The sequence below is a fragment of the Podarcis raffonei genome, chromosome 7, assembly GCF_027172205.1.
Source record: "Podarcis raffonei isolate rPodRaf1 chromosome 7, rPodRaf1.pri, whole genome shotgun sequence".
Taxonomy (NCBI): Eukaryota; Metazoa; Chordata; class Lepidosauria; order Squamata; family Lacertidae; genus Podarcis; species Podarcis raffonei.
The window spans coordinates 84,833,700-84,905,788 of record NC_070608.1 but is presented as its reverse complement, the minus strand read 5'-3'; the positions used below and the strand labels follow the sequence as shown (position 1 = coordinate 84,905,788).

Below are 72,089 nucleotides of genomic sequence, written 5' to 3'. Positions count from 1 at the left end.
TGTTGCTCAGTCCCTGCTCCTGCCAACCTAGAAGTTTGAAAGCACATCAAAGTGCAAGTAGATAAAAAGGTACTGCTCCAGCGGGAAGATAAACGGCGTTTCCGTGCGCTGCTCTGGTTCGCCAGAAGCGGCTTAGTCATGCTGGCCACATGACCCGGAAGCTGTACGCCGGCTCCCTCGGCCAATAAAGCGAGATGAGCGCCGCAACCCCAGAGTTGGTCACGACTGGACCTAATGTTCAGGGGTCCCTTTACCTTTAAGAATAGCCACAGTGGGGGAAAGTTAAAACATCAATGGCTAAACCTCAAGGAACATGACAAAAGAAAAGCACACACTTCTGGGTCTGAGCCCTTTCCCACCCACTTTCCTCATGCTTTCTAGGGAAAAGTCCAGATGGTTTCGCCTTTGTCCTGCCGCTTTTGCCCCCAAAACCTGCTCTTGAGCGATAAATCGGAAGAAACATTTGTTCCAACTCGGCTTTGCCCGGAGGAAAGCAAAGGGGCAATCTGAAATATGGATAGGCTCTACTGCAGCATCCTGTACTGGCAGGGGCCAACCTAGAATCATAGAATCATAGAGTTGGAAGAGACCACAAGGGCCATCGAGTCCAACCCCCTGCCAAGCAGGAAACACCATCAGAGCACTCCTGACATATGGTTGGCAAGCCTCTGCTTAAAGACCTCCAAAGAAGGAGACTCCACCACGCTCCTTGGCAGCAAATTCCACTGTCGAACAGCTCTTACTGTCAGGAAGTTCTTCCTAATGTTTAGATGGAATCTTCTTTCTTGTAGTTTGGATCCATTGCTCCATGTCCGCTTCTCTGGAGCAGCAGAAAACAACCTTTCTCCCTCCTCTATGTGACATCCTTTTATATATTTGAACATGGCTATCATATCACCCCTTAACCTCCTCTTCTCCAGGCTAAACATGCCCAGCTCCCTTAGCCGTTCCTCATAAGGCATCGTTTCCAGGCCTTTGACCATTTTGGTTGCCCTCCTCTGGACACGTTCCAGTTTGTCAGTGTCCTTCTTGAACTGTGGTGCCCAGAACTGGACACAGTACTCCAGGTGAGGTCTGACCAGAGCAGAATACAGTGGCACTATTACTTCCCTGAACGTATCAATCCTCGCCTTGTCAAAATAGCCATGTGAAGCTGTATATAACAGGATTTTAAAATAAAGTAATTCCAGTCGCATGATCAGCATGCATTGTCAGCTATACACCTCTGAAATGACCCAGCAAGTCCTGTGGGTTACAGGAAGACACACTGAACAATGTTAGCCCACCCAAAAATCTGCTATGGGTTGCAGAAATGCCAGGAGAGTCAATTAATTATGTCAATTTGAAATTGTGGGCACATTTTTAATGGAGACTTTTAACACACAATTCAGGTTTCTAATGAGCTGATAAGATTTCCAATTACTTAATCTCCCGACTGTTGATTACCTTGCAATATAAAGAATTCCATGCACAATTAATTATGTAATTAGTTTTATATATCTTAAGTAAATCATATATCCCCCTCAGGTTCTTTTTTATGATAATTTATGTGTACAGTATTATTAACTTAAATCTGGTTTTTTTCTTCAGGTTTTCAGTGCAATTAAATACAAGTCCAGTTAGGAGCTTTTTGGTGTGAATAGGGGCTAGTATTTTACAGAATTACGATTCCAATCGATGCCCTCGGCGTTGGTGGATGGTCGGTACAGCAAAGGAAAGACTCCTTCTGTGTGGGCAACCTTGCCTAGAGGATCTGTACCACTATTTATTGCATTGCCCGCTATATAGAGAGCCAAGAGACCGATTTATAAAACCCCTGCTTACGAATGGAACACACTTGAACAGGGTGGAAAGGGTGAAAAGGCTGCTGAGTGATACTGATGACTTTGTAACTTATAAAATAGCAAGAGTGACCAAATCCCAAGAGACTGCGATCTACTCACAGAGTTAAAAACTGGTAGTGATCAACCCTCTTTTTGGGGTTTCAGGTCAAAGTTGTTGAACTTTTTTTAGGAAGGAGGAAGGCCCGTTTTGGGGGGGTTCGGGTCAAAGTTGTTGGGTTTTTTTCAGGGAGGAGGTAAAATGTTGAGCTTTTTTTAGGGGAGCCACAGTTGTTCAGCTTCTTTGGGGGGAGCCAGTGATCTACCAGTGATCTACCACAGACGTCCAGTGATCTACCGGTAGATCACAATCTTCCTGTTGGACATGCCTGAAGTAGCAATATATGCGTTGGCAGCTAAGAAGATCAGGAGAAAAGAACTACGTAGATAAAATAGCGGTCAGTTGCAAAGGTATTACCGTATTTTTCGCTCTATAAGACGCCCTAGACCACAAGACACACCTAGTTTTTGGAGGAGGAAAACAAGAAAAAAAATATTCTGAATTTCAGAAGCCAGAACAACAAGAGGGATTGCTGCGCAGCAAAAGCAGCGATCCCTCTTCCTGTTCTGGCTTCTGGAATAGCTGTGCAGCCTGCATTTGCTCCATAAGACGCACACACATTTCCCCTTACTTTTTAGGAGGGAAAAAGTGAGTCTTATAGAGCAAAAAATACGGTACTCACTTTTCTGTGCCTTCTTTCCATAATGTGGAGGGATATGAAATGAACTAAGTGTAGGAGACCAGGGTTAAAATCACCGCTCCCTTGGCCTATAATAAAATGTGGAAGGCCATGAAAGGAAGCCGGACTCATTTGTTTTAATTGGTCCAAGGCAGAGAATGCTGGTCATGGGAAAGTAGCCACAGGAGGAAGCCAATTCTGTTGGACCTGGTGCCATGTCTACTCTGAATTCTATTGAATTCAATGGAGGGTAAGTGAGGTTAATATATTAAGTGCATGAAATCACCTCCCAAAACAGGAGTCCTCTGGGTGTACCCCCATGCAGAACAAAACACTTAAAATTGTAAATTAAAAGTATACTAATATGGTGCTGGAGGAGACTCTTGAGAGTCCCACGGACTGCAAGAAGATCAAACCTATCCATTCTGAAGGAAATCAGCCCTGAGTGCTCACTGGAAGGACAGATCGTGAAGCTGAGGCTCCAATATTTTGGCCACCTCATGAGAAAAGAAGACTCCCTGGAAAAGACCCTGATGTTGGGAAAGATGGAGGGCACAAGGAGAAGGGGACAACAGAGGATGAGATGGTGAGACAGTGTTCTTGAGGCTGCCAGCATGAGTCTGACCAAACTGCGGGAGGCAGTGGAAGACAGGAGTGCCTGGCATGCTCTGGTCCATGGGGTCACGAAGAGTTGGACACGACTAAACAACTAAACAACAACAATACTTTTCCAAGAACACACACTTCAACATAGCAAATATATCTGTCATGGTTCAGGCAAATTTGGTATGCATGCATTTTAACATCAGTCAACATGGAAATAGCCTGAAGTGTGCCTTTTAGCTTTAACTGTGATGTTTGAGAAAGCTAGGGAGTGAAGATGCTGTGGAGGGAAATGCCATTGAAGAATCGGGGGGTGGGGGGTGGAATTGCAGTGGGACAGAAAGAGCCTTGATTATGATGAATACCCATCAGAATGGACATTCTGGCTCCCTTTTACATTCTTAATGTACGCCAACAAGAAAACGATTCTTATCTTGCAAGGTTCTATGTTTGGTAAAATATTGGGAGGGATTGTATACACATTCATTTCCCCCTTGTATTTTTAGCTGGTTTTGGTTAATCTGGGGGCATCTCCCAGTTGCTGTTGTCTAAATCCCAGCTTTTCCCCAGACTGGGACTCACAGCAACTTATACAATTTACAACCACACAGATAAAAACACAGATAATAGTTAAAAAGTAATGAAACTCTAATAGAATTTTATATAGATAGATGCTAGATAGATAGATAGATGATAGATAGATGATAGATAGATGATAGATAGATAGATGATAGATAGATGATAGATGATAGATAGATAGATAGATAGATAGATGATAGATGATAGATAGATAGATAGATAGATAGATGATAGATAGATATAGATAGATAGATAGATAGATAGATAGATAGATAGATAGATGATAGATAGATAGATAGATATAGATAGATGATAGATAGATACCGTATTTTTCGCTCCATAGGGCACACCTAGTTTTTAGAGGAGGAAAATACGGAAAAAAATATTCTGAATCAAATGTTGCACTAAACTATTTAAAGCAGCAAAGCGGGCGGCTCCTGTCCGCTTTGCTGCTTTAAATCGAGCCTCAGAGGAGGGTAGGAAGGGGAACCATGGCTTATCTAAGTCCAGTTAATAATGCTGAGTCTGACTTATGGCCATCGAGATTAGCCTGGCCGTCTCAGTGGAAATCTGGGGTGGACTTTCAGTGGTCAAAGTGTGGTTGTGTCTTCCTGCCCAGCATCTATTTCCTGCCGTCTTTCCCCCCTGCACCCCCGCACCCTGCTTCGAGGGAAGGAAGCGGAGCCATGGATCCTCTGCTCGCAACTGCAGTGGATTCCCTCCACTTTGAAGCTTCAAAGGGAGCCCAGGAGGAGGGAATCCGCTGCAGCCGCAAGCAGTGGAGGATCCACGGTCCCTTTCCTTCCCTCCTCCGTGATTGCTTTGAAGCAGGAAAGTGGGAGAGGAGCTGCTTACACGAGTGTAAGCTGCTCCCCTCCCATATTGCCGCTTCAAAGGGAGCCCGGGAGGAGGGAATCCGCTGCACCTTCCCCCACCTCCCGCAGAAGCCGCACGCTCTTTAACGGGGCTGCGCGGCTTCTCCTGGCTTTTCTGGGAGGTGGGGGGATTCCCCCACCTCGTAGAAAAGCCCGCAGGAGCCGCGCAGCCTTTAAAGAGGGCGCCGCTCTTGGGGGCTTTTCCCCGAGGAGGGAGAAGGGACTGATGCAGCCAGTCAGTACCTTCTCCCTCCTGGGGAAAAGCCCACAAAAGCGCACAAAGCTTGAGTGCGGCTCTTGGGGGCTTTTCCCGCCTGCCTCCCCCCCTGCATTCGCTCCATAGGACGCACACACATTTTCCCTTGCTTTTTAGGAGGGAAAAAGTGCGTCCTATGGTGCGAAAAATACGGTAGATAGATAGATAGATGATAGATAGATAGATAGATAGATAGATAGATAGATGATAGATAGATAGATAGATAGATAGATAGATAGATGATAGATAATAGATAGATGATAGATAGATAGATAGATAGATAGATAGATAGATGATAGATAGATAGATAGATAGATAGATAGACAGATAGATAGATAGATGATAGATGATAGATGATAGATGATAGATGATAGATAGATATAGATAGATAGATAGATGATAGATAGATAGATGATAGATAGATAGATAGATAGATAGATAGATGATAGATAGATAGATAGATAGATAGATAGATAGATAGATGATGGATAGATAGATGATAGATAGATAGATAGATAGATAGATAGATAGATAGATAGATAGATGATAGATAGATAGATGATGATAGATAGATAGATAGATAGATAGATAGATAGATGATAGATAGATAGATAGATAGATAGATAGATAGATAGATAGATATAGATAGATGATAGATAATGATGATAGATAGATAGATAGATAGATAGATAGATAGATAGATAGATGATAGATAGATAGATAGATGATAGATAGATAGATGATAGATAGATAGATAGATGATAGATGATAGATAGGCCCTCTCCTGCATCCCCACCAAGCGATCCTGTGAGGGTGGCAGGATCGAGAGAAGGGCCTCCACTGGAGACCTCAGAGCCTGGGCATGTCTGCAGGGGGGAATAGGGTCTTTCAGGAAGCCTGGAATTGTGCCTGGAAACAGATAGGTAGCTAGAAGGCAGCCAATTCATCAAACACCTAATGATGAATTGATGTGTAGATCTTCAACAAAGAACGATGAGTTTGGTTTGCATGGATGATGGTTTGGCTGTACAGTTTCAGTTACTGGAAATATTGGTTTCCTAAGAAGCATACCTCATCAAACACTTTTAACTGGGACTTTCCATAAAATATATTAGCTCACTAATAGCGGTTTCCTAGGACTGTATTTTTAGATGTAATAATCACAGGACGTAAAAATTAAACCAACCTTTTCCATCTTTTCTATGTCAGGAAGTTCCATTTTCATGCAAAAGTTGAAAAAATCTCAAAATATGCCATGCAACAAATGCACCGCTACTTTCACAACCTAGCTGTGTGAATACACACTTCCCCAACCCCAATATTTTATGAGTGTTGGCCTGCTTTTCCTGTTCCAACACAGAGCCAGGGGCAGAGAAAGGGGGGTGCCGTGGGGGTGAACGGCCCCGGGTGTCACCACTGAGGGGGGGGTGACAAAATGCTGGACGACACTCACTGCGGGGTCGGCAGTGCATGTAAGCCACGTGTCTCTCCTGGGAGAGACGCGGTGGCTTGGGGGCATGCAGGCTCCGCGCTGCCCAAACGGTCTGCCCGCTGCCTCCCCCCCAGATGTAGGGTGGCTGAGTGGGGGGAGGCAGGCAGACTCCCGAAGCTCTGCGGTGCACCCCGCCCCTATGGGAGGCTTGCCCCACCCCTGGGCACACCACCCCAGGCGCCTGAGTGGCTTCCTCCGCCGCTGCGTGACAGAGCATAGAGGTGAAGGAGACAAACGTGAGGGATAGGGCTGAACAGAGGCCCTTTGCTGCTACCGTATTTTTCGCTCTATAGGATGCACTTTTCCCCTCCAAAAATTAAGGGGAAATGTGTGTGTGTCCTATGGAGCGAATGCAGGCTCCTTGGCTTCAGCGATAGCAACGCGAAGCCTCTAAAGCACAGAGGGAGCACTCCCTCCGCGCTCCGGAGGCTTCGCGCTGCTTTCACTGAAGCCTGGAGCACGAGAGAGGTCAGTGCGCACCGACCCTTCTCTCTCTCCAGGCTTCAGGGATAGCCACCTCAAGCTTTTGGATCGCAGCGGGAACTCGTGCTGTGCTCCAAAGGCTTTGGGTTCCTTTTGCTGAAGCCGGGAGAGCAAGACTCTCCTGGCTTCAGCAGAGAGGGAGAGCTGCGCAGCGCCCCTTCAGTGAAGCGGGAGAAATGGAAGGGGCTCCATTTCTCCTGCCGCTTCGCTGAAGGGGCGCTGAGCACAGAGGGGGAGATTTTTTTTTTCTTGTTCGCATCCTCTAAAACAAGGTGCGTCCTATGGTCAGGTGCGTCCTATAGAGCGAAAAATATGGGTAATTCCCCATACCAAGGTCCACCCTTTGTCTCCAACTAGGAGAAATGGCAATGTTTATTCCTTCAGTGGTCTGTTGCATAACTTGGTAAGCGGTCAATACAGATGAGCAGCAAAGGCAAAATATTTTTTGACCCACTCACTTGCACACCACCCTCCAGCACTACACTACACTTTTAAAATATGACCTGCTTGCCCTAGCTGCATGCTCCCCCAGTAAAGATATTATCACGACCTGGTCTACATCTCAAGTTATTTAGCCTAGGTATAAACATATATTCTGCTCACCACAGAAATGAATGAAGTAGAACATAAACCAATAATTACAAACATGTACTCATTTCCCCCAAATGCCTTAAGGTGACAGGGTTTGTTTATGCTGTTGCAAGATGCTGAAATAATGGAAGCTGTTTTTTATATATATGAAAACAATAACAAAAAAACAAAAACAAAAAACCTCTATTTCGTGGGGGATGAACTGAATGTTCTGAAAAGTGATTGCCCACACACGCTGGCAAGGAACGAAAGTGTCAGCCCTGCTTCGTGGAGAGACGCCAGATGAACTGAGTGCCACCCAGGGGGAGATGATGATAGGAGGCTGCCAGGCACCCCACAGGCTGTGCTTTTGGTGGAAAGAAGAGGCACCTCTGTCATTAAATCCCAATACTGTGCTGCTTGCAAAGGCCTAAGACTGCCAAATCGCTAAGGGTAAAAACAGCCCTTGAAAATAACAGCAAGTCTGTTCTTGAACAATGTGAACCTGCTTGAAAGCCATTATCCTGTTCACGCTTAGCATTTAGAACAGGCAGAGGGGATGAGGCCCTCTCGATGTTGGCAGACTCCAGTTCCCATCAGCCCCTCCGGCCATTCAATAATAATAATAATAATAATAATAATAATAATAATAATAATAATAAATTTTATTTATATCCCGCCCTCCCCAGCTGAAGCCGGGCTCAGAGCGGCTAACAACAGTAAAATGATAAAACATTCTAAAATCATTTCATTACAAAATTCAAATCAAATCAAAATCCATTTATTGTGAGGACCATGCCTGTGCACAAACATCAACACTACAATAGTTAAAAATGTTAAAATTCATTACATACTATGTCAACAAAACCTTCTTCCCACAGAATAGAAAAGGAGGGAAAACGAGCAACGAGTTAAACAGACGATGAAGAGGTCTTTACATTGTCGTCCATAAATCTTTCCCTGGCTTTCATGGCCTTCATCACAAAAACCGCTACCACATGGGTAATGCGTGGGTTTGCATCAACTAACAAAAATTTTACTCTATCTTCAGGACTGGTTATAGAGTTGGGTATAATTTGCAGCAATGCGTCTCTAAAGCCCAAGTAAATGGGGCAATAGAGAAGGTCATTACAAAATTAATTCAAATCAAATAAATGGCAACCATTGGGCTAGAGTTCTGTGAGGATTGCCAAAGGAGGGAGTCAGGACTAGCAGTGAGTGCCTGGCGCTGCTCAGGTACTTTTAGAATCCAAAAAATAATGTACAATGGTACCTCTGGTTACGTACCGTATTTTTCGCCCTATAGGACGCACTTTTCCCCCTCCAAAAATGAAGGGGAAATGTGTGTGCATCCTATGGGGCGAATGCAGGCTTTCGCTGAAGCCTGGAGAGTGAGAGGGGTCGGTGCGCACCGACCCCTCTCGCTCTCCAGGCTTCAGGAGAGCCCCAGTGCCAGCCCCACAAGGTCGGGAGACAGCGGGGAGGTGGAACGGCGCCATCCCACTGTCTCCCGATGTGGTTTGGAGGCTGACGGCGGGGAGACACGTGCTTCTCCCCGCTGCCGGCCCCGCAAGCTCCGGGGACAGCGGGGAGGCGCAGCGCATCTTCCCGCTGTCCCCAGACCTGGTCTGAAGGCGGGTGGCGGGGAGAAGAGCGCTTCTCCCCGCTGCCGGCCCCACAAGCGCCTGGGGGGGAAATAATTTTATTTTATTTTTGCAAAAATTTTATTAGTTTTTACAATATCAATGACACACAAAAACATAAAACAAACAAAACATAACAAACATAAATCATAACCTTATTGAAAATAACCGTTATTTACTTTGTAAAACGACTTCCTCGTTTCCCCTTAGTTGAATTTCATTGCATATCCTTATAACAGTTTTCCAAATCCCAATTTTAATACCCTTTAAATTAAACATTAACATCTTAAAATCTTCTCCTTCTTGTATTAAACATATTATTTTATCAGTTAACATAGAAATAATCCTAAGCCCTTTAAGTATCTGGACGCTATTTCCAGTTATTTTAGCTTAACAAATTTAACTAAATAATCATTAAATTTCTTCCATTCTTCATGATGTTCCTCCTCCTTCTGGTCGCGGACTCTTCCGGTTAGATCGGCTAGCTCCATACAATCCATCATCTTCATCTGCCATTCTTCTACTGTTGGTAATTCTTGAGTTTTCCACTTTTTAGCTAACAAAATACGAGCCGCAGTTGTGGCATACAAAAATACATAAACATCTGGTCTGAAGTGCTTCTCCCCGCTGCCGCCCCGCAAGCTCCGGGGACAGCGGGGAGGTGCAGCGCGTCTTCCTGCTGTGCCCGGACCTGATCTGAAGGCAGGCGGCGGGGAGAAAAGCCCTTCTCCCCGCTGCCGGCCCCACAAGCGCCTGGGGGGGGGAAATAAATTGTTTTTTCTTTATTCCCCCCCCCAAAAAAAAACTTGGTGCGTCCTATGGGCCGGTGTGTCCTATGGGGCGAAAAATACGGTACTTAATTTGTTCCGGAGGTCTGTTCTTAACCTGAAACTGTTCTTAACCTGAAGCACCACTTTAGCTAACGGGGCCTCCCATTGCTGCCATGCCGCCGCCGCACGATTTCTGTTCCCAGCAAAGTTCTTAACCCGAGGTACTATTTCTGGGTTAGCGGAGTCTGTAACCTGAAGCGTCTGTAACTCGAGGTACCACTGTACTTTTTAAAGATTTGGCGAAGTCACACCGAAGTCAAATTTTGGTTCGCCATCTTGATTCAAAATGGTACTCATCATCCAAGCAGAGACTAAGGCTGTCGTCCTTCTCCTCGCAACCCTCATGGCAACCCATTTGGCAACAATGTCTGGAGAGGCAGCAAAACCCATGCCAAAAAACAGGCGAAGTAACAGCAAAGATAGGGAAGGAAGCTACTTGAAATGAATTCAAATCTCCAGGGGTTGATGGGCTGCTTCCAAGGGTACTAAAGGAGCCTGCTGATGTAATTTCAGAGCCTTTGTCTACGATCTTTGATAATTATTGGGCCCAAGGGAGTGGGGAATTAAGCGTTCAGAGGACACAAAAATAGGTAAGCAATCTGGAAGCAATTCATAAATATGTTGGCTAAAGGCCAGAAATGTTTAGGTACAGTACCAGTCCATAACAGGTTGTGAAACTGCCAAATTATTAATTTGTTGGTTATCGAAAGTTATACATCCAAGGTGTTTTCAGTGCCATACAGAGAGAGAGGCGATGAGTCAGAAAGGCGGTGTGGTGAGTTCAGAGTGAGGCTACCTCTGAAGGTGACCCGGAAACTGCAATTAATCCAGAATGCTGCAGCTAGACTGGTGACTGGGAGTGGCCGTTTCCGAGCACAATTCAAAGTGTTGGTGCTGACCTTGAAAGCCCTAAACGGTCTCGGTCCTGTATACCTGAAGGAGTGTCTCCACCCCCATCGTTCAGCCCGGACACTGAGATCCAGTGCCGAGGGCCTCCTGGCGGTTCCCTCATTGCGAGAAGTGAGGTTACAGGGAACCAGACAGAGGGCCTTCTCGGTAGTGGCGCCCACCCTGTGGCATAGGCGCCGACTCCATGGGGCTTGAGGGGGCCCGAGCCCCCTCAAAAATTCGTTTGGGGGGGCTCCGCCCCCCCAATAATCTCCGGCGCCCCTCCAGCAGAGCGCCATCGCCGCCCCTCCCCCAGCCCAAAATGCACAGGGGGGGCGGGCTGCATGCCTCCTGCCCTCCCTCCCGAGCAAAAGCTCCACCCAATTTCCTTTGGAGCTGATTAATAGGCGCAGCACGCTCTCCCCTATTCGCTCACGAGGAGGCGGCGCCACTTTATTTGCATATTCATGAGCTTATTTATTATTCATGAGCTTTCCCGGGCCCCCCCAATATTTTTTATAAGTCCGCGTCGCTGCCCTGTGGAACACCCTCCCTTCAGCTGTGAAGGAAATAAGCAGCTATCCTATCTTTAAAAGGCATCTGAAGGCAGCCCTGTTCTGGGAAGTTTTTAATATTTAATGCTGTACTGTTTTTAACACTTGATTGGGAGCCGCCCAGAGTGGCTGGGGAAACTCAGCCAGATGGGCGGGGTATAAATAATAAATTATTATTATTATTCAGTTACTAAATTCCCTGGCTTCAAGTGAGCAAGGTGCTGATCTGCAACACACACAGGCCTTGCAGCTCACCTCCTTGAGAAGCTAAGTGCTACCAACACAAATCGTTCTCACATCCCATAATTTCATACTAGATTTACAATGAACACGAGGCTTGGCTGCTTCTCTGCAGCACAAACCACCCCACAAGAGCTATCATTTTCAGGAATAAGAGGTATTTGATATATCAGAACGATCATTTATTCTTTGATTGCAATAAAACCGTCATTTGCTTATAAATAAATACTATAATTGAACCAGAAGTGTGGTTATTGGTGGCTCTCTGGAGTACACACACTAAGATTGGGCCATGCTAAATTTCCCAAATTAAGTGGTATCAAAGCCACTGTAATTTTTTAATATATTATCATTGCTGCCAGACTCTGTTATCCAAAGACTTAGAAGCACACTCAGATCCTGTTGATGGTTGACCAGAGATCAAAGATGCATGAATATGTCCGTATGGAAACTTGCGAATTATGTAGGAGTAAAAGAAGCATACCCACTCCAGTCAAAAGGCTTTCATTGGTCTTTGGGAGACGAACATCATTTTTCTTTATTTTAATATAAGTAATACAAAAATTAGAATTTTATTATTATTATTATTTCTGCTTCTGCTACTACTATTTTAGTTCAAGGCACTCTTGTGCTTTATAAAAATTATTTCCTTTTTTGTTCCATCTAAACCATGAATAAATAATAAAAATATAACATGTCAGTTTAATTAAATGACCAATGCACTAAAAACAGTTTCCACCGTTCAGGTTTGTATTGGTAATTCATTAAACAATTAATTGCCAAACTTAGGAGCGCAGAACACTGATTTGCACTGTAAATGCATTTCTTCTGCTTTTTCTTCTGCAGTCATTAATCTAAATACTCCCAGGTCTTACAAATTATTCAAGGTTAACATGTGGGAGAAATAACCCTGGGGCACCGTGAAGGCTGAAAGCAGATGTGGAGCAAAACCAAGGGCTCTGAGCTTATTTACCAGGGAAAAGTAAGGCTGAAAGATCTGGCCTTCTGGCTGACTCTCCTCTCCCTCCCCACCTTAAATGTACCAACATTTTTTAAAAATGAAAAAGAATTTACAGGCTTGAGCTTGTGGCCACCTTGGAAGTTGTCCTGACTCCTGATCCAGTTGTATACAAACTATGAACCACTGATAGGCTTGAATCTCTGGGAATCTTGTTTCCAGGAGGAGTGGAAAAGCAACAGAAAAGAAAAAGGTTGGAGGAGAGGGAGGCTAAGCAAACATTTGTGTCATGCTCTTAAGTACTAGGAGAGATGTTTAATTTGACAGAGGAGAACAACAGAATTATTTCTAAAGTGCAGCTAAAAATATTTCAAGTCGCTGTTGGGAAAGCAAAGTGTACAAAGACTAGGGCAGAGAGGGGGAGCGAACCTTTCCTCCAAGGCTCCTTGTCAGGCTAAAATTCAGCTGTATAAACAGCAAGTTTGGGCCTTTTCTCTTTTTTTATGCAATAACGTGGTATACGTGTAACTACTCTGAAATCAAAGCATGGAAGAGGGCTGTGGGACTTACACACAGAATATCTGGATTTAAACCCCTGTTCACTTATCTCTCTCTCTCAGGCCCATAGTCGTCATTAGTAAAGTGAGAATAATTAGGTTCACAGGCTTAAATACAGTTAAAAGCTTTATAGCACCAAATTATACTCCTCCTTTGATTTGATTGATGTAACTCCATCTGTTGAAGGGAGTTTAATCTGATAAATGTTAGCATGGCCTGGAAATAATTTTCCTCTAGCGATTCTGCTCTAATTAGCAGCTTCTTCAGTTAATTTTCCATGGAGACGTTCTTGTCTAGTCATTATTTTTCTTTTCAGTCCACTCTTCAAAACCAACATTATCTCTTGTGGATTTGAAGTTTCCGTGGTGGAGAGATGGCCACTTAGCATTTTTCAGTGTTTTTGTATTCCTATTTACCCATCTCATCCCTGAAGAAGCAGGAAGAGCCTGACTAGCTGTGTGGTTAACCAGCCCAGCTGCACTATGCGCCCAGAGGCAGTGAAACTCGGACAGCAACTCTTCAACATGGGACTTAACATTTGCTGTTTGGAGTGGAGGCCTGCGTACATAAGACTGTCCTAAGGTGGTGTCTTGTTGTACCATATGTACTCTTGAGAATTCTTGAAGAGCAGGTGAGGTTCCTGCAGCGTGGAGGTGGGCAAATGTTGTCCTCATCTTCAAAAAGGGGGAGAAGACGACCCAGGTAACCAATGACCAATGAACTTGACATCAATACCAGGAAAGGTCCTAGAACAGAGAATTCAGCAGTTGGTATTTTGAGTATTTTGAGAAATATCAGCAACCTCAGATATGCAGATGACACAACCTTAATGGCAGAAAGTGAGGAGGAATTAAAGAACCTTTTAATGAGGGTGAAAGAGGAGAGCGCAAAATATGGTCTGAAGCTCAACATCAAAAAACGAAGATCATGGCCACTGGTCCCATCACCTCCTGGCAAATAGAAGGGGAAGAAATGGAGGCAGTGAGAGATTTTACTTACTTGGGCTCCATGATCACTGCAGATGATGACAGCAGTCACGAAATTAAAAGACGCCTGCTCCTTGGGAGAAAGGCGATGGCAAACCTAGACAGCATCTTAAAAAACAGAGACATCACCTTGCCAACAAAGGTCTGTATAGTTAAAGCCATGGTTTTCCCAGTAGTGATGTATGGAAGTGAGAGCTGGACCATAAAGAAGGCTGATCACCAAAGAATTTATGCTTTTGAATTATGGTGCTGGAGGAGACTCTTGAGAGTCCCATGAACTGCAAGAAGATCAAACCGATCCATTCTGAAGAAAATCAGCCCTGAGTGCTCACTGGAAGGACAGATCCTGAAGCTGAGGCTCCAGAACTTTGGGCCACCTCATAAGAAGAGAAGACTTCCTGGAAAAGAAGACCCTGATGTTGGGAAAGATGGAGGGCGCAAGGAGAAGGGGACGACAGAGGACGAGATGGTTGGACAGTGTTCTCAAAGCTACAAACATGAGTCTGACCAAACTGCGGGAGGCAGTGGAAGACAGGAGTGCCTGGCGCGCACTGGTCCAGGGGGTCACGAAGAGTCGGACACGACTAAACGACTAAACAACATCATTTTGAGCACTTAGAAAAAGGATGCTGCAATTACTAACATGCTCTGCACTGTCCAGTATGGCAGTTCATCCTCAGAAACATCCCCCATAAAGAGCAATGTGAAATAGGTGTTCTCGCTCCAGCTCTTTGGCATATTTTTCTGCCTGTTGGCCTTCAGTTTGCCTTCAGTTTGGCTGAAGACGGTGTATACTTCCATTCAAGGAGTGACAGGGGTCTGTTCAACGTGGCACAGCTCCATACCAAAAGTATGGTGGGTTCTTATCTGAGAGATGTGCTTTGCAGATGACGCAGCCTTGACAGCGCATTCTGAGAAAGCTCTACAGAAACTCACCATCTGTTTGGCCCAAGCATGCATTGAGATCTGCCTCACCATCAGCATGACAAAGACCAAGATCCTGGTCAGGATGTTGCTGGCTCTCCACATATCAGCATTGGTGACCACACACTTGAGGTGGTAGAGGGTTTTGTCTACCTGGGCTCCACTATAACCAGCTTGATGCTGGTATAGGCAAGACAGTTACAGCAATGGCTCGTCTCTCCAAAAGGGTTATGGGAGCATGTGATGCTAATGACCAATACCAAGATGAAGGTCTACCAGGTTTGCGTGTTGAGTACGCTGCTTTATGGAAGTGAGTCGTGGGCAACTTACATTCTCCAGGAGCGATGCCTTCCATATATGCTGTGTCAAGATGATTTGGGGCATCACATGGCAAGACATCAAACCAAGATGTGCCCATGTTCCTAGCTTGTTCACATTTCTGTATCAGCAATGTCTGGCTTGGGTCATGTTCACAGAATGAAAAATGGCAGGATCACCAAGACGTTGGCTAGGCCAGTTGGCAGACCAACTCTGTGTTACAAAGATGTCTGCAAACATGTCATGAAAGCTGGCAACCTTTAACCCAACAGTGTAGGAATTCCTTCCAGACGATCACAGTGCCTGGAGACACTCAGGTCATACATCAATAGCAGTGACCAGAGTAAGAATGACTGCTGAGAGAAGCAGAGAGGGAGGTGCCATGGTGCGCCCGTAGCAGCAAGACTGGATGTTGTCTTCTGCCCCACCTGCAAGAAAACATGTCTCTCCCATATCAGTCTGTACAGTCACAGCAGGAATTGTAACTCTCAAAGGGTTTTATTTTACCTGCAAGGCCCACTCTTCCATTGGCTCCCGAGACAGACGGATGCCAACAACAGATTCGTAAGAGCCAGCATGGGTTTCTCAAAATCAAGTCATGCCAGACAAATCTCTGACTGAACCCAGAGTGTTCACTAATGGTTCCTCATCATCCTGGGAAAAGGGGACAAGTTGAGTGCCACAGGGTTCTGACCTAGGCCCGTCGTTGTTCAACATCTTTATAAACAACTTTGACGAAGGAATTGAGGGCATGTTCATCCTATTTGCAGATGACACCAAATTGGTAGGAGTAGCTAATGGTGTACAAGACACAATCAGAATTCAAAATGACCTTAACAGATTGGGGAACTGGGCCCGAACTAGCAAAATGAATTTTTATAGGGGCAAATGAAATGTTCAGCGCTTAGGCAGCAAAGGGATTGAGGGTTCTTAATACACCACAAGCTTAATATGAGTCAACGGTGTGATGCACCTGCAGAAAAAGCAAATGCTATTCTAGGCTGCATCAAGAAAGGTGTAATCAAGGGAAGTAATAGTACCTCTCTATTCTGCCTTGGTCAGACCACACCTGGAGTCCTGTGTCCAGTTCTGGGCACCACAATTTAAGGATATTGGCATGGTGGAACGGGTGCAGAGGAGGGCATTCAAGATGATCAAGGGTCTGGAAACCAACCCTTACGAGGAATGATTGAGGGAGCTGGGTATGTTTAGCCTGCAAAGGGGGAGACTGAGAGGAGATAGGATAGCCACATATCTAAAGGGCTGCCACATGAAAGCTTGTTTTCTCCTGCTCCAGAGGGTAGGATCCGAACCCATGGCTTCAAGTTACAAGGAAGGAGATTCTGCTTGTAGGCTTCCCCCAGACATCTGGTTGGCCACTGTGAGAAAAAGAGGATGGACTTGATGGGTCACTGCCCTGATCCCAGAAACTCCAGCGGGTGCAGAATGCTGCAGCGAGGCTCCTCACGGTGTCTCTGCCATGGGAGCATATTCACCCAGTGCTTTTCCAGCTGCACTGGCTCCCGGTGGAGTACAGGGTCTGATTTAAGGTGCTGGTTTTGACCTTTAAAGCCCTTCACAGCCTAGGACCCTCGTACCTACAGGACCGCCTCTCCCAGTATGCCCCATGGAGGACCTTAAGGTCCATAAATAGCAACACCCTAGAGGTCCCGGGTCCTAAGGAAGTTAGATTAGCTTCAACCAGAGCCAGGGCCTTTTCAACACTGGCTCCGGCCTGGTGGAATGCTCTGTCTCATGAGACCAGGGCCCTGCAGGATCTGATTTCTTTCCGCAGGGCCTGTAAAACAGAGTTGTTCTGCCTGGCCTTTGGCTTGGAGCCAATTTGATTCCCTCCCCCTCTTTCTTTTTCCTTTCTCCTCCTGTGATGAGGCTGCATTTTAATATTTTAATGTTTCAATATTTTAATGTTGTATTTTAATCTTGTTTTTAAGTTGTATTCATTCAACTTGTTTTTATTATTGCTTGTTAGCCGCCCTGAGCCCGGCCTTGGCTGGGGAGGGCGGGGTATAAATAAAAATTATTATTATTATTATCCAACGGGCATCTTATGTTCATTTAGGGCCAGTCTAATCTCTCCTCGCTGGTGTGGTTGCCTGAGTAGCAGTTAGCCATTGGATGGAGCCATCGTGTCTTTCTCCCTTGCTTCTGCAATCTCAGGGCAACTGGAAGTTTCTGTAGCTGCTTTCAGGCAACATTTCTGAAACTACAAACACTCCCAACCAAGAATCCCCATACAATTAAGTCCTACCTTTCTTTGGAAGAGAAAAAAAAGAAAACTGACAGTTTCCATGATAAATAACCAGAAAGCATTACACAGTACCTAATATGTTTATATATAATTTATTTTAAGAGACTGCTTCAACAAAGACGAGGTTAGTGCAACTTGAAATTCACATCTCACAACTAAGTGTATTACCACATTTCAAAAAACAAAAAAACAAAAAGTCGTCATTACACAGGGAAAGATCTTGTTTGCTTCATTCGCTACACAGAGATATAAACAACTGTTAATTATTCAAATTGCTTTTTAGCTGCATGTTACGCATTTCCTGGACCGAAAGCACTTCAGTGCAGGAAGAAGTGTGAAAAGTATATGCAGTTTACACACGCGGCCATCATTCACACATGTATCTGACACGTCCTGGGAAGACAAGGAAACCACATTTCTGTGTTCTCCACGTAGGAAAAACGTAGGAAAGCAACCCTAAGTACTAAGCAAAATGCAGCTGCGGCAAAGCACCTTTTGCTTGCTGTTCAGACTAGGTGAAAACCAGGGCTTTAACCTTCACTTCAGCTGGGTTTTGGGGTGATGTAGACCTCAAGTCCTGTAGCTCTTCTCAGAAACACCAGACTGTGAAGAATCTTGGAGAGGATGAAGAGTTCCTTTTCCAAGGTATCTTTCACACGGGTGGTGCTTCCGAGGCTCCTTAATCCCCAGCTTTCTCATTTGGAGGTATGTGAGCGACTTAAGTAGGTTTCAGAGTCCCAGGAGGAAGGCAGCAATGTCCCTTTCCCAGCTGTTCTACAGCACTGCTTCTAGTTGTCATCCACTCCTCACTACAGCTTCTGTGCCTTCAAGCTGTAGTCCAGGAGAAAAACTGAGCAGGCGAGGTTTCTGGCCCTGCAAGTGTGTGCCATGGGAAACTGAAGAATGTCAACTTGCCTTTTACAGGCACAAGATCTGTGCCACACCAAGGTGTGCAGCAAAGAAACCATTAGGCTCAAGTGCAACAGTACTGTGGAGAAGGGGGTTCGGGGACTGATGCCTCGGCCACCTTCACTGTGATCGCTGGGCTAGGAGCTGTTTCCCACCCCTCAAGCAGCCACAGATTTCACAGTACAAAGCTGTTAGGGGTTTAAAAGGGGGTCAACAGAGGGAGGCTGCTCTTCAAATTGAGGCCTCAAGATGCAAAAAGTGCAAAAAGTCAAAATTCATTGACTGCCTTTATCAATGGCCAACTGATACCACGATCCTAAACACATTTACTTGGACTTCGGTAGAATTTCCTTTGAAGTAAACTGCCTCAAGATCAAACCAGGCTGCGAGTTGCCCTAACTCTGCATAACTGATCCAATCAGCTGCATTCCCAACTATTCATAAACGCTTGGCATGAAAAAATACTCAACGTTACAACAGACAATAACAGCCTAAAATACAACTTCAGCTTTAACAGGAATGTACAAAGACGTCTCAAAACGAAAGTGAAAAAGGTGACCAGAAGCATGCTAAAATAATATTGAGAGAAGCAATGCTCAATGAAACACGGGAAATGCATTTTTACTTGAGGTGCCATAACCTGAATGAAGCTGAAGTCATAGGGGAGGAGCAGCAAGCAGACTTTTGCTTCCATCGGCCCTCCTTTGGGATTTGATAATCAAAGATCTCCTCTGTTTTTGCTGGAGTACAACACCAAAGCCGTACTGCTGCCCTCCAGCCAAGGGTAACACAGGGCAGTGGCTGTCCTAAGATTAAGCACTGATATGGATTGAGGGCAAAGCTCCACCCATCTCAGTGTCAAAACTATGTCAACCTGTCCCAGACTGCAATTGTGAAGAAACCCATTCTTTCTAACCTATTGTCTTATTCACACATTGCTTGCCTGTAGGACATTCCTATGTTGAAGCAGGGGTGTGGCAACATTTTAGCCCCCCTCCCAATGCCCTTCCTTCAACATTCCCATGCTGAACCTGGTTCTCTGCAAAGGCTTCTTGGACGTTAGCATTCCTTAGCAGACTCAATAGACGACTGTCAAAGGAAGGAGGCAATGCATTTGGGGCAGAGCTGGAAGTATGGCCCCGACCCTGCTACAGCACAGAAATGTTCCGCATGTGGACAGACCTTGTCATTCCATCTCCAAAGTGAGTATATTAAAATGGCTGTGCAACACTAATGCCAATTTTTCTTACAGGCAGTGTTCAATCTACTTCAACACAAGCAACTGTTGTCACAAACTGTCACAAATTTAACTTGCTTTATAAAGATGCAACATTGGTCCTGGGACAGTACTTCAGAGATCAAAAGTCAAAGATGCTTCCTGACACCCCCTCATAAACTACAAAAATCCAGCTGTTGGTAGGCTAACAATTTTTGTGCATTTGATGCTACTGTCATACTTTATTGGGAGGCATTTAAGAATAACCCACTTATTTTTCTTTGCACATATTTGTTTCACATACAAACTGGGGGGGGGGTCATTTTATTTAAATAGAACTTTTCATAGATATCAAAAAAGATATCAAAATATAATGAGAGCACACATCTGAACGCATGCTCTCAGCTCTCTCTAGCTGCTAAGAGAAGTCAATTTACAAGGAATGCAAGCTTCCACCAGAGTCTTCACAGGTCAGAGTGAGCAGACCCTCCTATTCTGCTTGCATGTTCAGCTAGGCCTTAGAGGCAGCAGATATCAACGCAGTCTTGCTTTGCTCTGGGGAAAGTGGCAAAAGCAAACTGCAAGTGGACTCTGAATACCTCTTGGAGCTTGTTAAGAGGAAAAGGACACAAAGAAAGAGGCAAGTAGGAGGAGCGAGGTATAACTGGTTTTTTTGCCCTGGTTTAGCTGAAACCCTTATTACACACAACACACAAAAGCTCATCCTTCTCACTGCTGCTGCAGGCAAAACACAGCCTAGCCAGAAGTGCACACACACCGGCTGAATGGAGGGGCTTATGATGAAGATAAAAAGATGGGCTAAAAAGCATACAGAGCATCTCAAAGCACCTGACAGGACAGCTATGCTCACTTTCAACCCAAAGCTTATCACAATACAAATAGTACATTTGCTAATTAAAGTATACGATACACATTTCCTTCTTCCCAAAGGAGGCATGAAGAAATCAGCGCATCTTCTCATATGGCATTCAGACATGTTCCTGAAGCCACCCAAAAAAGGTTTTGCTGCCTAGAGCTCTCTCCCCATCAGCAGCTTTCTCCATTACTTCACAGTACTTCAGCACTGCTTGAAAGAGGTCTCCCACTTTCCAGCCTCTCTCTTGCAGTTTCTTTGAAAGCTGGGAAGAGAAAGCAAAAACAGGTTACATTAAAAAGTAAAGCTGAAAAGATAAGTTACAATACAGTGGACGCTCGGGTTGCGAACGTGATCCGTGCGGAATGCATGTTCGCAACCCGCAGTGTTTGCAACCCACGTCTGCGCATCTGTGTATGCGTGGGTTGCGATTCGGCGCTTCTGTGCATGCGCAAAGCGTAATTTAACGCTTCTGTGCATGCACGACTGCCGAAACCCGTTCTGGTACTTCTGGGTTTCGGCGGTCCATAACCCAAAAAACCGCAACCTGAAGCGGCTGTAACCTGAGGTATGACTGTACTATGATCACCTTCCTTCACTGCGCTTCCCTGTGGCTTAAAACATACCCTGTGGGGCTTCCTTATCTGGTCCCTTGACCTGCCCCTCCACTCAAACTGGGACTCTCAAAAATTGCCCTGACACTGCAATTAGGCTTGAAAGCACCCCTCCTCAGCTGCAATTTCCATGAAGATCTCACCCAACACTCCCGCTTGCGCAGCTGGGCTTGAAAAAATGTTAAATGCTTTCCCCTGAAAGCCTAACTGCTTAATGAGGGGATGGGGGAGGCTGAGAGCATGTGGACGGGTGGCCTGGACCATATGTGTGTCATGGAGATGAGCGTGCCATTTGTATATATTAATGTGAGCATGTTTGGAAGAGAGTGAAGGGTGGCTTTTCCCACAGCTAGTACACAAACCCTGCAGGGCTGCTTGAGAAAGAATGTGGCTTTCAGGACAAAAATTGTCTTGCTTCCCTGACATAAAGGACAACTTGCTTCCACTTCACTCTCTGCTTCAATCCCAGCAACAAAGGAAGTATTTCTAACCAATGCATTAGCCATTTGTTTTCTGTAACTTATAATTTGCAAGTCGAGTACTTTTAAGCTTCTTTCCTTAAAAATATATATATCCAGACTAACAACCACAGTATTAAAATTACAAGCCAGAAACGTTTTGATATTTTACAGCTGTAAAAACAAGGCACTCTCAAAGTCCATAATTTCCTCTGATTTTCTTAAAGATGCCATTCTTAAGGGTGACACTCCCAAAAAATCTGTACTACATGGTAATGTAGGTAGCAGATAACAGCCCCCCCCAAACCAATGCTGAACAAATATTCATACATCTATCATCATCCCCAATAAATAAGCATTTCACATTTGCACAAATTAACACTAAAATATGCATGTCCAAAAAGTGTGGTTTCACTGGTAGTATTTACTCTATTATCAAATGAAACCACTGACTCCAAGTTAAATTTTTAAGAAGCATGAAGTTCCACAAAGCACAAAATTAAATTTCCAACTACAAGCCCAGCCACAAAGTTCTGTCATTTTATTTATTAAATTTAAACAAATTTATTAAATAACATCACAACATAAAAACATAGTAACCATCAAAAACAATAACCCCTGCCAGTTTACAAAACCATAGATTATTTAATTAGCCAAAGGCCTGGGAGAAGATGAATGTTTTTGCCTGATGCCTAAAGATATGTAATTGTTTCAGCACTTCCACTGCCTCACCTGCAGATGTAAAGGAGAAGCAGAGCTGTTTGTCATCAGCATGTTGCTGACAACTTACTCCAGACCTCTGGATGACCCCACTCAAGTCATTTCATGTAGATATTAAACAGCACAGGGGGATAAAATCCAACCTTGAGGAACCCCACATTGAAGGCTCCATGGGGCCAAAGACCACTCCCCTGGCACCACCCTCCAGAAATGACTATCCAAGTTGGACTGGAACAGTGTTATCAAACCAATCTACTAACTTGTTAGTTGAGTTAGCCACTGCTCAGGCTCTAGTTCAGACACAGGCAAACTCGGCCCTCCAAATGTTTTGGGACTACAATTCCCACCATCCCTGCCCACTGGTCCTGTAAGCTAGGGATCATGGAAGGTGTAGTCCAAAACATCTGGAGGTCAGAGTTTGCCTATGCCTGCTCTAGTTCTACCCAGGTTGCTGTGGAAACAGTTCTAGATGCAGTGTTAATGGGGGTTACCTAATTATTCTATGGGGACCCGGGTGGCGCTGTGGGTTAAACCACAGAGCCTAGGGCTTGCCGAACAGAAGGTCGGTGGTTCGAATCCCCGCGATGGGGTGAGCTCCCTGCCAACCCAGCAGTTTGAAAGCACGTCAAAGTGCAAATAGATAAATAGGGAAGGTTAAATGGTGTTTCCATGCACTACTCTGGCTCGCCAGAAGTGGCTTAGTCATGCTGGCCACATGACCCGGAAGCTGTACGCCGGCTTCCTCGGCCAGTAAAGCGAGATGAGCGCTGCAACCCCAGAGTGGTCCGCAACTGGACCGAACGTTCAGGGGTCCCTTTACCTTTTATTAATTATTCTATCCATGATTAGACCTGTGAAGGTATTTCAACTCTCGCTTATTGCAGTACAAAACGTGATAAACACAGCTGAAGGACGGCAACTGCAATTTGTACAATGACAGCCCTTTCATTACTCACAAGAACAAACTCCTTTGGAACACCGTCATGGAAATGCAGCTCGGCCACCTCTGCTTCGGAAGCTGTCAACCACTGCAGGGCCATTCTCAGCTGGGAGTCCACCAGGCATGGCCCTATGTCAACATTTATGATTACCAATGCCTTTCCTATGTTTCCCAACCCTATTGCAAGCAAGAAAGAGAATAAAGATGAAAAGCCTAATACTCTGTGAGCATATTTTACTCAATGAATTATGGTGGCCCACTCTTCAGATAACAGCAATACAGTAAAGCCTTCTTCACACATGATCCGAGGGCCAGGGCTGAACAGGGAGGCGCTCAAGACTGCAGATATAAAATTATTCAGGATAGTGAAAACCAAATCCGACTGCAAAGAGTTTCAAAAAGATCTCTCTAAACTGCCTAAATGGGCAACAAAATGGCAAATGCAGTTTAATGTATGAAAGGCCACTGTCCAATGTGGTGCATGCTGTGGTTAAGCAAATTAAATAAATCCTAACATTCGACATAGGGACGCAGGTGGCGCTGTGGGTAAAACCTCAGTGCCTAGGACTTGCTGATCGCAAGGTCGGTGGTTCGAATTCCCGCGGTGGGGTGAGCTCCCGTCGTTCAGTCCCAGCTCCTGCCCACCTAGCAGTTCGAAGGCACGTCAAAGTGCAAGTAGATAAATAGGTACCGCTTTATAGCGGGAAGGTAAACGGCGTTTCCGTGTGCTGCGCTGGTGCTGGCTCGCCAGAGCAGCTTCGTCACGCTGGCCACGTGACCCGGAAGTGTCTCCAGACAGCGCTGGCTCCCGGCCTCTTGAGCGAGATGAGCGCGCAACCCTAGAGTCGGACACGACTGGCCCGTACGGGCAGGGGTACCTTTACCTTTACTTTAACATTCGACATATACACTCCACTGTATGTATCTAACCTGAGAAGAGAGAACTTCAGTGATTCATCTGGCTGGCCAATAAAAATGTCAGCATTCTAGGACTTTAGGGGAAAAAACTATTTCCAAAGTCCCTAAGATGGAGCTGGGTCATTCCCATATTCACACTTTGCTTAGAAAAAATAGGAATTGGAATAGCTTCAGCAGAAGCCGCCCAGAAGCTATTACGAAATGTAGAGGTCATTCTTTGAAACAGCTGAGGGCTGCTCTTCTGACACAAGTCTCATATACAAACTGATCCATAAATAGAGCATTCTTACATCAACTACAGAATCATAGATACATCCTGTTAAGGTTACCTTCAATTGTATCTTTAAGCTCTTCCTCTTTGTCTTCTGTTCCATCACTGTAGGGGAGGAAGGTAGAATTAATGCAAAGCAGGATAATATTAAGGTCTGAAACTTCAATAGGACATTCAAGGAAAACATAGTATGAATTAACCAAAGTATCAAGGAATGATTGTGAAAATGGAAGCTTTGCTTCTCACGCCATTTTCTGTCACGTGGCTTGTAAATTTCCCAGATAAAACTTTAAAAGAAATTCTACCTTTCCCTTTCAAATATGGAGTTTTAAGAAGGAGATATGTTATTATTATAATGCACTGAATTATATGCAATGGTTCTAATTACTAGGAGAAAATAAATGATTAAACAAAAGGGGAAACAGAAATATTGTAGGAAGCAAGCTCTTTTTTATGAAGAGATAATTGGAAGCATCTAGAATAGCAAGCAGAACATGCACAGAAGTGTTGCATTTTACGTTTGTCGGGACAGTCACACTGTAGCACAGTAAAATGGACCCATTCAGTATGAATTTGTTAAGGAAAATCATGATCAGGTGAAAAGCGTGTGGGTAATGAATCACATTTCATATATGCCAGTTTATTCGGTCTTGAAAAATTATGACTTCATGCATTAATATATGAGGGACTAGCCTGTTTCAATGTCTTGGTTTGACCAACCTGTCTGATGTTGGAAAGGATAAATTCTCCTCATACATATCTCCTTCTAAACCAAGACTGCTCCAGCTACTGCTGTTACCATTACTGCCAGGGGAAGAAGAGAACAGAGCTGAACTAGAAAAAAGTTAGCCCAAACCAGAACCCAGAATCTTCATTTTCCTTGATGTTCTCTGTCCAGATTCCTGAGCTGTGGCACCATTTTCTTAATAAGTATACAAAAACACTTTGGGGGGGAAAGAGGTACAAAGAAACAAAATGAAAGGGCACCTATTAACACTGCTCAGAAAAATAAATGTGAATTCACGTGGCACTTTTCTCCCACTGCCAAATGATTTCTGCAATCCTCGTGTGCTGAGCTGGTCCAGGTCAGAACAGGTGCAACACAGCTTCAGCAATGCAGCAACTGACAAAGGAATAATTTGAATTTCCTAATCGTTTACATGAATGTCAAAGTGCTGAACCAGTATTAGTTTCTTTTGCAAACAGCAAATTCCAAGGCTTGCATTCAATTAAGTTTTAACCAGAGTAACTCACTGAAATGAATGAACATACCTAAGTGCATTGATTTCAGTGGTCTTCCCCGAGTAAAGATGGTTGAATGCCACACTCTATAGTTTCTTTACAACACTGTTTCAAAAATCAGTGTGTTGAGAGAAAAAAAGGCTTTGTGAAGGTATCTGAAGTCGCCTCATACCAAGTCACGCAGACCATTAGTGCATCTAACCAGGTATTGTCACCAAACGACAGTAGTGCTTCCAAGGTATTTGGTAGACGTTCCTTGGCCCTCTTCTAACAGGACAGCCCATAAACTTGAGACATCCAGGACTGAAAACAATATTTGTGCTGAAAACCTGTTGAGCTGGAGGTGGCTAGGATGAGTCAGGTGTCTCTTCTTCTGGTTCCGCTAAGCTCCGCCACTGGGGGGCAAGGGCTCTGCTGCCATGAAGCACCCCCTCCCACTATCACCAGCAATATTCTTGCTGCAAGTGTAAAGCCATCAAATCCGCTGGGTCCTAAACCAAGCCCAGCTACTGGTAATGGGGCTGATCCACGCTTCTCTGCTGTTCTCGGCAGGAGGTGGTGCAGAGGAAAGCAGCCTTCCTACTGCCCTCCTATCATCTATCCTGATCAGCAGGAGCAGCAGAATCCCAAGTGCAGGGGTGCCATTCGCTCACCCCCACTGCTCTTGCCTTGCTCAGACCATCAGAATTACAAGCGACATTTACACTGCTAAAAAGGAAAGAGGAATTTTAAAGTACCTCTAAGGCCAAAGTTCCTTTGCTAGAGATCTTGACCACACACTGAATAAATTCGTAAGTAAGCCAGTATTTATAATGCAGATGAGGAGTCAAGTGAGAAAGAAAAGTTTGCATTGGAGATCTAAGTTAGAAATTTAAGAAGCCCTGCTGTTGTTCTGTTGCCTGTCAAAACACTTTTAATATATATAAAATATGTCATGACATGGGACTCCTCAGCCTCAGGAGAAGAGGTCATGGATTGAGAACTTCTTGGACTAAGAACCAGTCTTTGATATCTGCATGCTGAAGTTCTATAACGCAGGGAGCCTTAAATGCCAGAACTTCTCCGGTCTGAAGAAGCTGCATTACCGTCTTCTGATTCTAAGGACTCCAGTTCAGAGGCCATACACAACCAACTTCTCCAGTGCCACCAGAGTCCCTCATTCTTTAAATGGGCTAGACTCCACTCATCAGTGGTGGGGCTAGCTGTTCTAAGGATGCTGCAGACCTTTAAGGCCCAATCTGAACTTGCTGGTTGCTGGAGCAACAGTCAAGCCTAACCTGTCTGCTTCTAGCCTAGGCTCTACTTGGTGCTATCCAAGGTTCAACCCACTTTGCTTCTTTGCCTTTAGGACTTTAATCTCTACTTTGGCTTTGTTTATCTGGACTTTGCTTTTCTGGAACTTGACCTATGCTTGACCCAACTCTGCTTCTTCAATTTGGAACAAATGCTAGTGTATGACCTGGTGTCCCAGGACACTATGCCCATCACAAGTCCCATTTGGCAAGAACCTCATCCCCCAGCTGGGACCACTTCCTTTGGCAGAACAAAATGGTGTCAATTTAGCAAAATATTATAAACTAGAGTGATGTACTTCTAAAAATAGGAAAGTGGTTGTCAGTCTAGCTCACATTTGCAACCAGTGGAGTTAAGTCTGCACCAAGTGGGGGTGCACAAAGCTGGGAGTTTTAATCAATCAATCAATCAATCAATCAATCCCCCACCTTTTTCCCTGACAATGACTCAATTAAAGACCCACACAAGTGGTTTAAGTTTTTTATTATATATATTGTGGTTTCATATTTTGATTTTGTTCTGTGAACTGCCCTGAGACCTCTGGGTACAGGGTGGTATATAAATTCAATATAAAAATAAAAAAAATTGTCTGAGGCAGCTTTTGACTTGTGTGTCTTGCAGGTGGAATGAAGAATGTATGTCTCTTGTTCAAGGGCAACCAACCCAGAACTTTGCTGGGCATGCCCGCGGCCACAGGTGTGTCCAACAGAGCTCTTTGGATTCCAGCCAATGGCATAAAAGTCTGTGACACAATGTCAATTTATATAAATTTATATTGTCAATTTATATAAAACAACCACCATTTCTAAAGAATCTTGGGGAAAAAATAATTTGCTAACCAAATTAAAAGCCGATTCTCAGATGGAAGGCATTGTCAGTCAAACAATTAGTAAATCCTTATGGATAATTACAAATCTAAATAGCAGATGAAGATTCACTCTCCACTTTGTGCTGTACATAGGCAGGAACCTTGTAACTGTAATCAGAAGTCAAGTGCTCATGTGTTTCCCCTTCCTTCTTCCTCCCCTTAGTTTAAATAGTTAACTTACTTGTTTGATCAAACCAGTTTGCCATTGCCTTTAAAGCAGCAAACTGGTCTGAGTGAGTTGTCCAATCAGAGATTGCAAAACAAGATCCAGCTGTGATTTGAAATCCTGGTTTGGAGGAGTCATGGAAACAATAGTTTGTTAGGTCAGACATAATGTCAAACTATGGTTGGATTAAATCAGAAAGCCATTAATCTAAGCACGGGAAGGAAGGCAGAGGAGCACAGAATCATAGGCTGAATGCCTTCCTGAGCCCAGTTATGAATATAGTTCATCTCCTCAACAAGATACGGCCAACTTTCAGAGGCCATCAGTCCACAAACCAATCAATCCAAACAGTCTAAACAACCTACAGACAGTGAGAAGACGGCCAGAAATGTATCTTGTGGCCCAAGTGTAAGTGCTCAGAAATTATATTAGACTCCGCAGTTAAGCTGGTGCCATTTAGTAGTAACTAGAATTAAAGAACTCCAGGCTCCCAGGCAGTCTCCTATCTAGGAACTGATTAGACTCAGATCTGCTATGTCAGATGCTGTATCATTTGTCTTTGGACTAGAGACACATTTCATCATCCCATTCTCTACCGGAGCCTCCATCAGTCCATACTGCTTGAGCTTGCATAGAAAAACTTCATGAGCACTATATCAACATCAAGTTGTATGCCAGGTATCTACTGTTGACAATGTTTCTTTATAGAATCTAAATCAGTGTGTTTCTCAATCAGTGTTTCTCAACAACACTCAGGCAGGATGGGAGTGTTGTTGTTTTTTTAAAAAAATGTGGATAGTGTAAGGGGGGGGGAGTCACAAACTTTCAATCCAATTAAAAATTCAAATAAAATAATTACAGGAGCCAGGTTTGAAGGGGTGTGTGGGAGGCTTATGTTACATAACTGTTTAAAAAACTGTTTAAAAAGTCATCCTTAGCACCAGCTCATATGTGAATGGTCACACTTGGTTATGAAAACTGTCACTCACAGATAACGAACCCACAATAACTCTTTATCCTTCACTGGTCAGGTTTGTTTGCTCTTTCGAGTGTATATTTAAGAAACGGTTTAATTTTATGTTTGTATACTCCAAAGATAGCTTATTATGAGTTGTTAATGTGCAGGCACTATTCTAGTTACTTGCTTTGTGAAAAATGAGCCTTTCCCCACTTTTCAAGTGTTTTTAGCCAAAATGTGAAATCAGAGCTGTCCCTGATTTAGTCACACATGCACCAGGAAAGGACAGCAAATAGCTTCAAAATAACCCAGGAAGTTCCGTCTCCAAACAATGAAGAAAGGACTGTCTGATTCATTTTGAAGCTGCTTTTTCATCTTGCAATAGTGTTCTGGGAAAATAATTGAGAAATCCAGGACTTTAGTGTAGCTGTGACTGGGTAGTTGTGCACCAACCCAAAGGCACAGAGTAGCAGCATAGACAGGAGGAGTTCATGGTCTAACTCAGGTATATTTTCATGGGAGGAAAATAAATTACCCTACAAATGCAAATAAAGCCTGTCATTACTATAACCATATTGCATAAAGAGGGGGGCATTGTGACTGAGCAACCCTGAGCAGCAATACTAAAGTGGGGGCGGCGGCTGAGAAAAAGTTGTATATGAAAACTCTGTGGTGCAGTCCAGTGTTGTCATCCAGCCTCTTGGCTTCTTAGGGAAATGATTGCAGCAGCAAAATGGGGGGAAAGTGACTGCTCCCCCCCCCCGCACGCAACCTCGCCATGGAGAAAAATAGGGGGATTCCTGGGTTGTGTTGTCACTGCTGGTATAAACCAATTGGTATATTGATATCAAAGGCTTAAATCCGTTTTTTGCTCAAGAGAGGGGGCGTTATTGTTTGTTATGTGCTGATGATAATATTAAGAGTTGTTGTTATTCTGATTTAGATAATTTCTTACCCATCCTTCACCAGAAGGTCTCAGGGCATGTTACAGCAATGCAAAAATTCAATATTTTAGCCTCCTCGCTCCCTCCCTCAACTGCCATCCCCTGAAGGATCATCTCACTCCCTGAGTTGCTGAGTTGCCACTATCTAGTTCCCAGCAGTGGCCAGTTGCCACTGCACACACTTCTGAAAAACCATATTGCCCTGCAGGGAGCAGAGAAGCAGCAGTTCCAGCTTTTGCTTTAACATACGCCTGCATTTGAAATGTATTGCAATGTTTAAAAAACCCACACTGCTTGTAACCATCTTTTGTAAACTGCTCAGTGTCGTCTGCCTGAAAAGTGACATAATAAATACCTTAAATAAATAAATGTTATGAAATACAAAAGATGCCCCTAGAACAGTGGTTCCCAAGTACCTAAGTACTGCAGACCCCATTTTTCAACAGCTAAGCCGTGGAACGCCTGCTTTTGAAAATGTTGTTCTCGCTATGGTAGGTTTTGTTATGTGAATGGTTCCGCAGAGCTCCCCCCACCCAGGTGGGTTACACAGACCACCAGTTGAGAACCACCGCCTTAGAATACCCTGCTTGCTTTAGCAGTTTGCAACTGAATTTATCCAGCAGGGGCATCTGAACCTGGGCTGCGCAAAATCTTCATCCCCTCTGAAGTACATACCACAAGCGTTCTTCCACCGAGTTGTGGCCCTGCAGATCTTCCTGGGCTACAACTCCCATCACCACGAATCCCTGACCCTGCTGGTTCAGGCTGAAGAACCCCAGCAGCACCAGGAGGGCTACCTGTCCCCATCCCTAGAACACAATATTGACAGCCCAAGATCCACCAAGGAAAGACTTTCTGTAAGGTAACTGCTTTACAGCAGATGGAGTTTTTCCATGGTTTAAGAGTTGCATTGTGGGGGGAATGTGTCTTTAACAGCAGTGTGCTAGGCAGAAATGCAGGTTAAGCCTTTGATTATATGGAAATACAATTGTGGGGAAAGCTTCATCTGTTTACATTCTGTCTGTCAGACACCTTAGTTCTAAAACTGTGGTTTAATAAATTGTTGGAAGCCACCCAGAGTAGCTGGGGCAACCTAGAGAGATGGGTGGCATATAAATAAATTAGTAGTAGTAGTAGTAGTAGTAGTAGTAGTAGTAGTATTACTTGTGTTTTGCCCAATATATTTTTGGTGCCTCCACCCCAGCCACAAAGAGGATGCAAACTTCCATCTGCACATTTTATCTAACTTTGTCACTGACTGCAAAGGAAATGGGAGCCCCAATCCACATCTAGCATGCTGGGCCCAGAAAATATTGTAAGGGCACCCCTGCATAGAAATGCCAAGCCAACAGGAGTTACAAGTAGGAGAAAAGCAGCTGGACCTTCTACTAAAGATGTGTTCTCTTTTTAAAAGTTGCTTGTAAAATTAGTGCCCTTTAAAATGCCTACAGAATGATTCATCTGATATTTGGGAAGTCGGATGTTGCGGATGGGCAACTAAATGTCAGAATGGAAAATGCCAAAGTTACAGGCTGCAGAAAACTGGCTGAGTTTTCCACTGATAGCATAGAGAAATGATGGGCAAATAGATGAAGAAATGGAATTAAAACAATGGTGCCATGTAGATCTCTTCTTATCACAGTAGTTCTACCACTCCAGTCAACAAGAAGTCTCCATTGCCTCGTTTGATCTGCACTGAGATTCTTGCAGTGAGTTTATGTTTTGCTCCTGCACAGGCACATCTTAATTAAGCCATACATTACATTATTTACAATGTTTAACTCTGACCGAGTCACATCCCATACAAATAATGTTTTGAGGAATTTTCGGAAGTCACACTTGTATACCATGGTTTAATTAACCATGTGTGAAATTTTAATGTAAGGTTAATTTCCCCTTATAACACAAAGATTACCATGGTAGCTCCCAAGGGCAAGAATTGCTTGATTTAAGATTTCTTTTTACATAATGGTGTTTAAAGTTTCATTTGTTTATGACTTGTGTTTTAACTTTTTGACTATTGAAAATAATATTTTCCCAGAGCTGAATTCAAGTAAAAACTGAAACTTTAAAAGAAATGCAGGGCTGAAGGATAAACCGTATCATTAAGGCTGTGAGCATGTACAAAAGGTATTTTAGTTACCTATCACTGAGGTGGAGAAAGCTGCTATTCTCATCAGGTTGCTCATCTTCAAAACTCAGGTTGGACCAGCTGCCAGTGCTGTCATCACCAGTGCTGAGACTCATCTGCTGGCTGACTATGGATTCAGCAGAATTAAACCCTTCTTTTCCCACAGAGCTAGATAAAGATTAAAATGATAGGATCACTATTGTGTTGCATATAGTTCCATGGCACTCCCAGTTTGGCTTCTTGCCGCCCCCTACTGTTGCCCACTGGGGGAATGTGGATGTGCTGATTAAGATAATGTGATGCTGGGGCCTCAAAAATAAAGCTGCAGGAGACCTTTTTTCCTCTGAGCAAGGAGCTCCTTGACAAACTTTTCCCTGCCAACTGCTTAAAAAATGAATCAGGACCTAAATCAACTACCTTCAGTTGGTAGAAAATGTAGGAAAGGTAGGCATTAAAAAGGGAGGGGGAAATCTGCTCCATTCCTATTACAAATGCAGCTTGAGCTGCCATCCATTCTAAAATCTTGACTATAAACTTTGACTCTTCATCACATTATTCTTCCTCATCTGCAATCCTATGCATATTTACACAGAGCAAGCTCCATTAAATTCAGCGAGACTTGCTTCTCATTTAGAATGCACAGGATCAGACTGTAACACTGAATAGTTGCCTAACAAAACATCTTCTGCCAGCTAGAGTTTCAAAATACTTGTTTGGTTCTTCTAGTTTTAAACTGCTACTCTGAACGTGACACTTTCTCAGAAAAGAGGACCAACAGCCAGCCCTGCCCTGACTTTGTCTTTTCCCTCTCTGCTCCCTCTGTTGCCCCTGCAAGCTTGTTCAGTTAGGAGTTTAGCCTGAGCAGACACTTTCAGCTCCCATATTGCTTCGGAGTGAGTTGCCCACAGTTCTGCAGCGCCATGTCTTTGGAATCTGCATTCATGATCCAAACAATCATAGACATAACAGTGTGATGGCAGCAACAAAAAAACCATAATGCTATTCTAGGCTATATCCACAGAAGCAAAAAGATTCCTGCATTGCACGGGGTTGGACTAGATAATGCTCTTGGTCCCTTCCAACTCTACAATTCTATGATTCTAGGTCTAGTGTCCAGATCAAGAGAAGTAATCATACCACTCTATTCTGCCTTGGTCAATCCCCACCTGGAGTCCTGTTCTGGGCACCACAATTTAAGAATAATATTGACAAGCCAGAATGTGTGTGCACAGGAGGGCAACCAAGATAATCAAGGGTCTGGAAACCAAACCTTATGAGGAATGGTTGAGGAAGTGGGTTATGTTTAGCCTGGAGAAGAGATTGAGAGGAGATACAGCAACCATCTTCCAATATCTAAAGGGCTGCCACATAGAAGATGGAGCAAGCTTGTTTTCTCCTGCTCCAGAGGGTTAGAATCAAACCAATGGCTTCAAGTTACAAGAATAGAGATTCTGACTAAACACCAGGAAGAACTTTCTGATAGTAAGAGCTATTTGACAATGGAAAAGACTCCCTTGGAAGGTTGTGGACTGTCCTTTCTTGGGGGTTTTAAAACAGAGATTAGGTGACCATCTGCAAGGGATGATTTAATTGAGATTCCTGCATTGGAGGGGATTGGACTAGATGACCCTCAGGATCCCTTCCAACTCTACAATTCTATGATTCATAGAATCAGATGGTGTCCCACATCTTATATTTGCACAGTTGGTTCTTCCTGCCTAAATGCAGAACCTATTGAGATTTATTTTGTTAGTTTGAGCCCAGTTCGTCCAATCAGTTAAGGTCACCTTGTATCCCAATTCAGTCTTCTGCGGCATTAGCTACCCCTCCCAGTTTGGTGTCATCTGCAAATTTGATAAGCATCCCATCAATAGCTTTGTCCAAGTCATTTATAAAGAAAATGAACAACAATGGGCCCAGGCTGAACCTTGCACTTGTAATGTTTTTCCAGGAGGACGAGGAACCATTAGTGAGTATTCTTTGGGTTCGGGTCAGTCAACCAGTTACAAATCCACCTAACAGTTGCCTTGTCTAGCCCACATTTTACCAGCTTCCTTGTTAGAATATCATGGGGACTTTGTTAAAAGTCTTACTTAAATTAAGTTACACTATATCCACAGCATATGGATCCCCTGATCCACCAAGCTTGTAACTCAATAAACAAAGAAAAAGATTTGTTTGGTATGACTTGTTTTTAAGAAACTCATGCTTGGTTTTAGTAATCACAGCATCCTTTTCTAAGTGCTCACAGACTGATCTGTTCTATTATCTTTTCTGGTACCGATGTCAAGCTCACCAGTCCGGAGTTACCTGGGTCTTCTTTTTTCTCCTTTTTGTAGATGAGGACAACATTTGCCTACCTCCAGTCTGCAAGGAGCTCACCTGTTCTCCAAGAATTCTCAAATATTATAGACAGAGGCTCTGAGATTACATCTGCAAGCTCCTTTAGTACTTTTGGGTGCAGCTCATCAGGCCCTGAAGATCTGAATTTGTTTAAAGAAGCTAGGTGTTCTCTTACCCCCCTCTATTCCTATCTTGGGCTGCAGGTCCCTCCTTGCACTGGACACTGCTTTCCTATTGAGTGAAGTCAAGAGGCAAAGTAGGTGTTGAGCAGTTCTGCCTTCCCTCTGTCACCTAGTAGCATTTCTCCATCTTCTACACAGAAGACCTACCACGTGCTTGCTCTTCCTCTTGATTTGAACATAGCCAAACAAACCTTTTAAAATTATTTTTAACCTCTCTTGCAAGACTGAGCTCATTCTGAGCTTTAGCCCGCCCGATATTCACCTTTGCAACTGTTGGCTATTCATGTATTCTCCTTCATGATTTCCCATCTCTTTCATTTCCTATACATACCCTTCTTAAATCTCAGCTTATCTGTAAGATCCTTATGCAGTCATACTGGTTTCTGTAGATGCCTTCCACTTTTCTTTCTTGTTGAAATTGTCTGCACTAGAGTCTTTATTTCACCTTTTAAAACTTCCATCCATCTTGGACTCTCTTCTCATTGATTCATTGATTTTAGAACTCCACTTTCTACATCCCTCCATACTGAGAAATGTCCATTCATTCCTACTCTCTGCTTCCTGTTTCTTAACTCACTCCTCCCCTTTTGATACAGAGCAGTGATTCTGCAGGGGAATGTGTGCTGGGCCTGGGGGTAACCCGTGCAACGTGGTCCAGGACTGGTCCAGAATCCGAAGGTTCCGCTAGGAGTCAGTCCGACAGGGTCAAGGCAGGACACGAGGCAGGAAACCAGGCAAGGACAGGTACAGGATCTCAGGCAGGATCTAGCATACAGCAATGTTGCTCCTGCAACCTGGGGCGGGGCCTGACAGCCTTTTATATTTGTCGGGGTAGGGGCCGGTCCTGATCCCCCGGCGACTCACCTCCCTTTTTTGCCCGAAGGTGAGCACTTCTCTTGCGAGTACTCAGGTCTCTCCTTCTCTCAGACCTTAGTCTCTGCAGCTCAGGAGGTTGGTGGGTTACTGGACCCAGGGGCCACCTCAGCCTCCCTTGACCAAACTGGTAGTGGAGCAGCTGTAAGTGATGGCCCAGCTGAAGGCAACGAGGTAATCCCTGCATCTGGAGCCAGCGCAGGCTCAGGCCTCTGTCTCGGCCCAGCTGGTGTTTGTTGCAGGGGAACCTGTGCAGACTGGGACTCTTCAGGATCAGGCCCCAGACTTGGGTCAGGTGATGCCTGAGGCAAAGGATCCGTTGCAGACTGAGTCTCCTCTGGTTCCGAGCCCAAGTCACAGAATGACAGGAACAAAGGTATCATGTTGAGGAATGTGAGTGCAAGAGTGATGTGGGCTTCCCAGAGGCATCTCGTAGCTCACTGTGGGAACAAGATGCTGGACTAGATGGGCCTTTGGTCTCATGATGAGTCCAGATCAGGGAGCGCAAATGACATCAGCTCCTATGAACCAAGAGAACTGTAGTGGCAGCTCTCTCCATGCCTGCCTGCCCCCACCTTCCCTGGAGGATGCTGAAGACCTCCATGTCCTGACACAATGGCACCCAGCTCAGGAACCACACATACCATCAACTAACTGTTGGCATGAGAAGACTGTCTGTCTTTGGATTATATATTCTTATTGCTTAAGTGTTTAAATTGCAAACCGTCTTGGGTGCCTTGGCAGAAAAGCAGTATATAAACCCAAAAATAAATAAATAAATAAAATAATAACAATAACTAATGAGTTCCTGATCCACAAGAAGACCTCTCCTCTTACTCTGTGACTGGTGTAGTGGTTAAGAGCGGTAGTCTCGTAATCTGGGGAACCGGGTTCGCATCCCCGCTCCTCCACATGCAGCTGCTGGGTGACCTTGGGCCAGTCACACTTCTTTGAAGTCTCTCAGCCCCACTCACCACACAGAGTCTTTGTTGTGGGGGAGGAAGGGAAAGGAGAATGTTAGCCGCTTTGAGACTCCTTAAAGGGAGTGAAAGGCGGGATATCAAATCCAAACTCTTCTTATATGGCATACTTTGTCAAAAGGTACATAACGTCAGTAAAATCATCTCTACCTGTATGCTTTGTTGACACTCTCAAAAGACCTCTCATAGCATGTTTCTTCTATATGCTTGGTATTTTTATCATTGGAGATGCTTTCCCCTACTTTTCCTGGAACAGATGTTAAGCTAACTGGCCTGTACTTTCCAGGATATCCCCTGAATCCCCCCTTTAAAAATAAAATAATGTGTTACGTCCCAGTCTTCGGGTACTGGTCTTAGGAAGAAGTTACGTATTTTTCTTAGACGATCAGCAATTTCCCATTTGAGTTATTGAAGAACTCTTGGGTGGATGCTATCTGGATTCATCAATTTGTCATTTTTATTTTGTCTATAAAGTCTGTAACTTTTTTGTCACCACAGTTTGCATCAGTTCTTCAGACTCTCCACCTATGGAAGTTAGTTCAGGCACAGGGATCTACATCATATCTTCCACTGTGAAGACAGATGCAAACAATTCATTTGTCTTCTCTGCAAACTCCTTATCCTCTGTTAGCACACCCAAGGTACTCCTGTCATCCTAAGATCCAATCGCCTAACCAGCTGGTCTTCTGCTAGTAATGTATTTAAATAACCTTTTGCTGTTGACCTTTATGTTTCAGCAACATGCTCCTCAAATTGTTTTTAAGCATCTCTCATTGCCTACTTGCATTTCTTTTCCCAGAATTGAAGTGTGTGTGTGGAGGCTTTTTCTTTTTTCTTTAAACCAGGATGAAGCTTGGACAGCAGGAAATGGGACTGGAATATAGGGAACTGAGTATGAATGAATGAAGACATAACGAGCAAATAAGCATGGACTACTACACTATAAAAATGTGTCAGAACCCATGGGGAGAAATCCATCATACTGGACTGGAGAAGGGCTATTCTGGACACTTAATGACAATTATAACTGAAGAGTTACTTTTGGACTTTTTGAGTGAAAAAACGTGGACCTGAAGTGCCTGGGAGTGAAGACTAAGAAAACAACACCTAGCAGACTGAGAGAAAGCTGGACACTAAAACGGCTAGAGATTACTTGGAAAGCTTACTCTGAATACCTTGAACAATTGTCATATACATAATTGGCAGACAAAGAATCGAAAGATCCTTTTTTTCTTCTTCTTTATTTCTCTTTTTATCTTCCTTTTCTATGATCTTTAATTTTTGTTTTCGCTCCATAAATTTTATCTTTATTTATGCCTTGTTTATTGAAGTTTCCTATCGTGGATTAATGAAGAAACACACTAAGGTGACGGAAGGAAGGTGAAAGGATCTCTGAGGGTGGGAGCCTGGGGGAAGAAGGGGAAGCTCCCAGGCGAGAGTGGGGAGGATTGACTTTTCTGTGTGTGGAATAAGGATTAAGATATAATTGGGATAGAGGGTCCGATATTTATTCTCTCTTCTTTCTCTTCTCTTCCTTTATTCTCTTCTTTTGCATACAGTGGTACCTCTGGATGCGAATGGGATCCGTTCCAGAGCCCCGTTCACATCCTGAAGCGAATGTAACAACGCGACTGCATGCGCTGCGTTTCACCGCATCTGCGCAAGCGGCAAAACCCGGAAGTAACGTGCGCCATTACTTCCGGGTCTTCGCAGAGCGCAACCCGAAAATATTCATCCTGAAGAATACTTCAACCCGAGGTATGACTGTATTCTTGCTTCTTTCCTATTTATCTTCTTTAGATTAGTTTGGCTTTTATTGTCTTTTATGTTGAAAATTCTTAATAAAAATGATTTTTAAAAATGAAATTGAACTGCACAGGTAAATAAATGTTGTTCCTTTGCAGATTGACTTGAATTGAAGCTGGTCTGCAAATGGATGTATTTCACCTGATGTAATGGAAATGAGACAGGTAGGCAACCCCACTCACCTATCTACAGGGACAGAAGGAGGTTCCCCACCACGGCCTCAGAGGTACCTTGTTATGGTATTTGGCACCAGCTGAATTCCTATATTTTTACCCAAGCTTTTGGGGGGTGGCTGATTGGGTTTTGGCCACCTGCAACTGAAAAATTCCTGCCTGTGCTATGCCTATTTTATTTTATTTTAATCTGGTTTAAATTTCTTATACTGTGTTTTTATAGTTTTAATGTGTAAGTAGCTATGTTTATAAACCACCCTGGGATCACATGTGGTAAAACAGTGGTACACAAATCAAATAAAGAATACATAGAGAAACACACACACAAACTATTTCAACAAGATCAAAGATGCCTGCCTCTGAAAAAGAAAATCAAACATTTTGCTAAACCTCCAGAATCATTTCTACCAAGTGAATCACCTAAATTTATCGAGACTGTATATTTTTCAAAAAGAATGAGATTGGTTTCATATCACAGTCGGTCATTAAAAAAATAATAATAAACTGTATAATAAGGAACTATGCCTAGAATAGGGATTCCAGCTAATTTACTAGTAAGTTCAGTCACATTTTAATGTCATCTTTCATACTGTTATTTCTTTAAATACTTCTATCTTCATTAGGCATTTAACATAGTTTCTGTGGTGCTACTGACCTTGCAAGTGATCAACCTCACTTCCTTTTGACTACTGTCTGGTCAGAGACAGAAATTACTAATTAATTAATTAATTACCATATTTATTTGAATCTAATCCTCACTTTTGGCCAAATAACGTTGTGAAAATTAAGGTGCACATTAGATTCGACGGCACATTTACATTCGCCATCAAATATATTTTTTGGTTTCAAGGTTCTGAAAATCTAGGTGCGCGTTAGATTCGATGGCACATTAGACTCGAGTAAATACGGTAATTAAATTTCTATATTGTCCTTTATCCAAGGATCACAGGACAGTTTACACACTCTTCTCTCTCTAGATCTCATAACATAGTAACAAACAAAAATAATACCCGCCCTCCATTGTTTAATTAGCCAAAGGCCTGGGAGAAGAGGAATGTTTTTGCCTGGTGTAAAACGAGATGCTTTTTCTTTAATCAGTAGATTGCAACTATAAAGCAACACATGCACATGCAGAGCACTGGACACATTGACTTTTCTTCTAAGAAAATATTTCTTCTACCATGGGAACCGCAGGAAACATACAACAACTAAGGGACAAAAGTGGATTCTACTGAAGTTCCTAAGCTGTATTATTAATGGACAAACCAACAACATATACCCAACTGTGCTTTCTATTTTAATGATAAATTTGGAAGCAAGATAAGGGAAACAGCCTCAACAGCTTCACATAACCAGGGAAGGATCATTTCAACCTTCACAGCCAACACTTACGAAAGTTTCAAAATCAGCTTCTGTTTACTTTAGGATTTTCTTTGATCAAATTTATTAGGATTTATGAGTAGCTCAGCAATACTATTTTCTACATAACTACATGTTCTGTGCTTTAATTTGATGCTTCATGTATCTCTCTGCCACCACCTAAAAGATTATCCAAACCTGGCTCTGACTTGGCAGAAATCAGTGATGTTTTATCTTCTGCCATTTATGCTTCACAACGGCTTCTACGTTTATGTTAGAGCAAAAAACGAGAAACAAAAAGTTGGCCAAACCTGAAAGATGACAAATACTCTTAAGCTTATATTCTGCATTTTAAATTTACTTAAACCCTAGCACCCTTCGTGAACACAGTAAACAATTACTTTTCATGGCAATACTATTAAATGCCCTTGTTTTTAAGCTTTATCACAAAACGAAAAGCTACGTCCTTATGACTTTCTTGCAGAAATTAAAATTGTACTAACACTGAAAAATGCATATAGTTTTCAGCACCTTACATATATTAAAAGCAATATAAAATAATTTAACTTTACCTTATGTTGGCTGGTGGACTAATGTTTGTCATACAGGAAGTCATTATTTCTGTAGTGAGGCTTTCAGCAAAGCTGACTCCATCCTGGCCAATTCCACTATCCGCTGTCAAACTTGTGTGGCTAACCTGCCTTTCTGCTTTGTCAAAAACTGTAGCAACCACATTTTCAGCAAATACTACCTTCTCATCCATATTAATATGAATTTTTGGGATATCCAGGTGAAGAATGCGAGATTTAGGACAGATTCCACTTATTCTGGGAACCTGATGAACTTGAGAGTGGAGTTCTTGCCGAGTCAGCTGCAAAGATGAACTTCCAGCAGAGTATTGATGCTCCTTCATACTACAGTATCTGCAGGCTGTTGCAGAAAATGGAGACAACTTTTCTGCATATGTTGTTCTGTCTCCATTTGTCCAGTTTTCAGTAGTTTGCAGCGTAGCAGATTCCAAGCTAGCTTCTAAAGTGTCATCTACTACCTTCCTAGCATACTGTTCAATGGCATGAATAATGCCATTTCTGTAGGTAGGTTCATTTAAACTGCCTGTACTATGATAAAGCTTTTGTTTGCAACAGAAAGGAGAAAGTGCTTTAGAAAATGTTGCTTTAAGATCAGTGACTTGATCATTCTTAGATTTTTTATACAAACAGGAATCAGTTAAAGATTTTGACAGACAAGCTCCTCTCATTATTTTTCTTCTGACATCAGATGTTATGCTACCAGCAAGGGATTCTGAAAAATCTAGCAACTTTGTACATTCAGTTCTGTGTGTGCTACATTTGTTTCCACAGGCTTGCTGCCCCAAATGACAAATGTTCCCTTTTTTCTGTTTCTTTCCATCCACACCCGGATCAGCCTTACTGTTTACCTTTGAGCCCTCGGAGGGAGCTATTTTACTTTTATACTTCATCCTGAGTTTCCCAGCAGCTTCCTGCATTCCAGATTTTATAGATCTGTAAGCAAGTCTACTGGCAAACTGATCCATTATCAGTTCACTGTGGCCACCTTCTCTTTTCAGAATACGAATGATGTGATCTGCATATTCATCAGTTACACTCTCACAACTTGGATATTTGGAGGTCAGACCTGGAGTTTCTGGGTGCTGGGGTAGAGAGAGTATAGAAGAGTCTGTCTCTTGAGACCCCTGGTCTGCCCAGGGACACCTCATGTCTTTGGACCAGCATTTATGAGTGTTTATTTTGGGACGAACGCCATCCGCCCCGCAGTTCACTTGCTTCAGCCTTAGAAGCGTGCAATGTTTGGATTCAACTATTTTCTTAGCTTCACTAATGACCTTTCCAGCCATATTACCAGCATAAACCAACAACGAATGTAGGCTGGCTTCTGAAACATTCACAAATCCACTATGCCCACATCTTTTATTTTCCGCACTTATTTGAAAGCATTTATTATTCTCCATTTGAACCGCTTTATAATCTAAATGTGAAGCAGCCATTTCGGTTGCCACAGCAATTATGTGAGTGGCTAGATGATCGGCATATTCGGTTGTCCTTCCTGATGCTTTCGTTCTCTCGTCCAATGCTACAAGCCAATGCTCTTCATCTTCGCTGCTTTCAACTTCCTCAGAGAGAGACCGCATCAGTTTCAACATGAACTCTTCCTTTTCTAAGTCATGACGTTCATTTTCATATACTCCACCGGTTTCTGATCGGTAAGGGGTAGAAGGGGGTGTCGCGGGTGCAAACTCCTTTGCTAGTTCACCTTTCAGTTTCTTTGATAGCTTTCTTAAATTCCACTCTGAACTCGTTTGAGTTGCTATTAAAGGTGTTGGTGGAGGTGTGTCTGGTAGGACACAAGGAGTTTCATCTCGGATACTCAATTTGTCTTCCATCTGAAATGCATCTTCACCGTTAGTTGCCACAGAAGTGAAGGCATTAATGCTAGGAAAAGTTCTTTCAGGACCAAATGTAGAGCAGAGCGCAGAGTGCCCGGCTGATTTGTATGTGTTGTGTTTTCCCAGCGGGCTGCTTAAGGATTTTGCTGAACAGCTTTCTGCATCTGGAAACTCTTCAGCAGGTTTCACAAAAGTCACTGCAGAACAAGGAGATGACGTTGATGTGGAAGTCCTGCAACCCACATGTCTCTTTTTCCCCTGAATGCCATCCTTAGACCCTGAAAGCAGACACCTATTAGAGTAAACTGGCGATACATGAAATCTAGATGAGCTGTTCAAGGGCATCTGCTGCTGCCCTACAATTACTGGAATACTTTTGTTTGTTTCTGATGGTTTTATTGCACTATGCAATTCTTTCCTATTGCTTTTTTTACTGGTTCCCAATCCCACACAGTATGCTAATTTCTCACCGGTAACAGAACATGCAGATTTAGTTTCATCTACAGACTGTTTCACTATTCGCTTGGCTAAATAATTTGCAAACATATTCTCACAGGCATCTTCACCAATGCATGGCAAATATGACGTTTTATCCAATTTTAGTATTTCTGTGTATTGCTCTGCATTTTTGGATGTCTTGGAAGAGGTTACTGCTTCATATGCCTCCGTTACAATCATATCTACCATTGTTCCAGAAAAATTACTGACGCTTGGCATCCTAGTTGTCAAGTCTGAAAATTTACTGACTTCAGGGCTATTTGCTTGCTTAAAGTCACTTTGTGTACATACAATATGTGCATTATATTCACTGTTCTGACTGCTATCTGTCATCAAGTAAACATTTCTAATTGATGTCACTTCATCTTGTCTTTTTTGTGTTGCACAACACCGCTCTGCTGATTTTTTATAAAATTTCAGACTGCCCGTTGACGCTGAATGTTTCCTTACCTGTATGTCATTAAATAAAATCTGATTTTGACAAAGTATGCTTCCAGCTAAGGGCACCGGGATTGAACTTGCAATGCCAGAAGTACAGAACAAAGCTTTATGGACAGTATATTCCTCCCTGAATTCCTGTATTGAATTCAAGGCTACTGGTTCTTGATCATGAAACTCAGAAGAAGCATTGGAGGCCTGTGTTGACTCCAAACTACTTTCTGCACCTATGTACTTTATATTGTCCGTGGAAATACTAATAGCTGCTTGTGTTGTAAATGCCACCTCAACCTGTGATAACTCAATAAAAGCTTCCTGAATAACTGACTCAGACAAGTCTTTGGAATATGACTGTATAACTTTATCATCATAATGGAAGGACCAGTTCTGAAAAGTTGTAGGAGTTGATGGGTGTGAAAACTGGCACACTTCCATGATCCCCTCAAAAATTAGTTCCTCAGCCAGGTTTGCTGCAAATTTTGCAACTGTGTTGGTAAATATTTGTTGCTTTACAGAATGTAGCTCTTTTAAAGCACCTGTTAACGCTTCACTCACCAAAAAGCCTGCTAGTCCATTAATAGCTTTCTTCTTCAGTGAAAAAGCTTGCTGCCTCCCAATCTCATAAAAAGCCATTTGAAAGATTGAAGAAGTCAGTTTTGCAGCCAAGTGACAGAGTGCATTAGTACATGAAGAAACACCTTTCTGAAGATCTTTAAAAGCACTGCCAAAACTCTTCTCAACGAGCTCTGATGCAAATTTCTGGATGTGGTCTTTAATCTTTAGTGATTTGCATTTAGATTTTTGTCTGCTTTCTAATTCTTTTCCAGAAGTTTCCCCTTGGGTTTTTGCTGACTGGGCTGTTTCTTCTTTTGAGACAATCCTATTACTGTTAGAAAATTCCTGTGTGCATCTACATGATGATGGAGATCTGGAATTAAAGACCGAACCTAAGATTTCAAAGGAAATATTATTTGCAAAATCTGAGTATGGGTGACAAACCAGATTGTGCTTTTGGTTAATGGCATCTCTACTGACACCCAACTGACAAGGACACTCTGTTGAAAGACAACTGCCTAATGGACTGAAAGCTGAAGATCTGATAGGGCTGAACAAGCCTCCACTGTCATCCCCTGATGTTTTCAATGGCCGGGGGGAATCGGGAACATCCAAGAGGTTGCTATATGGAGATTCTGGTTTGCGAGGCGTTGGCTTCCTCACATTGGCTGGAAGAGTGGGATGATCAACCTTGAACCTTTGAGGATTCATTGCAGCGGTTGCAGAGCGTGGCCTTTTATGCGAAATCATTTTCATATGAGATGGATGTTGAAGGACAGGACCCCTAGCATGTTTACAACCACTCTCCAGGGTTTGTTCTTGTTCATCAAATTGGTCAAAGCTATCGAAAAATTCACTTACTTCAGAGTCTGAATCCTCTATGCCATCTTTCATTACTGGGATTTTTGGTAGCTGAAGTTTTGCCTTTAGGCTTCTCTGATACCCTTCTTCATCTAAGAAAATAATAGGGCTTGGGCTAGAACAATCTGACTCTGATGATTCAGCAGGAGAGGAAGAAAACAGTGTTTTACATAAAGCGTTAACATTCTGATCAGAAGAATTCTGTGGCCTGAAGAAACTCCTCTGCAGCCAAGGATCCGAAACAGAAGTTGTGACAGAATTTCTTACAGAAGACAATTCTTTTAATTCCAAGATGTTAACTAGAGAAGTTGATGACTTGACAGACGGCTTCCGATGTAGAAAATGAAATTTTGGATCAAGAGATTCCAAACGTTGAACAGAGATGGTCTGCAAAGCAGCATCTTGAAGTTTCTCAGGTGTAACTTGGCCTGTGCCAACAGGGAGGGAAAGAAACAGTTAAGATATAGTACATCTGAAAGCAAAAGATTGCAGCTGTAGCAGAAATAAGTTAATAGCATAAAATGTACTTGAATTTTGGTCTGAACAAAGATTGGACAGCCCAATCTTATTCATGTTTACTCAAAAGTAAGACTTATTTCGTTCAACAGGGTTTGTCCCCAAGTAAATATGAACAGGAGAAGAAATAGAATTGTCAGTGAAATTCTCCCAAGTTGGGCTCGAAGAAGAACTCTGAAGGCTTGGGAAAACCCACCTTGAGTATGAAGCGAGCATATATCTTGGCCTTTTATTCCTGACCAGCATTTCCCATGTCCAAAATGACCCCCCGCCCCCGCTTCCCTTTATTTACCTGGCCAATGGCTGCAGTGCCAGAGACAGCTGTGTTGCACAGGGAGGTCTGCCCTGTCCCCATTTCCCGTGTCTGCCTGATGCACAGTTTACACAGTGGCCCAGTTCACACGTCATGCTAAGCCAAACCATGTCTTAAGATGAATAGGTGCTGGGCATTGGGAGAGGAGCTCATAGCCACATTGCTTCTCCCTGGTAGTTTTGCTGCTTCATTATGCTGAGCTAAGCCATGATTTGGCATAGTGTGTCATCCAGACCTGGGCTTGTGGTTTAGCTCTCCCAGACAAACAATGAGCCACAAACCATAGGAAAACCTTTGTTTACAGCTCGTGGTTAGTCTGGAAAGAGATAAACCAGGAGCCCAGGTTCAGATGTCATACCTAGCCAAACTATGGCTTCATTCAGCATGGCGCAGCAGAAAGACCATGGTGGAGGAAAGTGGCTACAGACTCCTCTCCTATAGTCTATATGTTCATGTCAAGCCATGGTTTGGCTCAGCAGGATGTATCAGAACAACTGGGCAAGAGGGACGACACAGACTTCTCTCCTCCCTTCTGCTGGCCAGATAAGAGAAAGGCAATATGATATTTGGAGGAGAAGAGCACTGAAAAGGAGGCTGTTTTGGGGACAGTCCTCTGTCCGTCTCAGAAAATGTAAAGTTTTTGTTGAAAAAGAGCTTGGATCAACTCTGTGGTGAGATGAAAAGAACCTGCCCATCTTTACTTAAGAAGCTACCAAAATCTTAAAGTATCAACAACTTATACATCTCCTTTAGTAGAAAAGGGTAAGACTGATAATTTAGATTGACAGCTTGGATTCTACTGTTGCTTCAAGAAAAAGGCCAGAGATTACACAAGATTTACCAAATTTGAGCAAGCATAGTCAATTATTGTTTATTAGATGGGTCATTCCAAAAAATCAGAGTTCATCACAGGGACTAGTATTGCTTGATAGGTTTTTTAAATATATATATATATATAAGATACAGAAACCAATAGCCTACTGTATATACAAGTATTTCACTTTTAAACAGCAAATCATGGTATTCAATCCCTTTAAATCCCAACTTATTTACGCTATCAGAATATTGCAGGAACACTAACCAGAGTTTATCATTTTTGTGGGCTCATCTTCATCTAAATGTTCTAACGCAGTAACGAAATCATCCTCAATTGATGACACTGACTGATTAGTATCATCATCCTCAGCATGGGGTATGACAGACAGGTGCTTCTGCAATGAGCGTATTTCCACAGTACATCTTATACCAGCAGCATATTTACTCAGTAAAGTAAATAAAGAATCCACTTCGTGTCTCGCGAATGATGGAGACAATTTCATCACACACAGAATCCGTGAGGGGTAATTCTTGAGAAAGAGAAAGAGAGAGAAAGTGTAATTTTACCCATCTTATAATTCAAAGATTATTCCTTCTTTTCTAAACTGCAGTGACATCAGTTAAGAATATAAAGTGAAGTTTCTGATAATAACTTCAAAAAAATGAAAAGCATATTCCCTGAGTATAATGGGGGGGGGGGGAACTATTGACAAGTTTTCAATAGTTTTTCAGCAACACTCCCACTGTATATACATAAGCCTTTGACAATTTGCAGAACTGAGTAATACACACACACATTTCATATTTTATATTCAGAATGTTGTGTCACATTAATACAATTAATTTGAAAGGCAAATTAAATGAAGTATACCACCAATCATATATTTATGTATTTTAAATCTCTCTTACCTTCTGCTTAAGAACACTGGTCTCCAATGGTTTATGAATATCCTTTAGGAAAATGACATCATTTTCATGTAAAGTGCACAAATGGAGGGATTTCAGAAGATCTGGGAGCTCAACAGACATGGCTGCCAATTCCTAAACCAAACACAGAGAATAATACACTCATGCTAGGAAAACTTTCCTTTAATGTCAGAGGACTTGTGGCAAACTCAGCCGAGCATTCTTTCACCCAGCGCCTCCCAATCACCTCCAAACAAGGTTTGGATGCAGAGGTTATTGTGCTGGAGTATCACCAGTGGGCATATATCATGACGCTTTCCCAGTTTGCTCTGCCAGTCAACTAAGATATCTTATGCAGACACCATACCTTAGGAGCAACAGCTGTCTCATCAGCAAAGCACAGAAATGTGACCTGTAATAGAAATACATATATGTTATATAAGCAAACAGAATTATATCAAAGCTTTCAATTCTACACTATATAGATGTAGAACTATACAGATATAGAATAGAATATGGATTTCCTCTAAGACACATTTTACCAAGAGGAGATGGGTGGGTGTGCTTTATTACTTATCCATATACCCAAAGTGCATACTATTTCTGCTACTAATATGCAATGAGGCACTGGACAGAAGTGGGCTGCCCAGTACCTGTCTGTGAGGTGTACATGGGTCACATAATGACCAAATGTGGTGCATCTGAGATTCTGAAGGGGTATGCATACCCCCGACACACACCCTTGTATGCCACCTGCAAAAAATGACAAGGAAAGCAGTGGGCAAAGAAGCTCAAAGAGATACTTTTGTGCTACAGCCAGGAATCTTACCCTTACCTAGGCAATTCAGCAAGGTAAACTCAGACCAAGAGACTGAGCAATTGTTTGATTACACTCAATTGTTCAGGAAGTATTTTTAAAAATCTGAAAATTGTTCTGTACTCCAATTTATTATTTCGTTTTATTTTTAGAATAAGCTTTTGAAGATTCACTATGCAAAACTTTTCCCACAACAATATAATGGAAGGTTATTTGTTTGCTCACAATGCATTTGGATTCCTCTTAAGGTATCATAACCTGGTTATCAAGGAGCAGGTTTTCATCTATGTTCAGCACTATTCCTGCCACTTCCCAGAGGAGGAAGAAACAAGTGGTGGTGGAAAAGTGACTCCTTACTGAGGGGGACAGAGGCAGCAGTGTGTAGAGGTAACAGGATATCCTGGGAGGTGTGCTGTATTCCAGGTAAAAAGATTCAAGATATGACAGACAAGTTGCCAAGTCTTATAAAGCCTGCTGACTTTTACCCTTTCCTTCTGATTCATGTGGGTACAAATGATACTGACAGACACAGCCTTCAACATGCACCAAGGACTACAAGGCTCTGGGTAGGAAGGTGAAGGGCCTAGGAGTACAGGCGGTTTTTTCATCACTCCTTCCTGTTGAAGGTCGTGACCCAGGAAGAGAGAGGAAAATACTAGAAAGAAAAAACTGGCTGTGCTGGTGTTGTCGTTGGGAAGATATGGCTTCTCGGACCATGGTTTCTGCTATTGCACCTCACAGTGCATTATTATTATTATTATTATTATTATTATTATTATTATTATGATAGTGACTGGCAACAATTTGTTTTCTAAGAGTCTTGTGAACCTGATCTTGAGAGCTTTCAAATAAATCCTGAGGGGAAGGGAGACAATATTACAGACAACAGGGGAAACCTGGTACTGGGGACTTCACAGGAATGGTGCTACAGGAACCTACTAATGGGTAGAAAAAAACAAGAAGGAAGCTGCTGGATGGAATGACTCATGGTTTCAGTTTTCTCTATACTGATGCATACAGCATGGGAAACAAGCAAGACGAAATTGAGTTCTTACTAAAAGGTAAAGGGACCCCTGATCATTAGGTCCAGCCATGACCAACTCTGGGGTTGCGGCGCTCATCTTGCTTTATTGGCCAAGGGAGCTGGCGTACAGCTTCCGGGTCATGTGGCCAGCATAACTAAGCTGCTTCTGACAAACCAGAGCAGTGCATGGAAACACCGTTTACCTTCCCTTGATCTACTTGCACTTTGACGTGCTTTCAAACCTGGTGGGATGAGACTCACGACTGGGGTGTAGAAACCTGCTCAAAACAGACCAAGCAGGAAGGGAGAAGGAGAAGGAATAGCATTATATAAGAATGATGTGTACACCTGTGAATGTATCTATGACCTGGAGCATGGAAGGCAGACTGAGAATATTTGGGTAAAAATTGTAAGAGAGGGAAACAACAGTGACCTTACTTTGGGTGTCTGCTACACTCCTCAAAGCTAGACTGAAGACTTGGATGCTCCCTTACTAAAGCAGATTACCAAACACTCAGAATGATATCTGTTGAATATCTGCTGGAACTCAAACATTGCCAAGTATGTAAGGTCTAATAAATTCCTCCATGTGGTCCACCAAGAATAGAAGATCTACAAAATGCTATGCTAAGCTGCATCAACAGAAGTATAGTGTCCTGATAAAGGGAATTAATGGTACCACTCTATTCTGCCTTGGTCAGACCACACCTGGAGTCCTGTGTCCAGTTCTGGGCACCACAATTTAAGAAAGGGTATTTACAAGCTGGAACATGTGCAGAGCAGGCCAACCAAAATGATCAAGGGTCTGGAAACCAAGCATTATAAGGAGTAGTTGAGGGGGTTGGGTATGTTTAGCCTGGAAAAGAGGAGAGTGAGTGGAGATATGATAGGCATCTTCAAATATCAATGGGTTATTACATTGATGGAGCAATCTTCTTTTCTCCTGCTCCAGAGAGTAGGATACAAACCAATGGATTCAAGTTACAAGAAAGAAGATTCTGAATAAGTATTAGGAAGAACTTTCTGACAGTAAGAGCCATCTGACGGTGGAATGGATGATCTCATATGGTGGTACACTCTCCTTCATTTGAGATTTTTAAGCAGAGGTTAGTTGCACATCTCTACAATGCTATATGAATACCATTTTGAATCAAGATAGCAGGCCACACCTTTCTAAACTACACTGATTTTTTGCTTCTTAGAATTCCCAAGCAACATCAGTTACAAGGTTGCTAGTTAATTATACAAAACATAGCACAAGCCTCCACTGTTAGTAGTATACTCAAGCAGCACTCATTTATGATGTCTTTATAATGAGCATAAAATCAATATTTGCTAGCATGGATGTAAGTGAAAAGCATTTTTCAAATTTATTTTTTAAAAACCTGATGTGTAAAAACAAAGCCAAACCTCATTGAAATTGTCTTTCTCCGCCTTCAACTCTTCTGCTGATACTGTGCATAATTCTTTTTCACTTTGCAACAATGCCTTCATGGGAGGCATTGAACACTCACCAAAGCTCTGGAAAAAGAAAACAGGAAATGAAAACACACCATATATTTTTCTAGCCTTTTAAGATTCAGGTTTTACACCAGGTAACTAGATGTGTACATACACTCAATTCAGTCTAAAGGTAAAGGTAAAGGTAAAGGTACCCCTGACTGTTAGGTCTAGTTGCAGACGAATGGATATTTGAAAAGCCAAGAATGTAAAATAATATGAAATATTATGTCAAACCTTTATCATGGCTACAAGACAGTACAAGATAGATTTATTCAACAACAGGATAGCCAAAAGAACAAGACTTCACCTTTCTCACTGGTACCCTTGACATCCTATGACTGCTTCGGATCCTGATATGGCCATCCATTGCTTACTTTTTGTTTCTAATGATGAATCCAACAACTTCTAAAGAAAAACAAAAGGAGATAGCAATAGGATAACTTTACGAAATCAACTGCTGTTTACATTTTTTAATAATCATTTTGCTAAAAACAATGAAGGGTGTGAATTAAATAGCAGAAAATTAAATGAATATAAACGGCATACTAGCCAGACAGCTTTACCATTAGCAAATAGTCAGGCTTATTTGACTAGGGATATGATCCTCACTATGGGAGACTCACTACAGGAGAGGTTCTGGTGTTGCAGATAACACAGGAACACATCTCTCGGATCATATACTTTTTTTGTACCAGATGCAGAGCATCCCTTGTTTTAATTTGCAATAGCTGAAAGCTGTTTTTAGAAAACTCAGGAGACAGAGTCCATATTACTCAAAGAAACTCAGAGAGAATATGCTTGGAGAAACTAACAGCTTAGAAAGAAAATACTTAAAAGGGTACAATTTGTTAGCAGCAACAACTCAAACCCTCATTTTTGTCTAGGAGAGGAAAGCTCCCCATTTCAAATGCAGTAAGAAAAAAAGTGTAACTCTGAAAAATCTGGGTTTCTAAGGTAACCTAAATACTGTACCTTTAGAACATGGAAACACCTCCACTTGCAACTGGAGATTTTACCAGGTTTTATTCCTCCCAATGCATTGGCTATGAGTAATAAAATTGCAATAATTCAGTGCCAAACAAAATAATATCTGACCAGTCTAGCACTGCCATTCCCCAGCTGGTTGTGTTTACTTCCTGACTGAATATGAATAACATGAATAGTATAACTGCAAGCCAAAAAAATGTGTTCCCCTGCCAGATGCCAGAAACTTGAACCAAATCAAAATTTGGGGTGGGATTTGGAGTTGGCTTCTGGAGGACAAAACAAATAAGCTTTTTTTGTATTGTTAATGCCTTCTATAAACACATTTATTCATAATGCAACTGTAATTATTAAACTATAAAAGGCGCTAGATAGCACTTAAATTTTAGATGTATGAACAGAGCTTCAATGCACCAACTAATCTGATTATAATACTTTGATGAAGAAGTAAATAAACAATTGGTATAGTGTGGTAGCTAAGAATCACAAAGTTCCTAGTCTGACTATTGCTACTGCTATGAAATTCCTAGTCTGTATGGTCAGGCTGAAACATTCGCCAGTGGCCAGCAAAGAGAGTGTAGGGGAACCTGGGTCTTCAACCTTAGCAACTGCATAGCAACCAGAACAAAACACTTACACGAGTTTGTGTGTAAACAGGTTTTTGCTTACGAGGGGGCAGGGGGTGGGGAGCTAAGAAGCAGGTGAGCAATGCCAGCAATATAGACTTTCACTACTTAAACATCAGAAATTTGGGGCCTATACAAAAGGAAGATGTTCCCATGCAGGTGCAGAGAACAATATTAAGACAATTCAAAGCTGAATCTTGGCAGGTAAGAACTGCCAAGCCATTTGGATTTCTGATTGAGGCAGTGCCTCATCAGCCCATGTGTATATAGACAAAGCTGACTCTCAATGTCATTTCAGAGAACCAATCCACAAAAAGAACCACGATTTTTGAGGGTATTGCACAGCAGAGGTTTTGAAAGGGAGCACCCGAGGGCGGAACTTCATTCTCCCATCTTACTATTTTTTTTTCCCAAGGCTCCCTGGCCAAGATCCTATTTGTGAGTATTTTCCCCCTCCTTAGCGTGTGGATTAGGGTTAGTTAACTAAATAGGGTCATTCCTTCACTCTAAACTCTATCCCCCTTTTCCAGGACTTCTTCTTCACAAGGAACCTTTGGACCTTCATTTTTAGGCTGGTTATTTGTCCTCATATTCCTTTGCAATGGAAGACCACAGGTTGTGTTCTGTTCATCTGCTATCCTTTCATTCATTTTAGCAAAGAAAGATTCCTGAATGATGTTACTCAGGCCTGATCCACTCGGCACACAAGCACTAGCCAGTTCCATCCCCAGACTGAATGGTGACAATATACCTGACTGAAAATGGTGAGCAACGGCTATTTAGCAAAATACCTGACAGAGAAGAGGTACCAGGAATAAATGAGCAGTTTGCAACTGCTGTGCACATGTCAGGTAAATTACCATCTTTTGTAAGGCCAATTTTTAAAATTAAGAGTTTTCTGATTACACAGAAGTCTCCAAAGAATGCTTAATTTTCAAAACAGGTTAGATGGCTCTGGTCTGGTTAGAAACTGCACTCTGTCACCTTGAAATCTCCTCCCCATCCCCTGCATTTCAAATGAGTGTGGGAGGCTGTTGTTACCTGGCAATGAGAAAAACGCACTCTGTCCAGTTCCTTTTAGCCTTTTTATTACTTTTAGTCTTTTTATTACTTCATGTCTATTGGGACAGAGGTCTTATACTAAGAGAGTTTCCAAGGGTGCAACCAGGCTCAACAGACAGTTAAATATAACCTGAATTGCATTTATGCATACAATTCACTAGCAATAGCTGGCTCAGTAAGTTATAACCTTACTAATATTTTCATGGTGTGTTGAACAGTGCAATTCTATACTTAAAGGTAAGTCCTATACCACTGAGATATTACAAATATCAGGATGGCCACCAGAAAACTAAGTGAAATAGGAGCAATTATGTATTTTCAACAAATAGGCATCAACATTTATTGGCAAACCCTACTTGTCCTTTTGCATTCTATATACTGATGTGAATTTTGATATAGGCAACCCCCAATTTACGTGGGGTTTGTGTGCCAGGTCATTGTGCACGATGGCAGAGCATGCATAAGCCCATAATGCCCCCCCGCATTCCACCAACTTCTGCATGCATGCACAGTTGTGCACATATTGAATGTGCATAAATTGGTCATTGCCTGTACAGGGTAAGAACAACCATAGTTGCTGAGATTTTATATTCTACAAGTATTTCAATATACAGAAACCCCATTCCTTTTACATCTAGTCACCTAGGCACCTCAGTTTTTAAAGGCATAAGGTACACAACAGGCTGAAAGAGCTGACGCCAAGCTGACTGACTCTATACAGTACTCTTGTCAACCCAGTTTAGCTCAATTTATAATAGCTTCATCATATGGTTTGAATTCAATCATTTTTCTTTTTTTACTACCATAACATTATACAGTTCTTAAAAGTATTATATAGCAAAAATCTAAGCAGAGTGTGGCCTGTAGAAGTTGTCTTTAGGCACTGAGCTAGCACCTGGCGGAGCAAATACCAGGGTCCACTGAAAAAAAGTTTTGTATTTTTTAATGGCCTGGTGCTGTAGATACACATGCTGGACCAGGGAGACACAATTATTTTCCTTGTTGCCATAGCCTCAGGGCCTCACCGAAGACATGCACAGTCCGGGATTGTGGGGGAAATTGTCCATTTTCTCTCCCCCCCCCCCATTATTTGCCCCAAAGATGCCATGGGGCACCTTCAGGGAGAAACTGCAACTTTGGAGGAGGGGGGGTTGCTAAAAAGGGATGTGGGGAAACAAAGGTCCTCCTCTTGTGCTATGGTCTCAGTCCAGATGAGACGACTTTATGCAGGTGGTGGGGAGAAGGGGCACGTTTATGTTTTCTGCTACCAACTTACTAGGTGGCTTCAGACAAGCCATTATCTCCCACTCTTTTAATATATGGATGGCTATGGCTATCTAAGATGCACATGGACTTCTACTGGGTGGCAAAGAGACGCAGGTGGTGCTGTGGTCTAAACCACTGAGCCTCTTGGGCTCGCCAATCGGAAGGTTGGCAGTTCGAATCCGCACAACGGGGTGAGCTCCCGTTGCTCTGTCCCAGCTCCTACCAACCTAGAAGTTCGAAAGCACACCAGTGCAAGTAGGTAAATAGGTACCGCTGCGGTGGGAATGCAAATGACGTTTCCATGTGCTCTGGCACTTGTCATGGTGTCCTGTTGCACCAGAAGCGGTTTAGTCATGCTGGCCACATGACCTGGAAAGCTGTCTGTGGACAAACGCCAGCTCCCTCAGCCTGAAAAGCGAGATGAGTGCCGCACCTGTCGTCTTTGACTGGACTTAACCATCCAGGGGTCCTTTATCTTTTACCTTTAACTACTGGGTGGCAAGCAGAGCTTACTTATGGGTTTCGGGGGTCGCGCATGCGCAGAAGCGCTAAATCGCAGGTGTGCCGCTGTGGGTTGCGAATGTGCATCCCGCACAGATCATGTTCGCAACCCGAGCATCCACTGTATTAACATTTATTGAATTTATATACCGCCCTATACCCAGAGGTCTCAGGGTGGTTCACAGAACAAAATTATTAGCCACTGAGTCCATTCCGAGGCCCTGTTACTTGCACAGGAGGCACTGAACGACTCTGGAGCAGGTTACCTAAAAAGCTGACTTCCAATGCAATGCCCAGTAAGGGCACCAACGGACCCCTGTTAGTTGCGTCCTGGCCTGACGATGACCGGCTTGCACAGCAGAGGCAGGCTGGGGTGCCGAGAAACCCTTGCTGTGCTGGAACAGGAGAAGCCCTATCTTTACTGACTTCCTGCCGGGTCTGACAAAGGCCTTGACTTGACCTCTTGGCCACTCTCTCCAGATCGAACGGCTGTGCAATCCCAAAGTGGATCGTTTTGCTGTGTACGTTCCCAGTGTGTTTTAACTGTGGTGTATCTTTAATTACTCTGTATTTTAATAATGTTATGTGATTGTGATTGTGTGTGTGTGTGTGTGTGTGTATATACCATATTTTTCGCACCATAGGGCGCACCGGACCATAGGGCGCACCCAGTTTTTTTGGGGGGAAATAAAGGGGAAAAATTATTTCCCCCCCAGGCGCGGGGCTGGGGCGGGGGAAGCTTCCCCCGACCCCAGCCCCCAAACAGGCAGCTCTCTGCAAGCCGTGGGAGCGCTCCCGCTGTTTGCGGAGAGGTCCGCGAAGCCTGGGCGCGCTGATCTCAGCGCGCGCAGGCTTCGGCATGCAGGCAAGTCTCCGCAAGCAGCGGGACCGCTCCCGCTGTTTGTGGAGAGGTCCGCGAAGCCTGGGCGCGCTGAGCTCAGCGCGCGCAGGCTTCGGCATGCAGGCAAGTCTCCGCAAGCAGCGGGACCGCTCCCGCTGTTTGTGGAGAGGTCCGCGAAGCCTGGGCGCGCTGAGCTCAGCGCGCGCAGGCTTCCGCATGCTGGCAACTCTCCGCAAGCAGCGGGACCGCTCCCGCTGTTTGCGGAGAGGTCCGCGAAGCCTGGGCGCGCTGATCTCAGCGCGCGCAGGCTTCTGCATGCTAGCAACTCTCCGCAAGCAGCGGGACCGCTCCCACTGTTTGCGGAGAGATCCGCGAAGCCTGGGCGCGCTGAGCTCAGCGCGCGCAGGCTTCGGCATGCAGGCAACTCTCCGCAAGCAGCGGGACCGCTCCCGCTGTTTGTGGAGAGGTCCGCGAAGCCTGGGCGCGCTGATCTCAGCGCGCGCAGGCTTCGGCATGCAGGCAAGTCTCCGCAAGCAGCGGGACCGCTCCCGCTGTTTGTGGAGAGGTCCGCGAAGCCTGGGCGCGCTGAGCTCAGCGCGCGCAGGCTTCGGCATGCAGGCAAGTCTCCGCAAGCAGCGGGACCGCTCCCGCTGTTTGTGGAGAGGTCCGCGAAGCCTGGGCGCGCTGAGCTCAGCGCGCGCAGGCTTCGGCATGCAGGCAAGTCTCCGCAAGCAGCGGGACCGCTCCCGCTGTTTGTGGAGAGGTCCGCGAAGCCTGGGCGCGCTGAGCTCAGCGCGCGCAGGCTTCCGCATGCTGGCAACTCTCCGCAAGCAGCGGGACCGCTCCCGCTGTTTGCGGAGAGGTCCGCGAAGCCTGAGCGCGCTGATCTCAGCGCGCGCAGGCTTCCGCATGCTGGCAACTCTCCGCAAGCAGCGGGACCGCTCCCGCTGTTTGTGGAGAGGTCCGCGAAGCCTGGGCGCGCTGATCTCAGCGCGCGCAGGCTTCGGCATGCAGGCAAGTCTCCGCAAGCAGCGGGACCGCTCCCGCTGCTTGCGGAGAGATCCGCGAAGCCTGGGCGCGCTGAGCTCAGCGCGCGCAGGCTTCCGCATGCTGGCAACTCTCCGCAAGCAGCGGGACCGCTCCCGCTGTTTGCGGAGAGATCCGCGAAGCCTGGGCGCGCTGAGCTCAGCGCGCGCAGGCTTCGGCATGCTGGCAACTCTCCGCAAGCAGCGGGACCGCTCCCGCTGTTTGCGGAGAGGTCCGCGAAGCCTGGGCGCGCTGAGCTCAGCGCGCGCAGGCCTGAGCATGCAGGCAACTCTCCGCAAGCAGCAGGAGCCCAGCGCTGGGCTCCCGCTGCTTGCAGAGAGGTGTGCGAAGCCTGGAGAGCGTGGGGGGTCTGTGCGCACCGACCCCTCTCACTCTCCAGGCTTCAGCGAAAGCCTGCATTCGCACCATAGGACGCACAAACATTTCCCCTTCATTTTTGGAGGGGGAAAAGTGCGTCCTATGGTGCGAAAAATACGGTATATATATATATATATATATATATACACACACACACACACATATATACACAGTGGTACTTCAGGTTACAGATGCTTCAGATTACAGACTGCTAACCCAGAAATAGTACCTCGGGTTAAGAACTTTGCTTCAGGATGAGAACAGAAATCGTGCTCCGGCGGTGTGGCAGGCCCCATTAGCTAAAGTGGTGCTTCAGGTTAAGAACAGTTTCAGATTAAGAACGGACCTGCGGAACGAATTAAGTACTTAACCCAAGGTACCACTGTATAGATATGTGTGTGTGTGTGTGTTTATATCTATAATTATTTGTAATAATAAATAACATTTATTATAAATAATAATGATTGCCCCAAGTGGATAAGACATAATATTCATTACAATTATAGTGATTATTTATTAAATATACAATAGTTACATATATATCCACACACACACACACCCCATTTATATAAAAAAAATAACAGTTTTGTAAAGTGCTCCGAAGCCACCTGAGCACTGAGCTAATTCACTGCTCCTACTAGGAATAAGAAAAGCAGCGGGCAAAGCGGTGGCGGCGGCGCGCTCAGAAGGGCCTTGCGACCCGTCTCTCCGCCCCCCCCCGTGACCTAGAGACCCCTCCTCCCCCCGGTGCAGCTGCGAGGACCCCTCGGAGCATCCTCATCATCATCATCATGGGTGTCGTGGCCGCTGCTCCTCTTCCTGCCCCCCCCCGGCCGGAATGAGGGAAAGGGGGGAGGGGTCCGGAGTGGCGTCATGAGTGGCAGGAAGGAGCGGGGGGGGAGGGGGCGCCGGACCGTTGCTCTGAGGGGGAGGGCGGGGGGCGCGCGCAGCCCTTCTCCCCCCCCCCCTCCCCGGAGCCACCTGTCCCTTTTCAAGGGGGTCTCGACGCCCCCTCGCCCGGCTCAATTCCGCCCGCCCCGCCCTCCTCACCTGAGGCGTTTCCTTCCTTCCCCCCACAACTCGCGGACCATCGCCTTCGCCGCCTCCTCCTTCTCCGCCTCCTCCTTCTCGCGAGAACATACACAGGGACGCGTTCGCCGCCGCCGCCGCTAACGTTGCCCCCCCCCCGCTGCCACACCCCCCGCATGCGCAGTAGCCGCGAACGAAGCCGCCGCGTGACGTTTGTGTTCCCCCTCTGCCCGCCCCGGCCTGCTCTTACGTAAGCCGCCTGGAGTCCCTGTCAGGGGGAAAGGCGGGCTATAAATAAATGTAAAATTACTACTGTTACACTTCAGTCCAGCCCTCACACTGGTCGTTGGGCTGGTGCTTGTGGTTCTTTCCCCCCACAATATACAATATACAGTGGTACCTTGGGTTAAGAACTTAATTCGTTCCGGAGGTCCGTTCTTAACCTGAAACTGTTCTTAACCTGAAGCACCACTTCAGCTAATGGGGGCCTCCTGCTGCCGCTGCGCCGCCAGAGCACGATTTCTGTTCTCACCCTGAAGCAACGTTCTTAAGCTGAAGCACTATTTCTGGGTTATCGGAGTCTGTAACCTGAAGCATCTGTAACCTGAAGCGTATGTAACCCGAGGTACCACTGTACTAGAATATAAAGTGGTACCTCAGGTTACATACGCTTCAGCTTACAGACTCCGCCAACCCAGAAATAGTGCTTCAGGTTAAGAACTTTGCTTCAGGATGAGAACAGAAATCGTGCTCCGGCGGTGCAGCAGCAGCAGGAGGCCCCATTAGCTAAAGTGGTGCTTCAGGTTAAGAACAGTTTCAGGTTAAGAACGGACCTCCGGAACGAATTAAGTACTTAACCCGAGGTACCACTGTACTAGACTACACAAGCTGGCTCCTGAATAGCAGGGGGTTAGACTAGATAACCCCTGGGAGACTCTTTCCCACCCCATAGCAAAGTGGTTCTGAGCCCGGCCCTGCATTAGTCAGTGGCTGAGGAGGTCAAAAAAAGAATTATAGTCCTCCAATATATCCAAAGTCTTTGTAACATTATTCACAGCCTCCCAAAGAGTTCAAGTGTTTACAGTGTTCTTTTAATACAATCCATATTTGTCCCATTTTCTATTGAAGTTTTGATCCTTCTGATTTCTGATTTTCCCAGTCAATCTAGCCATCTCTGAGCTGCACTGAAGGGTTTGCAATACACCCAACTCTCTCTGGCCAACAACCTGCATAAAAAGCAACGGATTCTATTGTAGGGTTGTTGTATTCACTCCAGTTTCAACCCAATGTGCAATTAGGGTCTAATATTCCTGAACAACACGGCAGGGTTGTTGTAAGCCAATCCAAAGTCTGACCCGTAGCATTTAGTATGAATTGCCTGCAGGCCAGTCTGGGGCATTCGCTACCTGGAATATGAATTTTGGAATCTGCCTTCTGCAACACTTGTGTGGTGCTTTTGGGTGGCTATGGGGTTGGGCAATTTCTATAACCTTTAAAAGTTTTTACACGCCTTTGTTCTGGGTCCTCACCCGGTGGGTGGGTGGGGGGGAACGACAGTTGCAACAGAAAAATAAACATTTCCTTGCTTTCCTTCCATTGGTTCCTGCCTCCATTCATTTCTCTCTGACAAATAATGGGCTTAAGGGACACTGAATCCCTTGGGCTGTGAATGCCAACCCTAAATTTTTCAACAACAGTATGGGGGTCTTGGGTTGAAGAAACACACACACACACACACACACACAATCACAATCACATAACATTATTAAAATACCTGAAGCGTATGTAACCCGAGGTACCACTGTAAAAGTTTATTGCATGCGAGGTTAGTTTGATCTTACACATTTGTAGAGTTAATTTCGACTCATCTGCAACACATACCATAGAAGACATAACATGAGCTGCATAAACTATACCTATTCAAAATATATTGGGGTGTGGAGAAGAGCAGAATCTGACTAAAGCACCAACAGGAGTTAACAGCACATCCAGCCTCTTCCCTTTCTTCAGGTGTGCTCACAAAGAACAGTTTCATGCTGAAATGTCATGTTAGGGGAATACTTGGTAACCCACAACAATGTGGTGAAGACCATGGGAAGATCTAGTGCAAAAAAGCAGAGGTGGAAGTCCAGCCTAGTATGACAGCAGATTCTAATAATGGAGAGATAGGGCAACCCTGTCGTGTTCCTTTTTCTATCATAAAATCTTCAGTCACCACATTAAGGTAAAGGTAAAGGTACCCCTGCCTGTACGGGCCAGTCTTGACAGACTCTGGGGTTGTGCGCCCATCTCACTTAAGAGGCCAGGGGCCAGCGCTGTCCACAGACACTTCCGGGTCACGTGGCCAGCGTGACGAAGCTGCATCTGGCGAGCCAACGCAGCACACGGAAACGCCGTTTACCTTCCCGCCAGTAAGCGGTCCCTATTTATCTACTTGCACTTTGACGTGCTTTCGAACTGCTAGGTTGGCAGGCGCTGGGACCGAGCAACGGGAGCGCACCCCACCGCGGGGATTCGAACCGCCGACCTTTCGATCGGCAAGCCCTAGGCACTGAGGCTTTTACCCACAGCGCCACCCGCGTCCCATTATTTACAATCAATTTTGCTTTTTGTTCTGAATAGATTGCTCCTATACCATTTTCGAACCCCTGTCCCACTCCCATCCCTTTAAGATTTTTCTTCATAAAGCTCCAAGAGATATTATCAAAGGCTTTCTCCGCATCAATAAAAACTAACACAGCTTTCGTATTGATATTCGTTTGCAACAACTCCAAAATGTCAATTATGTTCCTTGTGTTGTCAGATAAATGTCTTCCTGGAAGAAAGCCTGCCTGGTCCTTGTGTATTACTTCAGCTAACACTTTTTTAAGTCTATTAGCTAAAATGTCTGCAAAAATTTTGTAATCCACATTTAAAAGGGAGATGGGACGATAGTTCTTTAGTTGTGTCTTTTCAGCTTCTGTCTTGGGTATCAATGTGATGTATGCTTCTTTCCACGATTCAGGCGCCTTTTTCCCTTCCATAATCTCATTGCAAACCTCCTTTAATGGTTGAATTAAGAAATCTTTCAAAGTCCTATAATATTTAGAGGTTAATCCGTCCGGTCCTGGAGATTTGCCCAATTGCATATTCTGAATGGCACCTTCAATTTCTTGTTCTGTAATTTGATGGTTCAATATTATCTTATTTTCTTGAGATATTTTTTGTAATCCATTGGTTCTTAAGAATTGGTCTATATCAGATTCTTTCTGCGGCCCTTGCGTATAAAGTTGTTTAAAATATCTCTGGAAACACCTTCTAATCTCCACCGGGTTCTGTATATTTTTCCCATCAATCTCAAGATTTGTAATCGTATTCAACTTCTGTATTTTTTTCAACTGCCACGCCAATAATTTTCCACATTTATTGGCTGACTCAAAAGTCTTTTGTCTCATTAGCTTAATCTTCCATTCTACTTCCTCATTAATCAATTTCATATATTGTACCTGATATAGCTTGATTTCTCTTAATATCTCTTTTGAGTTTGGTTTAGCTCTTAGCTTCTTCTCTCCTTCTTTTATTTTCTCCAAAATTTTCCCTTTTTTCTCATTTTGAGATCTCTTTTTTATTGCATTCTGTTGAATCAGGAACCCTCTCATAACCGCCTTACTTGCGTCCCAGATTGTTCTTTTTTCGACTGTAGTTTTCAAATTTACTTCAAAATAGTCTCTCAAAGTCTTTTGGGCCTTCCTTACAATATCTTGATTTCTTAATAAGGTGTCATTCATCCTCCATCTGAAGGAACCGATGAGTGTTAGTTTCATTTCAATCTTTACAGCATTATGGTCGGAGCAGGTTTTTGGGCAGATTTCCACCTTTTTTATCTTAGGTGCCAGTCCTCTAGTTATCCAAATTTGGTCAATCCTAGTCCATGTCATTTTGGCTTCAGAAAAGAACGTTCCTTCTCTACCTAGGGGGTTTTTGGTCCTCCAGATGTCAATCAAGTCCATATTGTCAGTCAGTTCAAAAAAAGTTTTTGGTAGTCTGCCCTCTTTCGTTACAGTCTGTCTTTGTGCTTTGTCCATGTTCGTAGATACCACTCCATTCATGTCTCCCATCATAATGATGTTATTGTAATCCATAAAGTCCATCAACGTCTCATGCAACTTCTTGTAAAACTCCGATTTCCCCTCATTTGGTGCATAGATTCCTAGAATCAAAAATTTTTCTCCTTCTGTTTGGATTTCATTGCCAAAATTCTTCCCTGTTCATCTTTAAAAAGAAATTTTGGTGATAGGCTTTCTTTTGCATAGATCACACACACACACACAAAAATCTGACTTTCGGGAATTCACTCAAAAATGGTGCCAGACGGTTGTAAATGATCCTCTGAAAGGTTTGGGAATGGAAATAGAAGAAATCAGCCCTCGACAACTTAACCGGCAGAAAAAGATTTTTTTGAAAAAATCCAAAGCCCCGGGGTCACAATTTCATTAAAAATCTGACTTTTGGCAATTCACTCAAAAATTGTGCCAAAAGGTTCCAAATTCTCCCCTGAAACGTTTGGCGGTCGAAACAGATGGCTTTTTTATCACAGGACACAAAATCAGCCCTAGACAACTTAGGCAGAAAAATCGGCAGAAAAAGATTTTTTTGAAAAAAAGCCTAAGCCCCGGGGTCACAATTTCATAAAAAATCTGACTTTCGGCAATTCAGTCAAAAATGGTGCCAGACGGTTGCAAGTGATCCTCTGAAAGGTTTGGTAATGGAAATACAAGAAATCAGCCCTCGACAACTTAACCGGCAGAAAAAGATTTTTTTGAAAAAAATCCTAAGCCTCGGGGTCACAATTTCATAAAAAATCTGACTTTCGGCAATTCACTGAAAAATGGTGCCAGACGGTTGCAAATGATCCTCTGAAAGGTTTGGCGGTTGAAACAGAAAGCTTTTTATCACAGGAAAAGAAATAAGCCCTCAACAACTTAACCGGCAGAAAAAGATTTTTTTGAAAAAATCCTAAGCCCCGGGGTCACAATTTCATAAAAAATCTGACTTTCGGCAATTCACTCAAAAATCGTGCCAAACGGTTCCAAATGCTCCCCTGAAAGGTTTGGCGGTTGAAACAGAAGGCTTTTTATCACAGGAAAAGAAATCAACCCTCAACAACTTAACCGGCAGAAAAAGATTTTTTTGAAAAAATCCTAAGCCCCGGGGTCACAATTTCATAAAAAATCTGACTTTTGGCAATTCACTCAAAAATAGTGCCAAAAGGTTCCAAAATCTCCCCTGAAAGGTTTGGCGGTCGAAACAGATGGCTTTTTTATCACAGGACACAAAATCAGCCCTCGACAACTTAACCGGCAGAAAAAGATTTTTTTGAAAAAATCCTAAACCCCGGGGTCACAATTTCATAAAAAATCTGACTTTTGGCAATTCACTCAAAAATGGTGCCAGACGGTTGCAAATAATCCTCTGAAAGGTTTGGGAATAGGAATAGAAGAAATCAGCCCTCAACAACTTAACCGGCAGAAAAAGATATTTTTGAAAAAATCCCTAAGCCACGGGGTCACAATTTCATAAAAAATCTGACTTTCGGCAATTCACTCAAAAATCATGCTAAACGGTTCCAAAGGCTCCCCTGAAAGGTTTGGCGGTTGAAACAGAAAGCTTTTTATCACAGGAAAAGAAATAAGCCCTCAACAACTTAACCGGCAGAAAAAGATTTTTTTGAAAAAATCCTAAGCCCAGGGGTCACAATTTCATAAAAAGTCTGACTTTCGGCAATTCACTCAAAAATGGTGCCAAACGGTTCCAAATGATGCCCGGAAAGGTTTGGCGGTTGAAACAGAAGGCTTTTTATGACAGGAAAAGAAATCAGCCCTCAACAACTTAAACGGCAGAAAAAGATTTTTTTGAAAAAAATCCTAAGCCCCGGGGTCACAGTTTCATAAAAAATCTGACTTTTTGCAATTCACTCAAAAATTGTGCCAGACGGTTGCAAATGATCTTCTGAATGGTTTGGGAATGGAAATAGAAGAAATCAGCCCTCAACAACTTAACCGGCAGAAAAAGATTTTTTTGAAAAAAATCCTAAGCCCCGGGGTCACAATTTCATAAAAAATCTGACTTTCGGCAATTCACTCAAAAATTGTGCGAAACGGTTCCAAATGCTCCCCTGAAAGCTTTGGCGGTTGAAACAGAAGGCTTTTTATCACAGGAAAAGAAATCAACCCTCAACAAGTTAACCGGCAGAAAAAGATTTTTTTGAAAAAATCCTAAACCCCGGGGTCACAATTTCATAAAAAATCTGACTTTTGGCAATTCGCTCAAAAATAGTGCCAAAAGGTTCCAAAATCTCCCCTGAAAGGTTTGGCAGTCGAAACAGATGGCTTTTTTATCACAGGACACAAAATCAGCCCTAGACAACTTAACCGGCAGAAAAAGATTTTTTTGAAAAAATCCTAAGCCCCGGGGTCACAATTTCATAAAAAATCTGACTTTCGGCAATTCACTCAAAAATCGTGCCAAAAGGTTCCAAATTCTCCCCTGAAAGGTTTGGCGGTCGAAACAGATGGCTTTTTATCACAGGACACGAAATCAGCCCTCGACAACTTAACCTGCAGAAAAAGATTTTTTTGAAAAAATCCTAAGCCCCGGGGTCACAATTTCATAAAAAATCTGACTTTCGGCAATTCACTGAAAAATGGTGCCAGACGGTTGCAAATGATCCTCTGAAAGGTTTGGGAATGGAAATAGAAGAAATCAGCCCTCGACAACTTAACCGGCAGAAAAAGATTTTTTTGAAAAAATTCTAAGCCCCGGGGTCACAATTTCATAAAAAATCTGACTTTCGGCAATTCACTCAAAAATCATGCCAAACAGTTCCAAATGATCCCCTGAAAGGTTTGGCGGTTGAAACAGAAGGCTTTTTATCACAGGAAAAGAAATCAGCCCTCAACAACTTAACCGGCAGAAAAATATTTTTTAAAAAAAATCCTAAGCCTCGGGGTCACAATTTCATAAAAAATCTGACTTTCGGCAATTCACTGAAAAATGGTGCCAGACGGTTGCAAATGATCCTCTGAAAGGTTTGGGAATGGAAATAGAAGAAATCAGCCCTCGACAACTTAACCGGCAGAAAAAGATTTTTTTGAAAAAATTCTAAGCCCCGGGGTCACAATTTCATAAAAAATCTGACTTTCGGCAATTCACTCAAAAATCGTGCCAAAAGGTTCCAAAATCTCCCCTGAAAGGTTTGGCGGTCGAAACAGAAGGCTTTTTATCACAGGAAAAGAAATAAGCCCTCAACAACTTAACCGGCAGAAAAAGTTTTTTTGAAAAAATCCTAAGCCCCGGGGTCACAATTTCATAAAAAATCTGACTTTTGGCAATTCACTCAAAAATGGTGCCAGACGGTTGCAAATAATCCTCTGAAAGGTTTGGGAATAGGAATAGAAGAAATCAGCCCTCGACAACTTAACCGGCAGAAAAAGATTTTTTTGAAAAAATCCCTAAGCCACGGGGTCACAATTTCATAAAAAATCTGACTTTCGGCAATTCACTCAAAAATGGTGCCAGACGGTTGCAAATGATCTTCTGAAAGGTTTGGGAATGGAAATAGAAGAAATCAGCCCTCAACAACTTAACCGGCAGAAAAAGATTTTTTTGAAAAAAATCCTAAGCCCCGGGGTCACAATTTCATAAAAAATCTGACTTTCGGCAATTCACTCAAAAATTGTGCGAAACGGTTCCAAATGCTCCCCTGAAAGCTTTGGCGGTTGAAACAGCAGGCTTTTTATCACAGGAAAAGAAATCAACCCTCAACAACTTAACCGGCAGAAAAAGATTTTTTTCAAAAAATCCTAAACCCCGGGGTCACAATTTCATAAAAAATCTGACTTTTGGCAATTCACTCAAAAATAGTGCCAAAAGGTTCCAAAATCTCCCCTGAAACGTTTGGCGGTCGAAACAGATGGCTTTTTTATCACAGGACACAAAATCAGCCCTAGACAACTTAACCGGCAGAAAAAGATTTTTTTGAAAAAATCCCTAAGCCCCGGGGTCACAATTTCATAAAAAGTCTGACTTTCGGCGATTCATTCAAAAATGGTGCCAAACGGTTCCAAATGATCCCCTGAAAGGTTTGACGGTTGAAACAGAAGGCTTTTTATCACAGGAAAAGAATTCAGCCCTCAACAACTTAACCTGCAGAAAAAGATTTTTTTTGAAAAAATCCTAAGCCCCGGGGTCACAATTTCATAAAAAATCTGACTTTCGGCAATTCACTGAAAAATGGTGCCAGACGGTTGCAAATGATCCTCTGAAAGGTTTGGGAATGGAAATAGAAGAAATCAGCCCTCGACAACTTAACCGGCAGACAAAGATTTTTTTGAAAAAATCCTAAGCCCCGGGGTCACAAATTCATAAAAAATCTGACTTTCGGCAATTCACTCAAAAATCGTGCCAAAAGGTTCCAAATGATCCCCTGAAAGGTTTGGCGGTTGAAACAGAAGGCTTTTTATCACAGGAAAAGAAATCAGCCCTCAACAACTTAACCGGCAGAAAAAGATTTTTTTGAAAAAATCCTAAGCCTCGGGGTCACAATTTCATAAAAAATCTGACTTTCGGCAATTCACTGAAAAATGGTGCCAGACGGTTGCAAATGATCCTCTGAAAGGTTTGGGAATGGAAATAGAAGAAATCAGCCCTCGACAACTTAACCGGTAGAAAAAGATTTTTTTGAAAAAATCCTAAGCCCCGGGGTCAAAATTTCATAAAAAATCTGACTTTCGGCAATTCAGTCAAAAATGGTGCCAGACGGTTGCAAGTGATCCACTGAAAGGTTTGGGAATGGAAATACAAGAAATCAGCCCTCGACAACTTAACCGGCAGGAAAAGATTTTTTTGAAAAAATCCTAATCCCCGGGGTCACAATTTCATAAAAAATCTGACTTTCGGCAATTCACTCAAAAATCGTGCCAAACGGTTCAAAAGGCTCCCCTGAAAGGTTTGGCGGTTGAAACAGAAGGCTTTTTATGACAGGAAAAGAAATAGGCCCTCGAGAACTTAACCAGCAGAAAAAGATTTTTTTGAAAAAATCCTAAGCCCCGGGGTCACAATTTCATCAAAAGTCTGACTTTCGGCAATTCACTCAAAAATCGTGCCAAAAGGTTCCAAAGGCTCCCCTGAAAGGTTTGGCGGTTGAAACAGAAAGCTTTTTATCACAGGAAAAGAAATAAGCCCTCAACAACTTAACCGGCAGAAAAAGATTTTTTTGAAATAATCCTATGCCCCGGGGTAACAATTTCATAAAAAGTCTGACTTTCGGCAATTCACTCAAAAATCGTGCCAAACGGTTCCAAAGGCTCCCCTGAAAGGTTTGGCGGTTGAAACAGAAAGCTTTTTATCACAGGAAAAGAAATAAGCCCTCAACAACTTAACCGGCAGAAAAAGATTTTTTTGAAAAAATCCTAAGCCCAGGGGTCACAATTCCATAAAAAGTCTGACTTTCGGCAATTCACTCAAAAATGGTGCCAAACGGTTCCAAATGATGCCCGGAAAGGTTTGGCGGTTGAAACAGAAGGCTTTTTATGACAGGAAAAGAAATCAGCCCTCAACAACTTAAACGGCAGAAAAAGATTTTTTTGAAAAAATGCCTAAGCCGCGGCGTCACAGTTTCATAAAAAATCTGACTTTTTGCAATTCACTCAAAAATTGTGCCAGACGGTTGCAAATGATCTTCTGAAAGGTTTGGGAATGGAAATAGAAGAAATCAGCCCTCAACAACTTAACCGGCAGAAAAAGATTTTTTTGAGAAAAATCCTAAGCCCCGGGGTCACAATTTCATAAAAAATCTGACTTTCGGCAATTCACTCAAAAATTGTGCGAAACGGTTCCAAATGCTCCCCTGAAAGCTTTGGCGGTTGAAACAGAAGGCTTTTTATCACAGGAAAAGAAATCAACCCTCAACAAGTTAACCGGCAGAAAAAGATTTTTTTGAAAAAATCCTAAACCCCGGGGTCACAATTTCATAAAAAATCTGACTTTTGGCAATTCACTCAAAAATAGTGCCAAAAGGTTCCAAAATCTCCCCTGAAAGGTTTGGCAGTCGAAACAGATGGCTTTTTTATCACAGGACACAAAATCAGCCCTAGACAACTTAACCGGCAGAAAAAGATTTTTTTGAAAAAATCCTAAGCCCCGGGGTCACAATTTCATAAAAAATCTGACTTTCGGCAATTCACTCAAAAATCGTGCCAAAAGGTTCCAAATTCTCCCCTGAAAGGTTTGGCGGTCGAAACAGATGGCTTTTTATCACAGGACACGAAATCAGCCCTCGACAACTTAACCTGCAGAAAAAGATTTTTTTGAAAAAATCCTAAGCCCCGGGGTCACAATTTCATAAAAAATCTGACTTTCGGCAATTCACTGAAAAATGGTGCCAGACGGTTGCAAATGATCCTCTGAAAGGTTTGGGAATGGAAATAGAAGAAATCAGCCCTCGACAACTTAACCGGCAGAAAAAGATTTTTTTGAAAAAATTCTAAGCCCCGGGGTCACAATTTCATAAAAAATCTGACTTTCGGCAATTCACTCAAAAATCGTGCCAAACATTTCCAAATGATCCCCTGAAAGGTTTGGCGGTTGAAACAGAAGGCTTTTTATCACAGGAAAAGAAATCAGCCCTCAACAACTTAACCGGCAGAAAAATATTTTTTTAAAAAAATCCTAAGCCTCGGGGTCACAATTTCATAAAAAATCTGACTTTCGGCAATTCACTGAAAAATGGTGCCAGACGGTTGCAAATGATCCTCTGAAAGGTTTGGGAATGGAAATAGAAGAAATCAGCCCTCGACAACTTAACCAGCAGAAAAAGATTTTTTTGAAAAAATTCTAAGCCCCGGGGTCACAATTTCATAAAAAATCTGACTTTCGGCAATTCACTCAAAAATCGTGCCAAAAGGTTCCAAAATCTCCCCTGAAAGGTTTGGCGGTCGAAACAGAAGGCTTTTTATCACAGGAAAAGAAATAAGCCCTCAACAACTTAACCGGCAGAAAAAGATTTTTTTGAAAAAATCCTAAGCCCCGGGGTCACAATTTCATAAAAAATCTGACTTTTGGCAATTCACTCAAAAATGGTGCCAGACGGTTGCAAATAATCCTCTGAAAGGTTTGGGAATAGGAATAGAAGAAATCAGCCCTCGACAACTTAACCGGCAGAAAAAGATTTTTTTGAAAAAATCCCTAAGCCACGGGGTCACAATTTCATAAAAAATCTGACTTTCGGCAATTCACTGAAAAATGGTGCCAGACGGTTGCAAATGATCCTCTGAAAGGTTTGGGAATGGAAATAGAAGAAATCAGCCCTCGACAACTTAACCGGCAGAAAAAGATTTTTTTGAAAAAATCCTAAGCCCCGGGGTCACAATTTCATAAAAAATCTGACTTTCGGCAATTCACTCAAAAATGGTGCCAGACGGTTGCAAATGATCTTCTGAAAGGTTTGGGAATGGAAATAGAAGAAATCAGCCCTCAACAACTTAACCGGCAGAAAAAGATTTTTTTGAAAAAAAATCCTAAGCCCCGGGGTCACAATTTCATAAAAAATCTGACTTTTGGCAATTCACTCAAAAATAGTGCCAAAAGGTTCCAAAATCTCCCCTGAAACGTTTGGCGGTCGAAACAGATGGCTTTTTTATCACAGGACACAAAATCAGCCCTAGACAACTTAACCGGCAGAAAAAGATTTTTTTGAAAAAATCCCTAAGCCCCGGGGTCACAATTTCATAAAAAGTCTGACTTTCGGCGATTCATTCAAAAATGGTGCCAAACGGTTCCAAATGATCCCCTGAAAGGTTTGACGGTTGAAACAGAAGGCTTTTTATCACAGGAAAAGAATTCAGCCCTCAACAACTTAACCTGCAGAAAAAGATTTTTTTTGAAAAAATCCTAAGCCCCGGGGTCACAATTTCATAAAAAATCTGACTTTCGGCAATTCACTGAAAAATGGTGCCAGACGGTTGCAAATGATCCTCTGAAAGGTTTGGGAATGGAAATAGAAGAAATCAGCCCTCGACAACTTAACCGGCAGAAAAAGATTTTTTTGAAAAAATTCTAAGCCCCGGGGTCACAATTTCATAAAAAATCTGACTTTCGGCAATTCACTCAAAAATCGTGCCAAAAGGTTCCAAATGATCCCCTGAAAGGTTTGGCGGTTGAAACAGAAGGCTTTTTATCACAGGAAAAGAAATCAGCCCTCAACAACTTAACCGGCAGAAAAAGATTTTTTTGAAAAAATCCTAAGCCTCGGGGTCACAATTTCATAAAAAATCTGACTTTCGGCAATTCACTGAAAAATGGTGCCAGACGGTTGCAAATGATCCTCTGAAAGGTTTGGGAATGGAAATAGAAGAAATCAGCCCTCGACAACTTAACCGGCAGAAAAAGATTTTTTTGAAAAAATCCTAAGCCCCGGGGTCACAATTTCATAAAAAATCTGACTTTCGGCAATTCACTCAAAAATCGTGCCAAACGGTTCAAAAGGCTCCCCTGAAAGGTTTGGCGGTTGAAACAGAAAGCTTTTTATCACAGGAAAAGAAATAAGCCCTCAACAACTTAACCGGCAGAAAAAGATTTTTTTGAAAAAATCCTATGCCCCGGGGTAACAATTTCATAAAAAGTCTGACTTTCGGCAATTCACTCAAAAATCGTGCCAAACGGTTCCAAAGGCTCCCCTGAAAGGTTTGGCGGTTGAAACAGAAAGCTTTTTATCACAGGAAAAGAAATAAGCCCTCAACAACTTAACCGGCAGAAAAAGATTTTTTTGAAAAAATCCTAAGCCCAGGGGTCACAATTCCATAAAAAGTCTGACTTTCGGCAATTCACTCAAAAATGGTGCCAAACGGTTCCAAATGATGCCCGGAAAGGTTTGGCGGTTGAAACAGAAGGCTTTTTATGACAGGAAAAGAAATCAGCCCTCAACAACTTAAACGGCAGAAAAAGATTTTTTTGAAAAAATGACTAAGCCGCGGGGTCACAGTTTCATAAAAAATCTGACTTTTGGCAATTCACTCAAAAATGGTGCCAGACGGTTGCAAATGATCTTCTGAAAGGTTTGGGAATGGAAATAGAAGAAATCAGCCCTCAACAACTTAACCGGCAGAAAAAGTTTTTTTAAAAAAAAATACTAAGCCCCGGGGTCACAATTTCATAAAAAATCTGACTTTCGGCAATTCACTCAAAAATTGTGCGAAACGGTTCCAAATGCTCCCCTGAAAGCTTTGGCGGTTGAAACAGAAGGCTTTTTATCACAGGAAAAGAAATCAGCCCTCGACAACTTAACCGGCAGAAAAAGATTTTTTTGAAAAAATTCTAAGCCCCGGGGTCACAATTTCATAAAAAATCTGACTTTCGGCAATTCACTCAAAAATCGTGCCAAAAGGTTCCAAAATCTCCCCTGAAAGGTTTGGCGGTCGAAACAGAAGGCTTTTTATCACAGGAAAAGAAATAAGCCCTCAACAACTTAACCGGCAGAAAAAGATTTTTTTGAAAAAATCCTAAGCCCCGGGGTCACAATTTCATAAAAAATCTGACTTTTGGCAATTCACTCAAAAATGGTGCCAGACGGTTGCAAATAATCCTCTGAAAGGTTTGGGAATAGGAATAGAAGAAATCAGCCCTCGACAACTTAACCGGCAGAAAAAGATTTTTTTGAAAAAATCCCTAAGCCACGGGGTCACAATTTCATAAAAAATCTGACTTTCGGCAATTCACTGAAAAATGGTGCCAGACGGTTGCAAATGATCCTCTGAAAGGTTTGGGAATGGAAATAGAAGAAATCAGCCCTCGACAACTTAACCGGCAGAAAAAGATTTTTTTGAAAAAATTCTAAGCCCCGGGGT

General features: G+C 43.2%; 1 protein-coding gene across 5 annotated transcripts; it reads right to left on the bottom strand.

Annotated features, from left to right (window-relative positions):
* Window positions 1–17,662: 17,662 nt before the first annotated feature.
* AKAP11 (A-kinase anchoring protein 11) lies at window positions 17,663–58,316 on the bottom strand. Of its 5 annotated transcripts, XM_053397260.1 has the most exons (13): window positions 58,231–58,272; window positions 51,469–51,539; window positions 50,804–50,901; window positions 50,404–50,514; window positions 47,520–47,564; window positions 47,156–47,287; window positions 46,512–46,776; window positions 40,397–45,029; window positions 32,121–32,276; window positions 25,227–25,310; window positions 24,565–24,611; window positions 23,334–23,494; window positions 17,663–20,850 (listed from the first exon to the last, which is right to left on the bottom strand). In XM_053397260.1, exons 3-13 carry the CDS (start codon window positions 50,861–50,863, stop codon window positions 20,701–20,703), a joined length of 5,844 nt encoding a protein of 1,947 aa, XP_053253235.1. In that variant the 5' UTR covers window positions 50,864–50,901; window positions 51,469–51,539; window positions 58,231–58,272; the 3' UTR covers window positions 17,663–20,700. The 5 variants fall into 5 exon arrangements, with proteins under 5 accessions (XP_053253235.1, XP_053253236.1, XP_053253238.1 ...); XM_053397261.1 differs by lacking the exon at window positions 51,469–51,539 and having other exon boundaries at window positions 58,231–58,316; XM_053397263.1 differs by lacking the exon at window positions 32,121–32,276 and having other exon boundaries at window positions 58,231–58,273.
* Between the last annotated feature and the right edge of the window lie 13,773 nt (window positions 58,317–72,089).

Coding starts and splice junctions, on each gene's coding strand:
- AKAP11 (XM_053397261.1), bottom strand. CDS start 50,863: ATGGATGGCCATATCAGGATCCGAAGCAGTCATAGGATGTCAAGGGTA. Junction 50,515..50,803: donor CAAGGGTACCAGTGAGAAAG/GTGAAGTCTTGT, acceptor TTCTTTTTCCAG/AGCTTTGGTGAGTGTTCAAT. Junction 23,495..24,564: donor GCTTAAAGATACAATTGAAG/GTAACCTTAACA, acceptor TGCTTGCAATAG/GGTTGGGAAACATAGGAAAG.